General features: G+C 40.2%; 1 protein-coding gene across 1 annotated transcript; it reads left to right on the top strand.

The window, feature by feature from the left end:
- Positions 1-20,575: 20,575 nt before the first annotated feature.
- Positions 20,576-60,298, top strand: LOC139695240 (hemocyte protein-glutamine gamma-glutamyltransferase-like). The gene is made up of 15 exons (XM_071593927.1): positions 20,576-20,649; positions 27,251-27,294; positions 27,421-27,615; positions 27,970-28,106; positions 39,977-40,112; positions 42,027-42,253; positions 44,449-44,623; positions 46,570-46,827; positions 48,384-48,552; positions 49,841-49,938; positions 51,993-52,159; positions 55,855-55,978; positions 57,938-58,098; positions 58,952-59,088; positions 59,830-60,298. The coding sequence occupies exons 2-15, from the start codon at positions 27,279-27,281 to the stop codon at positions 59,981-59,983; spliced, it is 2,154 nt and encodes a 717-aa protein (XP_071450028.1). The 5' UTR covers positions 20,576-20,649; positions 27,251-27,278; the 3' UTR covers positions 59,984-60,298.
- The last annotated feature ends 11,791 nt before the right edge of the window (positions 60,299-72,089 follow it).

The raw sequence follows: 72,089 nt of genomic DNA, 5'->3' as shown, positions 1-72,089 counted from the left end.
ATTATTTATTAACCCGGCAAGCCGCCTCTAAGGTGTGTAGCAGGGGGAGAATACAGACCAGAATAATATTACCCGAACTTGACCCTACCACGGCCGGCCAATTTTATTCTGATCCCTTATCGCTCGTGGAAAAAATGAAATCTTAAATCATGGATGAAGGGAGGAAGGCAGTGCACAGGGATGAAGAGGGACTTGTAGAGTAGGATGTGGAGTTACGTTTTCTTAGGAGATATTTATTTGGTAGTTGTGTCCATCCAAAACCTACCTTAACCGGTAGATGACCTTAAAAAAAATATATATATATATATATATATATAAATATATATATATATATATATATATATATATATATATATATATATATATATATATATATATATATATATTTATATATTTATTTATTTATTTATATGCATATATATATATATATTTATATTTATATATATATAACACATGTTGATTTTTAGAATATAGAGACACATAGAAAGGACACTCACAAAATATTGTCTTGACGTTTCGATAGCTCGGCTGTCGTCTTTGTCGCCTATATTCTAAAAATCTACATCTGTGTTTTTATATATTTCTGCGTCGCTGAAGAGCGTTCCATTTTGAAGATATTCTTATACATAAATATATATATAAGCAAGATTCCATAAATATATACATATATTACATCATTTTTTTAAGGTAATCTACCCGTTAAGGTAGGTATTTGGATGGACACAACTACCAACAACTACCAAACAAAAATTTTATTTCTCCCAACAAAACACAAAATCCATCATCCCACTCCATATCAGGTCCCTCTTCATCTCTGAGTACTTTCTTCCTCCCTTCATCCCGTCCAACATCCCTATCCTGTTCCTTCCCTTTCCTCGTTTGCCTAACATTCTCCCCTCAATTACAGTCTTCAACACCCCACTGCCGGTCAATACCCCCTTCATCCACTTCTCCTGCCTCCAAAGGATTTCTCCCAACAAACCCCTCTCTTCGCCCACCATACCAAGTACTTGCTCATTTGTTTCCTTCTCTGCCTATTTTACCTTCTCCATTCTTCTCCACACCCACATTTCAAAAGCCATATTATATCATATATTATATATCGATTGTATAAATATATATTTATATATGTATATATAAACCATAAACACAGTAATCAACCAGAAGGCCGGTTTGGTAGGTGATGTACTTAAGTTCACCCAGTACTAAGCCCGAAGGCATGTGAAATTCACCCATCAGGGTAGAGGTCCATCCACACATCCAAACATGGAAACCCGGCATATGGTGAACAAATATTCATTAAGGAAATAGATATATGGAAAAGGGATATGAACACATATAAAAGACAAACACAGTAGAGGTGGGGAAGGCGGAATCGAGCATATCAAAAGCGCAAAAATATTTCTCTGACCGGGATTTCAATACTGGATCTCCCGACTTGCCGGGCCGATGCTCTAACCACTTGGGCTACCGAGGGAACGTAATTTACACTTTAATCTGCGAGGCTTTATGCAACCAAGCGTCCCGATTCTTGGCCACGAGATGGCATTAGGGAGCTGTATCACCCTCCACAGGAGAAATAGACGTCACACACAAGAGGAAAGGATAGTAGTAAAGCAATCATACTACGTCATAAAGGTAGGTACAGCGCATTTCTCGGCACGCATAACCAGAAGAAAGAGACGAGCCTCCTTCCTGACGCCATCTCGAAATAAATTTTACATCCTAATTAAATTGTACGTTCTTGAATAACAAGATTCTTTCTCTCGTGAGACCGTCGGAGAATAATTTTGAAGTTTGGACCTAAAAGTTTTGCTGATTTCAATAAATTTTAATGGAAAAGTGACTAAGCAAAAGTTATACAATCAATCACTCACAGTATTGCGTGGAAATATATATTTGTATACAACATGGATAAGATGAAGTTTCAGACATGGCACTTTAAGATGAAAGATTCATTTATTAACTTCTGAATTGTGATGACTTCTCATTCGATTACTGCAACGCATGTAGTCTCATCAAATTGCGATTAGATATGAAAGTGAGACGCTCTCTCTGTTTACTTTCAGCCACTTCCAATGGTGCGCGTGGGCCAACGTAGCACCTTGCGCCTCAACATGGAAAATCCCCTGAATGAAACGGTCACCGGCTGCAAGTTCATCTTCTTCGCACCAGGCGTCTCTGTTGACCGCGAGATGCCGTACAGGTGAAAAGCAAATCCTTCTTGAGATCCAAGGTGTACATACATGCAAGTTGTGATCCTGGCTCTATTAATATCCTTCCTCAAACCCATGGATGCACGCGCCAATGAACCAGGGCAGAGAGAGAGAGACCACTGATACAACTTCCAATTTGGTTTGCGCTCGCGAGCGTACATTTTGTTTCGATTGCTGTATGGAATAGGACATGCCAGAAATCTTGAAACAACTTTTTTTGCAAAATTTTGATATTCTTCAATTTCAACTAAATCTCAACGTACAAGACACCGTGGGGTGTGCGGCAGGGGGTGTTATGTCACCATCCATTAGAGTGGTTAGTGATTAGTGAATATGACATCCGGGGTGTTCGAAATGTCGGTCCTATTACCATCGTCTCGAGCTTTCAAAGGAAAAATCTACATAAACATGATACACTGCTAGCCATCGTCATGGTTTGTGGCAGGAGGTGATACGACCCTGCTCCATTAAAAATTAAGTTTTTAAACTTGATTTAATTGTAATAATGCAAAATAATTCAAACACCGTAGATCATAACTACTGCAGTGACATGTAATAAGTTACCTGAGAAAGATATTTTTCTCTTCGCATAAAAGAGGAGCTGTTGTAACAAGGATTTTTTGCTGAAGTTAGATGAAGTAACGACTACTCAATAAGCTACTTATTATGAAAAGCAAAAAATACTTTTTCTCCCTAGCGTGGTATCTCAGTTTTTCTAATCCCTTCTCATTCGTGGGATACACGGTATCTTAAATCTAAATGTTCTATATTATGCGTGTATCTCTTTAATTTTACGCATATGATCATTCCTAAAGAGACTTGCTTCCAATTTATACAAGGGATTTTATTTGTGATTCAGCCACCGCTCCGTAAATTCCTCCATTAATGTAGACACGCTAATCTGATAATCATATCAAAGTTTTATAAATCTATCTACTCTACGCTGCACACCATCTAATTCGGCAGTCGAGCAAAATTCACAAATTATTATTTAGAAGGATTGCATAAAAATTGTTGGGAAAAGTTTCAGGAAAAAAGATTTATTTCGGAAAATGCCACAATGCCTCAAATTTCTTCAAAGTGCATCCCTTGAGCGACAACACACTTTTGCCAGCGGCTTTTCCACGACCCAAAGGCCCACTGGTAAGTGGATTCCAGAGGGTCCTGAAGGGTACACGTTCAATCTTCTTAGACGGCACTTAGGGTCCCATAGTGATGCCCTTTATGGGAGGATTTCACTTTTGGGAATAGGAACTAGTCTACTGGTGCCACCTGGGAACTTTAAAGGAGTTGGGAAATCGTCGCAATGCCGTCCTAGAAGGTCTTCGCAAGCAGCACTCAACCCCGCTCTTGGTTGCCCGTTCAAAGACCTTCGGGGGGACGAGTTTAGCGCAGATGTTTCGCATCAATAAATTTTCAGTGATAATTGTGTTAACCCTCATCTCATCAATGCCAATACGATCTACGAGCATGCGAACACTTAACCAACGGTCAGAGGTTGGAACTTCGAGCAAACGTTACACGTTGTCGTCCGTTCTTGAAGTTAACGGCCGTCCAGCGCGGGGATCGTCCTCCATACTCTCTCGGCCATCTTTGAAGAGCTTGTGCCATTCAAAAATTGCAGTTTGTGACATACTTTCACTCTTGAACACATTGCGAATCATTCCCAACGTCTCCGTACCCGATTTCCTCAGTCGTAGAAAACATTTGATGGCGTACCGCTATTCAATCGTTAGGTACGTTTTTCGCTAGCACCAAGCCACTCGACGGGCTCCATTAAAAACGCTATCTATCCTGAACGAAAGTCCGCAGACGATTGGCGCTCGGCTCGTGTTGAAGCTCAAACCGCCGAATCAAACTTGAATGATTTCTAATTTCATAAACTTTTAAAAGTGTCTTAAACTTCGCGTCTCTAAATCAAGACCTTCCAATAACAACACGACGCTTTCTGTACGTTCAAAGCGATATCCACGAAAGGGCCACCTTTCCTTTGTATGCTGTTCTTTTCCGTAATTGAATCCTCCTACAAATGGTCCTAGACACTAGATACGCATTCAACGTCACCTCTAACCCATCCTAAATAACATCCTTCCTAAGAATCTTGCCTGAATATCTCCCCACAGTTCTTTTAATGAACCCTGGTATCATTTCTTCAAATTCGGTAGATGTTCCCTAATTAGCTTTCCACACTTCAGAACAAATGAATGAGTTGCTCCCAGGTATTTTCCCTCATTCGCTCTTCCTTTATGTCTACCGTCCCAAGTTAAATGCTGCAAGAGCGTGGGAATTTTCCACTTTTACTTTTCTTGCTTCCTTCAATAAAATTGATGAAAGTGCCTCACACCAGGAAGGAAGTGACTTTATTTTTTCCGGAAGGAAACCGGTATTCCAGTTCTCATCGTTTCGTTCTCGAGTAAACTTCAGCGAATAAATTCGTTTCGGTGTAAGCTGAGCAATAGAATAACGTTACATTCTGTTCAACCCCGGTTCATAAACCGGAACGGAATGGTTAATTCCCGGTTTAAGCAGTCCACACTTTCATCCTGTGCCGTCAATGTGCATTGCTCCCTCCTAAAATGAATCCCAATGATTCTAATCGCTTCACTTCCTGTTGACCTGGTCAGAACTGTGATTTTATTCTATTTTAACTGTCCTCAATATTTTCCCTTTATTTTCCGATGCTTTAACAATTCTTTCTCGTTTCCCTGTTTTTTTGACCGTGAACTATCGGTCACTACCGTATTTGGTTTCAGATCAACAGATGACATCCAGTATTTTGCGTCCGATTTGCCAGCAAGTAATCCAATACTCTTGTCTTCTCTTATTTCAGGAATATCAACCCTCGTGAAAGAATACGCCTAGATGTCAACTTTCGGCCTGACAAAGAAGGCGTCCACACCCTGACCGCCACGTTCATGTGCAAGGAAACCATGAACTTTGTGGGAAGAGTCACCATCCAGGTTTGAGACGTGGATGGCGCCATTTGTGCAAGCACGCATTTGGCATGACGGGGTCATAAACTCGCATTTTCCATCACACTCAGCCAGTGTTCGTTTTGTAATGAGGTCATAAACCATCAATAGCAAGCAACTAAAATTATTGCGGAAAATTTTAACTTTGACGGCTGCCAAACTGCGAGTGCTAGATATATGTGTATTTGTGCCTTGTATGAATAAACACTCATAATTCAAAAAGAAAATGACGTCTTTCCTTCCAATATTCCAAATAAATCGATAATTTCATGTATCTACTGAAGATTTAACAGACGAATCAGACTTAAATCTCTCGGGAGGAAACCATTGCATGGTGCATGTCCATGTGGTAGTGAAATTTCCCCTTCTTACTTTTCAAATTCTAGCTTGCGCGTCAATGGATAAATTTTTACTGTATTTTAAGGTGAATTAATTTGTTATCTCATAGTAACCCATCATTCAATAAGTCTCGGAACTTATAAAACGGGGTATTATTTTGTGATGCGCAAGGTATAATTTACATCGGCTACGTTGAAAAAGGAAATATCTATCCATTGCTACTATTACATTGAGTTATTGGTGCTTTTGAAGGACGAAATCGCAAAAAACGACCGCACATGAAGAAGAAAAATATCACCTTTCATCGAGACAATGCACTGTGCCATGCACCGTGCACCGTGTCCGTGAGGACGCAAATCCGCCGCCACCGAGGCCGGCAATATTCTGCCAACAGTACCCGGCTTTCCCAGGCGGTCATCCGTCCAAGTACTGACCGAGCCAGACACCGCTTAACTTCGGTGATCGGACGGGAACCGGTGCACTCGGTAATTGGGAGAAAGCGAATTCTTATGTAAACACACCAATTGGAGGCTTAATCTCCGATTCAAATGTGAATAGTAACAACATGAGTTAAGATGATAAAACAATTTAATAGCACGAGCAAACCTGACTATCCCCTGTGTCGTGGGCTACACTATTTAGTGGAAAACCACAAGAAATAAAGCGTCGTCGGCGTGAAAACCTCTTCTTGCTAAATGCAGTTCAATGAAATTGCAGTTCTGAAATTTTTGAGGTCGGAAACTTTTCAGACCACCCTCGTACATTTTTTAATGAATAACTAATCATATTGATAGAATTGAGCTCTTACGGCTAGTGGTATTGAATATATGAAAAACTCCAACAGCCGTAAACAGTTTACCTTTCAAATCAAAGTGCAAATGAGATTAGTTGGCTAACCTACCTCCACCCCCCCACGTTTCACACTATGTATTCTTCGGATGCCCTTACTCGTTCTCACTTTAACTAGCGTTGTCGTGAAGATTCACCTTCAGTGCGCTGAAGAGGGCCAATTTGTGGCATAAATACGCGTATTATTATTCACCTTTCTCATCCCTTCCCTTTTTTACCCTTTACCCCATCCTCTTGACTTGTGGCGTTAGCCAACTAACCTCATTTGTACTTTGTTTTGAAAGGTAAACTGTTTACGGCTATTGGAGTTTTTCATTCATTCAATAACTAATCAGACTGGAAAAAATGAATGAAATTTTTGAGGGTAATTGTTCATCTGAAAACTTCAAAATGAAGACGGTAATGGGCTGTTTCCATGGTCAGTTAGAAGATGAAAATTTTAGGAAAGGACTGTGGCATAGGAATGTCGTCATTATTAAAAGGAGCTCAATAACGAAATGAGTTACTTTGAGAAGTTTTTGAGCCCTCTAAAAAAATATTTAAAATGCTTAAAAAGGAGATTATTTGAACTTCTTGGGGCATTATTCAGAAACATGTTTCGTAAGTTAATATGTTTCATATTAACTATACTTTTGTTCCTGTTCTCAGTCCAGGGGAGGCCTATTCCTTTCTCTGTGCCATCATTTGGTTTCCCATGAAGTTCCAAATAGTAGGGACTCGCACCGCCGCGGATTCAATATAAGGTTGCCCAAACGCTTCCCCCAACGATTTGACCTGTAGCCCTTCGGTCAATAGCAAACACTAATTCCACTCCTCTGGAACACCACCGTTAAAGGACGCTAGTAAATATGTAATATTAATCACTGTTACAGTTCCCATTAGTTTTTCCTCAACCTAATATTGGCTCCTTTAAGTTCTTATATAGTACTGTAGACCCAATCAGGGGAAATCATTCCCTCTCCGTGATTAACTCGATTTATCCCCTCTCAATACGGAAACTTGTGATTTATGAGTTAAAAATTCCGCGTTTGCCGAGCTTCAATTTTACTTATAAACAAGAAAATGTTATTCTACCAATTAGTTTGGTCACAATCATATCTTGCGTCACGTGATTAAGAACATGTTTCAGTAAACCTTGTAATTCAAAGAACTGCGGGAGATGGCGCGACAGTAACTTTCAACGGAGTCATCCGCTATATGTGCATTGAAATGTAACAATTTCAAAAAGAAAAACAAATATCTCGGTCAAGGCGTATCAATTTTTTTTTAAATATAATTATTGCATTTAAATTTTAAAGGCCCGATCTTTCAAAATCCAGCTACGATACATCTCTAACAAGAATACTCTGGCGTATTATACGTAAAGCACTGAGCGTTCTCGAACGCACTGTAACAATGAGACCCTAAATACGACTATGCCGACCTGCATGGCCTGTTTTTATTATGTTTCATTAATTCCAATCGTTTAGTAATGTGAACGCTTAGCTTACTGAGGAAGTTTACCAATAGGGCCGATTCAATAAGCCAATAGGAAAGCTCGTTGGTGAACCTTAACGTGCTGACCGTTATTATTCCGTATTCACAACAATGAACGATCAATTTCAAACGGTCCCTTTTGCCCTCAACTAACGATTGTGATTTTGATTTATTTTTTAAATTGATCATTAGGGTTAAACTTCAGTTTACCGAGCAGTCGTACGATATATGCCAGGGTATCGTCTAACAATACGTACTTTCAGAATTGAGGCTTGTTCCAGGTTAGTACCAAATACGTGGATGGCGACCTCATTTCTGCGGCATGCAAACGAATTACTCGCGGCAGGCGTACTCACCGCAACAATTCTCTCACGCTTGGACGAGAGAGCGAAGTGACCCAAATGCAACTGGCCAATTACTCGACATTTTCAGAGCTTCCTCAATATTCAACCTCGGAGTGAGGAAGCGCGCCACCTTCCCGAAACCGCATGGAATCCTGGGTTATTTTCGGACACTTCCTAAGTGCTTATCGCGCCCAACCCGCGGTCAGCAACGCTATCAAGCCACGGCGTCATTAGACGCCAAAGGGGAATGAATTCTGTCCCCAAAAAGCACGGGCCTCAAAGCGCTCCAATTACCCACTGCGACCGTGCGAAATCCCGCGGGAAAGAGTGCCGAACAATTTACAGAATGTTCGGAAATAATTTTGAAAACCTCAGCTCCGTTTGATGACGAGGTTTAACGAAGGCATTTCAAAGGGAATTCAATAGTATTATCATTTTTCCATCCCATCATTACTAACTGCATTTACGTGTCTTACCAACTTCATGATTCTTCCATCAAGAATTCAATGTTTACGGGAGGAATCTTTTTTGGAAGGTAGGTTTTTGTTCGCTAGCGCCGTCCTGCTTCTCTGTTTATTTTATTATTTACATCCGTTAGACTTTCCTTCAAATAAAAAAAAAACATTAACATAGTAATCAACCCTTAGGTCGGTTTGGTAGGTGTCGGTAGAGTTCTATCCCCAGTACTAAGCCCGACGGCGTGTGAAATTCACGCATCAGGGTAGTGGGGCCAGGTCCTTTCCCTGTGCCGGCTATGGTTTCCCAGGAAGATCTGGTACCCGAAAAATCACATAGCTTGGGTGGAGCTGCAGGTGCCCGGAGAGGTTTGTCCGGGAATCGAACCCGGGCCCTCCGGTCACTAGTCCGACGCTCAACCGATAGACTACCATGATCCATTTTGCTCGTAAGTGTGTGTGTATATATATATATATATATATATATATATATATATATATATATATATATATATATATATATATATATATATATATATAAACACAGATGTAGATTTTTAGAATATAGAGACACAAAGAAAGGACACTCACCATTTGTTATTTGACGTTTCGACAGCACGGCTGTCGTCTTCAGAAGACGACAGCCGTGCCGTCGAAACGTCAAATAACAAATTGTGAGTGTCCTTTCTTTGTGTCTCTATATTCTAAAAATCTACATCTGTGTTTTTATATATTTGTGCGTCGCCGAAGAGCGTTCCATTTCGAAGATTTATATGTACATATATATATATATATATATATATATATATATATATATATATATATATATATATATATATATATATATATATATATATATATATATATACATATACACATATACATACATCTACATGTCATTTATAATAAGTTAGGGGCAAATTTAACTTGGCCGACGACGCTCAGTACACAGGTACGATTAGGTTCGCTTAGTACAGGATCCCTGAGCCCTAGTTCCACGACATCACGTTCAAAGGGGAGAGGGAAGCTATCGGCTATCTTCCCTTATAGATTCTCCCACTCTTTTATTTTTTTTATTTCAAAGGTAATATTGACTAAACCAGAGTGATCAGTGGGCAACATAACTCATCGATGCCCGGGACAAATTCAAAGTGAAAACAATTTGATGAGAAACTCTTTCGCATTGATTTTTCGAGAAATGAACCTCCATCAAGGCGCTCAGTGTGAGTGCCCTATTCTACGTATCCGCTGTAATTACACCCTAAGAGACGCTCTGCGCCGAAAATACCGCAAACACCAAGGGACAAATGCATGACATTCCCGGAAGGGAAAGGTCCGCAACCTGTTGCACGTGATCCCAACATTACCCTTGCCATTATTGCTTCCCAAGTACTTCTCGTAAGCGTTCTGAGCGTCCAGTACTCCCTCTGCTGAAGAATACTGATGATAATGACGGCCATGACGCCGGGGCGCTATCGCAATGAGAGGAAATGAAAATTTGTTGTTCACCCGTCGGACAACTGACATCCATCTCGCGACATCAACATCCATTCTGGTGCATTTGGTTTCTCGATTTTATTAAAATATCTTCCGACTCTGTGCGCATTGCATTTCCCTCTCTTCACTTCCTCTTGGAATCATTTTCATCCATGCTTGAATTTAATCACACATTACAAAGTTCCGCTTGAATAAAACGCTTCTGTAGATATTTGTACGCTGGGGGGAAAAGGTCAAACAAGGAATTTTAAAATCTCGACGGCAGTTTTAATTCTAATTACAACTGCGTTAATGATCGAGTAAAATTCTTTTGATTTGCACGCAAGCATTGATAAAAAATTCTTGCCCGGAGTTAAAGGCTAAGACAAATCGAGTGAATTTTAGTTTCTCAATTATTCTGTAAAACTAAAAAAAAAAGTGTGAAATGAAAAAAATAATTACATCTACATAATACCCCACAAGCTGCCACAAGGACGTTGGGCGGGGGGTGTTAAGTCACCACCCGTAAAAAGGAACAAAACCACATGCCAAATCAACACATACATCCAAACACATACCCATAGTGGGGTTCACACCAGCCCCAATTCGGCTGGTATGTCTTCGGGATTTTCTCGGAAGTACAGCCTGTGGACTCATTCGCCAAATTAAAATAAGGTAATTATACAGTCATAAAGCTATGAATCAATTTATATTATCCATGAGGAGTTTCAAAACTGTTTGGTTCATAAACTTTTAATTATAATTATATAACTTACTTCGCTGATATCAGGTGGGGTTTTAGACGCCGGAAAATTCATCTGTCATTAGTGAATCAACTGTTAATCGATAGTTGACTTCATTTAGTTTGAAGAAGAAATTTTTTTCGACTTCTTCTCGAACATTTTCGTTCTTACGAAGACTAAGTGCGAGGAGGCTTGTTAATACTGACTTCTCCTCGATGGTTGCTCGAACTCAATGAACCAGCTGGAGACAAATTTCGCTCACACCACAGTGCTGCACAGTGCTTTGGTGATTATTTTGAGCGATCACTTCGACCAGACCAAATGATGGACCATTATACGGGTGAGATATGCATGCGTCAGATGGTAGGTTGTAGTATATTGTTTCCAATGCAGCGATGACAATTAACACTTAAGGCACGAAATCAACTTCTCGAAGACTGAAAGGGAGAGTACAGGGTTCGTCCGGAAAATAAGTGTACTGAGCTCAGGAAAAAAAATGTATTACACTTTTACATATCTTAAGCTAATATTCCTCGAAATAGGACCCTTGTGAGTCGATACACTTGTTCCAGCGGCGTTCCCATTCCTGGAACGCTCCCGCGAAGGCATCATCGGGAACCTCTCGAAGACTCGTCGTCGACCTCTTCTCTGCCCTCCACGAACATCTTGTGCCACCGAAAGATCATGTTTCTGGACATGGCTGACTCCCCGTAAGCCTGGTTAATCTTACCGACAGTTTCGGTAGACGATTTCCCAAGCTTTACCGCAAATTTGATGGAATATCGCTGCTCCAAAAACTTCGGTATCGCGTTCCGTGACGTGGGTCGAGCGTGGAGGTTCGCGTTAACAGAGCTCCTCACTACACCACAGCTCAGAGCCGACTGCCTTTTTCAGCGTCGCTTGCCAACATACCCCCCTCCAATTGCAGCCCGTCAGAGCGGTGCTGGGCGCGCCTGGAGCGGCGGGAAAAAATCAGTAGTCAGTACACTTATTTTCCGGACGAACCCTGTATACTACGATATGTGAAGTATACTACGATGGCAGTAGACTACGAAAAAAATATAATAATAAGGAATGACGAGTGAGAGTACACTGCCCTGTCCAATAAATACGCTGAGGCCATAAAAGCTTTATTTTGCAAAATTTAGTATTCATCGATTTTATCCCCTTCGAAGTACTCTCCATTCGTGGGCTATGCACTGATTCCATCTTCTTTTCCACTGTTTAAAGCACCCTCGGGCGGTTAGGCTTTTTAGTTTTCTCGTCGTGCCTTGCTTTATTGTGTCCACATATTCCCAGTGATGTCCCCTCATCACATATTTGCATTTTGGGAATAGGAAAAAGTCGCAGGGGGCGAGAGCTATAAGAATAAGGAGGATGATCAAGGATTTAAATTGTATTTTTCGCTAGAAACTGGCGAACAATCAATGCTGGATGAGCAGATGCATTGTCATGGTGAATTATCCATCCATCATGTTCGGTTAAAATAGTGTTCGCTATTGATTTTCCGAAATTTAGTCCATCGGCCTTGCATCATCCGCAGCGTCTTGTCGACTATATTGGAAATGCTTAATCCACTTGAAAACGGATGTTTTATTCGGAGTATTATCACCGAAAACAGCTGACAACGTTTCAGTAATTTATCGATAACTTTTACCGCACTTCACTAAAAAATTTCATTTTCAATTTCAAATTCCAATAAAATAAAATGCCTCGAAAGCAAACTTTTGCATTACTTCGTCACTTTTTATATTCATCCTCTGTATGTAGATTGATACAATAGTTGGAAACTCCCCCGTCAAATGCGATATTAATGATCCCTTATGTTGGGAATTAATGTTTGTGATAGAATATTTGCATATTGTTCTTAGCGCTAGAGTCACTAATTTTCTTACTCGATTTGATATCGGAGGCGACTTCCGTTGGGGGGTGTACGCGATGAGAATAACAAGGGCGCTTGTACTACTCGATATTAATCAAATGTTCTGTCTGATTTTATTAATGAGAAGCAGCACATTCAATAGTCAAATCACAGGAAAGCAATCTGATCCCCAAAAGGGGTTGAACGTGAAATACGGCTCAAATCTTGGTGGTTGCCAATCAGATACCCAAGAAAATTAAACATTTTTAGCACCATAATGAAGACTCTAGCAAGGATGCAATGTTTTTTGCGTATTTTTTTATCCATGAATTTACAATGCTTGTATAAAAAGTATCGGGAAATGTTTCAGGAAAATAGATTTATTTCGGATATTGCTACAATGCCTCGAAATTCCTCAAAGTATATCCTTTAAGCGTCGAAACAGTTTTGCCAGATGCTTTTTCACGACTCGAATTCTCCCTCAGTAGGCGGATTCCAGAAGGTCCTAAAGGGTACGTGTGCAAGCTTCTTTGACGGCACTTGTAGGGTCCCATGGTGGTGTCCTTTGAGGGAGGAAAGATTTCACTTTTGGGGATAGGAAATAGCCAGCTGGTGCCAATTCGGGACTGTAAGGGGTTTGGGGAATCGTCGCGATACCGTTTCAGAAAATCATCGCAAGCAGAAGACACTCGAATCTGCTCTTGGTCGTCCGTCCAAATACCTTCAGGAGGGCGAGCTTAGCGTAGGCATTTCTCATCGCCAAATTTTCAGTGATAATGAATGGTGTGTGCACTGTCATCTAATCAAATGCCAATACGATCTTCGATCATGCGCACACTTCACTAACGCACAGTGGTCGATGTCTCCTGAAAGTTGGCCATACAGTATTATATAATAATTTCACGATTTTCTGAACCGCCCTCAGACGCATGCGCAGGTTTAAGGCCGTTATATTCATCCAGTATATCTTGAGAAGCGGGAGTATGCAGACGTATTCTAGTGCTACAGGTATTTCAACGCCTGAATAATGGACGCTACCATTACCACGATGTTTCCAGGTGTCCGCACGCATTGAGATCGACCAGCTGGTTTTCTGGAAAGTGCAGATCCTATCACCCGTACACTTGTAATACATTTCCTAATGGTTTTAACATCAGGAACCATGCATTGACGGGTCAAACCAAATCGCCTATGAAAAGCCCTCGGCGTCCCCACCACACTATCATTGTTTTTATAGAACGTTTCTACGACAGTCTTGATGCTCACCACTTGATGAGACCACTGCATGGTAGCTACTAAAAATGGCGTTGTTTCCCCAGCTAACGCCACTACTACTACTGCGCTAATTTACCTGCGCGCTCTTCAGTGGTTTTTTTAAACTGGGGAGTCCATTCTGTCTCACCCCGTACAATCATCCCTAGCGTAGGATATGAAAACACCAAGCGTAACTGAACCAGCGCTAACGACCAATGCTAAACGCAAGTACAAACGAAAGGGGTAAAAGGTAGGATTGAAATATTAATTTTTGACAATTGATCCCTACCCACACAGGCTGCCTAATCAACACAAAGTTAATGATACTTACCTTTCACAAAGTCTTGGTCACACATTACATGCATTAAAGTACAGCGTACATCGACTGAAAAATATGGACGAATGTATTATTTAACTTGTGAGTTTGTACCTAGAAGTAGTAGTTTTGAGGGGAGGCGACCGACAGCAGAGGTCATTTGCGCCATTAACGATGGACAGGCAAGGAGGAAGGGTGGAGAGAAACCCGGCGTCGGCATTAGCCTACTTTTAACGAAAGGCGCCAAACGTCCCAATCGACGGACGGCGTACTCACTCAAAGTGTCCTCCACAAAGCACCTCGAGTAGGCATCGAGATACCTCTGAAATATATTCAATACCGCCGAGATTCGAACCCGGGCCTTTTGGGTGGGAAGCAAGTACGATAGCCACCGCACATTCTAGATGAAGCCACTCCTCACTTGGCGGAATATACTGGTGAGATTGATACGACAAATAAACCTTAAAATCTAGCTAATTAATCACTCCCAACTCCACTGGGAAAGGAAAACGTTCGAGCATTAATCTACAAAAAAAATTTAATTGAACGTTCTAGCAGTCTTTGAGCCATTATTAACGTGCATTAAAAGCAAAGACTAATGTTTTATAGTTTTAAAAAATTGCACATAATTTAAAAGAGCGTAGGGGAGTCATGCTTGAAGCTCTAGCATTAATTGATAGAGCAGAGCGTATGCTTGAATATTTATCTTTCTCACACACCACTATCATATTTAATGCCTCTTTAAAAATAAATTTGGGTCCTCTATACCCCTCACTTGGACAGTTAGTCTAGAAAGTATAAGGAATGAGATATACTAGGAAATCGATAAGGAGTGACGAAATGACCACATCATAAAGACAACTCCTGTGTTTTCACGACCTAAATTAATTCAACGACCTCGCCGGCAGTGCGACGTACTCTGGCTATTCTCTGCATGGCATTTCAATGGAGAATGGTAACTTGTTAAAAATATGTCTAGTCTTTGAGGAAGCAAGCCCGTGGGTTAACCCCGAATCAGTGCGGTAATTGTTGCACCAATAATGCTCCTTCTAGCCTTAATTGCAGAGATAGCATGCTGATGACGTCCAACCACACGTATCATAAAGAAATTTCCGCGTAAATGATGCCATAATTCAACTATATTCATGTAAAGTGCAATTTCAACGGAGTGCTGCATATGATTATTCAACCTACTGCGGCCAGTACGATATGATATTGTGATAACCCCTCAATAAAAGCTATCACTCATCCCTGACATTAAGAGACCGCAGTCAACTTATATGGCTCTTAAAAAAATAATGACTCTCTCTCCCAAGTCGAATAACAAGAAAGAGATGCTCATTATTATCAACCTTAATTCACGACCTGGATTACCTCCACCTCATGCGAAACGCTAGCAGCAAGGGTATCGCCATACTTTCTGCTGTATTAGGCCCGCGGACATAAAATACGATCCCAATTTTTAACCGAGATTTTAAAAGATCTTTGATGCCTAACAATAAAGTTATTGCACCACTGAAACTTATTGCCGTCCAACATTAACTTAAAAACGCGAATGGATAAAAATAACTTATGATTTACTCAAAAATCAAAGGCATGACCGCGGATAGAAATAATATGTCGCAGTTATGAGACGACAGCAATCAATTTACTACACCCTCGTTTGTAATATATATATATATATATATATATATATATATATATAACATAAATACATATATATACCAATATTTACATATATATATATATATATATATATATATATTACCCCTCCCCGGACTACAACCTTGACGTGGTGGAAGGGCTTGTGCGTTCCGATGACCCCTAGAGCTGTGCTGGCGGGAGTAATAATTATTGCTCCTGGTAGGGTCACCCATGCCAGATAGGTCGAAGGTTAGGAGCCAGACGAAAGGTAGTCCACGCAGCGTCTGTTCCTCAGTGAGGCGGCTGTAATGGCGTCTGACCCCAGTGGGGCAGCCAGTAAGTGATGGTGTCACGTTAAAAACACTATTGAGGAAGGCAACGGGAAACCACCTCAATTATCATTCCCTAGAAAAATATGATGGACAATAGAGATATTTTGAGTCCTGGCAACCACGGGGCTCGGCCCAATCGGCCGTGTGTCGTGCCCGGCAGCGGGGGAGGCAAGGCTTCCGCGGTCGTCATCCCACGAAACCCTTGCAAGGGAAAACCAGCAGCAGCAGGACAGAAGACGCAGGAGAAGAAGACGAAATTAGTTAGAATAGGAACGTGGAATGTTAGGACAATGATGAGGACAGGAAAATTGGAGAATGTTAAGCGAGAGATGGAAAGGGGAAATATAGATATTTTAGGTCTATGCGAGGTGAGATGGAAAGATAGCGGGGATTACTGGAGTGATAAGTATAGAATAATATACAGCGGCGGGGACGAGAGCCAACGAGGGGTTGCCATTGTATTAAATGAAGAGGTAGGAAGAAGCGTAGTCAACATAGAGCAGGTAACGGATAGAATACTACTAGTGGAGATAAAAGCAGAACCGACGAACTTAGTTATTATTCAGGTATACATGCCACCGAGCAACCATAAGGAAGAAGAGGTCGATAGGATATACGATCAGTTAGAGGACATGATCGCGTGTGTTCCTGCAGGGAAACATTTGATAGTGATGGGGGATTGGAATGCGACGGTAGGCGAAGGAAGAGATGGTGATGAGGTGGGGGACTACGGTTTAGGCACGAGGAATGACCGCGGGGAGAAAGCAGTTGAGTTCTGCAGAAGACAGGGGTTAGTCATCACCAACACTTGGTTTAGACACCACAAAAGACGCAGGTATACATGGAAAATGCCAGGTGACTCAGGAAGATATCAGCTAGATTATATCCTGGTTAGACACAGGTTTAGGAATAGTGTGATAAATTCCCACAGCTTCCCGGGAGCGGATGAGGACTCAGACCACAATTTAGTTGTTATGAAATGTAGCGTACGTTTCAAAAAGATAAGGCAGGGGCGGCGAGTTAGAAAATGGAATGTAGAAGCGTTAAATGGGTTGAAAAGGAAGGAATACAAACAGGCGGTAGAGAAAATCATGGAGGATGGTAAAGGGCTTAGTACTATCGAAGAAAAATGGGAAATGATCAAGAAGGGGTTGTCTACAGCCGCAAAAGACATTATTGGAACCGTTAACGCTAAAAGGACTAGGAAACCATGGATCACGGATGAGATGATTACAAAGATGGATGAGCGGCGAAACTGGAAGAATATAAATACAGAATTAGGCAAACGGAAGTACAAAGAATTGAACAATAAATTGAGGCGGGCAACGAATAAAGCAAAAGAAGCATGGTGGAAGACGCAGTGCGAGGATATGGAAAGTCTGCAGAGGAAGGGTGAAATCGGTGCGCTGTACAGCAAAGTTAAATCGTTATCGGGAAGTAAGAAAGGAAGAGCTATGCTAACAGTTTTAAGGCGGGTAAGGTAATAGTTGACGCAGGAAAGATCCAAGAGAGATGGAAGGAGTATATAGAAGAACTGTATGGTAAAGAACTCAGACCAACAAAGTTAGACATTGAAAAAGAAAATGACGTAGAGGAGGACAGCTTAGGTCCAGGCATACTAGACCATGAGATAGAAAGGACACTAAGGGAGATGAAACTAAATAAGGCCGTGGGGGTAGATAACATTCCCGTGGAACTTTTAAAATGCTTAGGAAAATGTGGGAGGAAGAGGCTATATGGGCTGATCCGTAGTATTTATGAGGAGGGAATCTGGCCGGAAGACTTTGTGAGATCAGTTTTAGTTCCTATTCCGAAAAAGGTAAAGGCCACGTCATGTGAGGACTATAGGACAATTAGTTTGATATCCCACGCAGCTAAAGTTGTTCTCAGGATCATAAACAAAAGGATAGAGAATAGGGCCAATGATTACTTAGGGGATGATCAGTTTGGGTTTAGGGAGGGGAGAGGTACCCGTGGTGCCATTGCAGTAATGAGATTATTAATCGAGAGGAATATAGAACACAACCAGGAGGTATTTGCCTGTTTCGTAGATTTCGAAAAAGCGTTTTATAGGGTGAATTGGGAAAAACTAATGAGTATTCTTCAGAAAATAGGAATAGATTGGAGGGAAAGGAGGCTAATCCGCAACCTGTACATGTCTCAGACTGCTCAGGTGCGGGTGAGAAACGGGGAGTCAGGATGGGCAGTGTTAGGAAGGGGTGTGAGGCAGGGTTGCCCATTATCACCGTTGCTGTTCAACCTGTATGCAGAGGAAATGATTAAAGAGGCATGGGAAGAACTCGCGGTAGGAATGAAAGTGGGTGGGGAATTCGTAAAATCAGTTAGGTTTGCTGATGACCAAGCTTTAGTATGTAAGTCAGCCAAGGGGCTGCAAGCATTGCTGAGTGAATTGGAAATTCAGTGCGACAGGTATGAGATGAGAATCAATATTAATAAAACAAAGGTTATGCGATTTTCTAGAAAGAAAAAGGCCAAGCTTAACATTAAAATAGGAGGGCAAAAACTAGAGCAGGTAGAACAGTTTACGTATCTAGGTAGTGTTTTGGACCAACACGGTCAAAGTAGTAGGGACGTAAGGAGGAGAATTGCGCTAGGCAAAGAGGCTTTCACAAGGAGGAGGGAGTCGATGACAGGGACTTTGAGTGAGGATGTTAAGAAAAGACTCGTAAAACTTTGATATGGAGCGTAGCTATGTACGGTGCGGAAACGTGGTCATTGAAGCAGGAGGATAGACGTAGACTGGAGGCTTTTGAAATGTGGGTGTGGAGAAGAATGGAGAAGGTGAAATGGACAGAGAAGAAAACAAATGAGGAAGTACTTGGTATGGTGGGAGAAGAGAGGGGTTTGTTGGGAGAAATCCTGTGGAGGCAGGAAAAGTGGATGAAGGGGGTATTGACCGGCAGTGGGATGTTGAAGACTGTGATAGAGGGTAGAATGTTGGGCAAAAGAGGAAAGGGAAGGAACAGGATAGGGATGGACGGGATGAAGGGAGGAAGAAAGTACTCAGAGATGAAGAGGGACCTGATATAGAGTAGGATGATGGATTTTGTGTTTTGTTAGGAGTAATAAAATATTTGTTTGGTAGTTGTGTCCATCCAAAAACCTACCTTAACCGGTAGATTACCTTAAAAAAAAATATATATATATTACCCTCCGGTCCCGGGTTCGATTCCCGGGCAAGGCACTGCGCCCACCGCTCTACCCACTGGATTACCGCGACCCACATATATATCGATTATACGGAAACACTCACACGAGCAGCACAATAATGGGACGGCACAATAGAACAGAAATAGAATAGCAACATTTAAAAGGACACTCACACGGTAAATTGCTCGAGCTTTCGGCCTTCTCAGGGGCCTGCTTCAAGTGAGACAAGTCTTACTTGAAGAAGGCCTCGGAGAAGGCCGAAAGCTTGAACAATTTACCGTGTGAGTGTCCTTTTAAATGTAGCTATTCTATTTGTGTTCTTTTTTGCCGTCCCATTATGTATATATTATATATATATACATATATATATATATATATATATATATATATATATATATATATATATATATGCATATATATACATACACACACACACATATATATATATATATATATATATATATATATATATATATATATATATATATATGTATAATTGTATAATTTTCCCTGGACTTTATCTCTCGTAAATTCTTTTTTGCCTATTTTTCTCCAAAATACTTGCGGCATATTCCAAATTAGGTCTAACTAGAGAAAAACAACACCTCTCTCTTACTTTCTCATTGTATTTCCCCATCACCCGTTTAATGGAGCCGAGTTTCTTTAAAGCGGATCCGCATATTGTCCTGATATGTGCTCCCCATGAAAGGTGTGGTGCTAGAACTACCCCCCTAGAGTTGAACTTTATCAGCCGCCCACACAGATATTGAGCATGTAGTATTCAGAGTGATGTACGACCGTATTCTTTCGAGGTTTATTAATCGTCCATTAAAAACTGATCATTGGCACCTAATAAGAAGCCAGTGGCTTGGTGACCCATTATCCACGCCCGTGCTCCGTTTCCCTAGTCCCCTCCCGGGGGCAACTAATAAGGCCTCTGTAATGAGGCGGAGGGGGTCTGTTTGGGCATCCGGTTCGCTCTCTTTTCACCAGTGCTGGGTGTCCGCGCGGAGGGTGCAAAGGGGTGGGGGGAGTTAGGGGGCGATTGGGGGAAGGGGGAGGATTTCCTGGACCCAACCCCGGCTACAAAAAGGCCGCACCCGCGACCGCCGGTGAATCAGTCGCCACTACACGCTCTTCCGCCGCGGTAGGCGCCCTACAGTGTTTCCCCGAGCCGCGCGACGCAAGAGAAAGAAGAAAGGTAGGTGCACTTTTACTCTCACTTTCCTCTCCACTAAGAAATTTTCGCGGTACTAAAATATTAATTACTCCAGGCACGGGTTCTTGACCGTCCATTTGTCGTGAAGCATAATAATTTAGGCGTTCGGCCATGGGCCGGAAGAACCCGGATTCAAATTCGGTTTCTACACTGTTTTATTCCAGGTACTATATCTTGCTATCTTGAATGTTTTTTTGTATCAAGATGGTCCAAGCGGTGGAGGCATAAGAATAAGAATTGCTTTAGTCAAGGAGGAGGGATGTTGAGTAAGGATGTTGCAAAAAGTTAGCGAAAACTTTGATTTGGATCGTAGTTTTTTTTAGATTTAGATATATTTTAGTAATCTATACGCCACCGCTAGATTTTGTGGCACGGGATGAATACACACCAGACTAATTTTGACTCGAATTTGACCCTACTGCGGTCGGACAGCGTTATTCTGTTCCCTTATCGTAGGTGGGAAAAATGGCATCTTAACTCTATCTGTTCTACCCTTAATCTCTCTAGCTTTACTGGTATGATCTCTCCTACCGTAAAGCGTTGGGGGTAATGAAACGTTTTCAACTTCATTGATAAAGAGACCTCCTTCCTATTTATGCAAGAAATTGAGTGATTCCCAGTCTAGCTGCTCTAGGATTTTGGATACGCTACTAATTTTATCATAACAACGTTTTACAAATCTACGCTACACGCCATCCAATAAGGCCATCAATCATACTTCGTGAGGATCCCATATACTAGTAGCATATTCTAAATGAGGCCTAGTCAGTAAAAGGCTTTTTCATCATATTTACAAGGTACTCTTCTAATAAATCCTTACTTTTTGTTAGCTTGTCCACATATTCCCCGTATGTGAGGCGTGGAATATTTTTGCTTCCAAGAACTTAGTTGTTGAATAAAGATGATAGGTATCGATTGAAGAATTTTAAAATGTGGATGTGGAGAAGGATGGGAACTGGTTGGAAAGAAAAGGAACTAGGAAGTACAATGCATGGTGGGGGATGAAAGAGGGTTTCTGGGTGGAATTCAAAGGAGGTAGGAGTGGTGGATGCACAGCTTTTTAATGGCGGATAGAATGTTGAAGATTATGATAGCAGGGAGAAGGCTGGGCAGACGATGAAGGGAGGAAGCCAAGAGTTATGTTCGCCGGAATGAAGGGAGGTTGAAAGCAGTCGGGATTGAGGAAGCCGTTAAATTTGAATACTTCGAGTATTATCGCCCCTGAATGGTGCCATTTAGTTCGCCCTCCGTGAGTCGATCGGCTCACTACTCGAATCTTCAAGACATAACTTCACCAACAAAGTGGCAGTGGTAACCCCCTCTATATTGTAGTGATCAATCATCTTAGTTGACTCATATAGCCTCACATAATGCGCGTCCCCCTATGTCCTTTTGGGCTCCGCCCAATTCCATCCCATATCCTAGATGGATTTCCTAACTATGCTAAGTGCGCGGGCCAAATTTCCATAGCAAACAACGAACAGAGCTATAGATAAAGTTTATTGAAGTTTTCACAATGCTATAGCTGAATTTATGTCAATAGTATAGCCGAATTTGAGATTTATAGCGCTATGTTTTTTTTTAAATTAATGAATTGCGAGCGCCGATGGGCAATATATGCGAGGAAAAAAATTGAAATATCATTAAACTCACTGCACTTTCCCTAACTCTTGAGTTTATCTAACTACTGTCCATTCATTTTCTAAGGAAATAAATCCACATCTTGTCGAGGCGCAGTTTCGTGAAATGTCTCAACGAAAATCGAGAAGCGCAACTTACTTTCAATTCAGAAAATTTTATTTCAACTTCTTGCTCGAGCGTTCCATCACATCCGTTCTTAGACGCGATTATGTAAAATGCAGCAGGAAGTTCACTGGAAGTTTCCTTGGGTTCAAGTTTGAAGTTTCCAAGTTAAATAGAACTTGTTAGTAGATTCATCGGACTGTTTTCAAAACTTTTCTTACCCTCTTCGTCGACTCTCGCGACCTTTCGCCCGTGAGCGCCGCGGTTTATTCATCATGAACCCCCCTACCCCCATCCCCCAAGACGAATCAAGGAGGAAGCCAGCGAGAGAACGAAGGCACGCATCCTTCGCCCTCCTTGGAGACAATGCCCGCTGCCGAAGAGCGATCATTTCGATCACGAGACAAGAATTTCCGTTGGCAACTGCTGTATTCATTCGGGCCGCTATTCACTCCACGCCTAAAAGTGACACCGCGATCGGATCGCGGACACAGAATCCAAAATTTTCAGCGTTAATTAAACGGAATCGGTTCAAAGAAATCCATATAAAATCTCCCTCCATTGGGGAACATATGTAAGGAAAATATGCGGATCTGCTTCAAAGAAACTTCATTAAACGAGTGGTTGGGAAATTTAATGGAAATGGAAAAGTAATGAGATAGTTAAAGAAAGGTGTTATTTTGCTCTAATTAGACCTCATTTGGAAAATGCCGCAAGTAATTGGGATCCTTGGGAGAAAATTTGGCAAAAAGAATTAGATTAAGAATTATTAAGAAGTCCAGAGAAAATCCGCCAGATCCGTTAAAACTTGTCATAATAAGAACACGAGTGTGACGGGTCTCTTAGGGGATTTAGGCTAGGAGTCACTTGAGATGCGAAGAGAACAAGCGAGACTTAGACTTTTAGGAAGGTTAAGGACAAACGAGTTTATCGATAACACTACAGGAATTATAATGGCCACAAAGATAAAATAGAGGAGATATATTCCAATACCGAAAGATACAAATATTCCCAAACAATCAGGAATCATAATAGTAAGAAACCAAAGTCACTTTATAAATATTAAAAACATTTAATTTACAAGTTGGAACAAAATTAAACATTGCAAAGATGTTAAGTATATTTGTAGGTGCATGTGTATGTTAGTTGGTAGTTTGTGTGTTTGCAAGTGTGTGGGGCGTAAGGATTTTTGTATGAATGTGTACCATGTTTTGCTTGTGGATTGTATAAATCTGTGGCTTTTGCATGCGGTTTGTTTTTCTTAATTACGGGAGATGTCCAAACACCCCCGCCACACGCCCTTCCTGGTTGCCTGCGGGTTTTTCAGTAGATGTAGATTTATAAAAGTAGTTTGAGCGTTATTCAATTACGACTCTGAATCGGAAAGGGTTCTTTGCTCACTTGATAGCCTCTATGTGCTAGTGTAACAGTGAAAACGAGTGCGACCAATTACGTACATGCATGTGTAATTAAACTGCAACAACTGTTATCTCAACATTTGATTTAGAATGAGGTTTGTTTTAATTTCTTTAGCACCCGTGATTACATGGAGACGTGAATACCTATAATTTAATAAATCATGTTATTTGATCAGGATGATAAATAATGAAAGAGTTTAAATTTCAATGAAAATACGATAATTAGCTCCCTTCCATTAATGTCTTTAGCATCACGTTTATTTTCAATATTCCCGCTAAGTCCTTGTTCGGATCTCCAATGGCGCCTTCCTCTCTTTTCTCGCGAAATTTAAAATTTGCTATCCTTACTCTCTATACAACACATTTTCTCCATTCCTCTTCACATCCATGAATCAAAATTTGTATTTATATACCCCCATTATCTTTCCTCAAAGACCAATACATCTTAAAGTGTCTCTTATTTATTTCCTTCTTCACATTGGTCTGTATCCTTGTAAGATCTTCTTTCTTCTCTGTAGCTCTGGCTGTGTCGTCCACAAATCGCAGCATCCTTTTTAATTCTCTGTATACTCGAAAGACACTTCTTACCTTGTCCTTGGCTTCGTTAACAGCCTTTTCAATGTACACATTAAATATCAAGGGAATTAATGAATGACGCTACCTTAATTATTTCTATATTTTAGCTCTATTAGCGCTATTAATCTCCTGTCATCGCAGTTCATTCCCATTTCTTTAAGCATCATACTTCGGTCCAGGTTGTTTCACTATAACTTTGAAAATGGTAACCGAAATCTTAGCAAAACAGCCGATTAGGACATTCATTAATCAATGGTACAGTATTATCAACATCGGAAAGTTCTTATTCCTTGATAAGTATACTTCGTGGAAATGACATTTAGTAGATAGCCTGGTAACCGCACGCTGACATCCTCACTAACGACTTGAGAAATATAGTATAGCAGTGTCCCGGGGATAACAGCTTCTTCCGCAACGGCGACGACCGCAGAGTTTTGCAACTCTAATCTCTATGTTATGAGACTCAATTCAAAATAATATAATTAATATAAAATTAATTATAATAAAAATACGAATGATTGCCCTAGGGCAATTGCCACTATATTCTCATCAACAATGAAATCGATCATTTAGGTGACGATTGAAATATTAATGCTACGACGAAAATTGATTACAGCAGTGAACTTTAAAAAAAAAATGTTCGTCTCGTTTGCACATTTTGATGGACACCGAATATACAATCAAATTAATAAGACACTATTTACAAATGTGTAAAACCGCTTCACCTTCAAACTTCAAACAACGTAGAAATATACAAAACTGTTCCTCATTACTTTGATAACGGATTATTATGCCCTTATTTTTTTCTGAAAAATAACAAGAATCACTTCGATCATTTATCCGAGGACTGGTTGAATTCTCTGCAGCTTCGCCAGACATTTCTTTAAAATAACGTTTTCGTAGCTGGGGAAAGAACAAGTATTCAGAAATTCACTTGAGACCCTGTGCCAACGCCAAAATAGTCTACATCGATGAAGCTTAGCAAAGATAGATAATTATGATCGTTCATCTAGTAACAAAACGATATGAATACACTTAACAGGGTCAGGCTTCACTTTTTGGACGTTTTGTATATCCATCAAATGAAAGAGAGGACGTACTTTTCCACAGAATTTATTTGGTGTGGTGGAATGAGTTTCACCGTGGTACGGTATCGTCATCAGTTACTTACCTGATCGCAGTGAAACTCATTGTACCAAACCAAATAAATTCTGTGGAAAAGTACGTTCTTGTTTCATTTGATGGAAAGCGATAAGAATCCATTTGAATTTAAAATATTTCTCGAATCAAATAAACGAAGGTCTATGAGCGCAAATTTTATAATTAGATGCTTATGCGCCCTCATCAAAGAGGAGCTGCATTATACTATAGGCTACGATTTCTTCTTCACTTTCATGTAAAATGACGTTTTCACTCTCATTAAAACATCCCATATTCCGCAAATATATCAGGTTTTCACTTGTATTTCATAGGCAAGCCCCAATAAGGTTAGAATGGGAACATTTCAACGGTATGATTCTTACGACTCCAAGAATTGCATTGAAATACACGTTAGTTATGATAAAACTTGAGTTACTCGCACATCCAACTCCTTTATAATCACTTATCCCACACATTATTTCTAAATTTCCCTAGAAACCCTTGCATTGGGTCATTGATAACATTCATTCTGGTCACATTAACATCGCCGTCCTAAAAATTATCTTTATTCGTTGCTGTAAACCTAGCGAGATTCCATTCCTTAAAGACTAAACTGAAGTAGTATTAATTCTAATTCAAGAACTATTCGAATTTAGAATGTACATTGAAAAATAAATCCATCCCATTATTTTTCTCATAAATTGTGAAGTACTGATTTAGTATCTCTATGTTTAACTGTTTTTCTACTATCTAATAAATCGTGGCAACAATTTTACATGAATTACAAATGTTTTATGCGGAAAATTATGCGATGGGAGACGAACATTCATATCAAAATGTCCATTTCAAAATTAGCTTGCGGCGTTCACTTCCACTCAAACCAAAGTTTGCCCGCGGTCTTTAAGTTCTTCGGCCCTCTTGGATATTACTTCGCCCACATAAAAAAACACAAAAACGCAATTACAAATTTAATTTTATTGGAATTACGACAGTGAGAATGAAAAACCTGAAAGAGTAAAAATAAAACGGCGCGGGCATTGCTAGTCGGCCCTAGTGCCTTCTACATATATGAATGAATCGAATGAGCATTTCTGCGGCGAGTAGAGCCATAAAGGAAGCACCGAAATAGCAAGCTCCCCGAGAGTGAGCGCCAACCATAAAAGACTCTTTTGTCCCCCCGCTAACAACTCTGAACGTTTATGGAAATGAACCCAACAGTGATGAGGCGAAGCCAAAAAGGAGTACAGATAACCGCAATAGGATTCCCAACGGACATGAGATTGAGCAATATTGATCACCAGTTCACCATGTGACCACAACAGAAAACTTTAAAATACATCCAACATAATATCCGGGTCCGATCATTACCTTCATGCGGCTAAAAAAAGTATTTTTCCAATAAGTTTCCTCATTAAATGCGATCGATGTATTACTAAACATATGCAGAGTAGGTACGTAGTCGTTTTCTGCCCAGACTGTGTGGGATCCAAGGGTCACATTAGCCAGTGCTTACGCGTGCACTAGTACCAGGGTCCATCAATAGCCTACTATAATCCAGTACACTGCTGCTGATAAAATTCAGTAAGAATATTGACACTAAGTTAATATAAAGCATTATTTAGGATTCTTACAAAATAATCCAGATTGCATTCCAAAAGATTTTTTCTATTATTGCCATTCTAAAAATCACACCTTATATATTTCAGGTTCAAGAGGAGTCAACGAAATAACAGAATGGCATCTGGATCAGGTAAATGCAGTTTTACGTTTCATACCTATCTATGTATGCACATGCATCCGTGCATATTCATGCACGACGTAAGATGGCGATATTATTGCTATTTACTGACTACTGACTATTTTTACGCGCCCGCAGCCCTCTTGGTGGAATGGGTCCACTACAACCCGTGGGAAAACGCGGAAGCCCACCACACGGACCGCTTCGAGTTGGTTCACTTGGAGCCCCCGAAGGCCATTCTAAGGCGGGGCCAGGCCTTCGCCTTCAAGGTGCGATTCGTCGGACGGAAATACGACCCGGAGAAAGACGCCATTCGCCTCGTCTTCAACTTTGGTAACCTCACTACGTTAAACTTTCGGCTGAATTTCCTTTTAAAAAACATTTTATCATAAATATTTGTCAAAATCTCAAAAAAAAACGTTATATTTATGTATCGCCTTGATTCATAACTAGAGGATGATTTAATTTAATGCTAAATAAATAAAAAATTTAATACTATTGATTCTCGCGTAGCATTGGCACTTCTAAGTATTTTTAACATTTATTTCGATCACTATTGAAGTAAATATTTCAACCCCCTACAAATAGCCCTGCAACTCAAATACGATCACGTACCGCCACGTGTATGTACGCATAGTAATGTTCAGGGCCCCCGTTGTTGATCAATGTCTTCTCGCCGCTTTCCAGGGACGAACCCACACACTGTGAAGGGCACCCAGGGTGTGGCTGACGTCGACCCGACCCTTGAGAGCTTCCTCGATCCAAAGCCTGAAAAGTGGGAGGCCAGGCTCAAGGAAGATGAGGGGGACGCCGTCACCCTGGAGGCAAGTCCCTAAAACCTCTGCCAGCGGCGAATAATTGCAAAATAATAATATTTAGTGATTCCGTGATTTTCAGGTCATACTTTTTCAATTTTAGATATTTTTCCATGCCATGATAATCACAAGGTTGAGTTATTTAATAAAATTTCATTCAGGCCGATATCAACGAATTAGTGTAGTTTTTCCAGTATCATTAAATGAAGAACCCAATGTATTTTTCCACTGTTATCCCATGTGTCCCGAACATTCCAATTGGAACGAAAGAATTGGGAAATTTAGCTGCGGACTGTGAAGTTGCCTTAGGGATAAAAAGACATTGGCTTAAAATGACGATCATGGCGCGGAAGTTTAAATCCATTGCCAATTTTGAATTCCCAAAAAGTAGGGTCTATTCTAATGAGCCAACATTGATCATCTTTGTCATGAAGAACAGTGGAAAATGCATTGTGTTCTTCATTTAATGAAAATGAACTTCCACAAAGTTGAGCCAGAAACCATCGAATTCTTCCAATATATTTTAAGCAGTAGAGAAAAAAAGCATGCATACATATTCTAATAGTTTTGAAATACCAGTATGGAAATACGTATATTTTATGGGACCTATTGCCACCACAACTTAAAGAACTGTGGTTGTTTTATAAGAGAAATTGAGAACAGGTTTTCCTTTTGGAAATGTGAAAACGGCTGAGTTAAATATTTCAAGAATTTCTTGCAGTCTTCCGGAAAGTTTCTCTCTAGAAGTTCAAGTTCAAGAAGGGGTTTATTTGCCAAGCTCAAATGAAAATACTCGGTGATATTAATTAATATACAGAATGAAAGAACGCCTAGCAAGCCCGTATATAGGGTGTTCTCTAGGAGAAAAGCTCTTTTATCTATGAAATACTCTACCAACTTTCCGTCCGAATAAGCAAACGAGACTCCTATTTCATCAAAATTATTTTTTTTTCCTTCTTGTTCATATGCATTTCAATGGTTATCCGAATGTGGGACATTTGTAAGGAATGACTGTCATTGTCCCCTTCATTAACCAACGCATATGCACAGTTTTCAACACTTGGGAATTGATTTTAAAATAGCAACTGGTAAATTTAACTGCATCACATTTAAGTAAGATTATGCTCACAAACAAGTATCTATTTGAAAAAGCATACTCACTTTTCCTATAAAACCCAATAAAAAGTGCATAGTTGCATTATGAATCATAGGTTTAGATATGTAGTTCCAGGAACTTTAATCACTTCCAAGTACGTTATTCGGATATGGTCTGGGTAATGTGGAAATTCGTCGGTACCCAGTGCTTTCATAGTCACCCTAGCATACTCCTCGGCTGCCTCCGGCGCTTATAAAAGAAGTACTCTTTCCACAACACAATTCCCTCGTAATTCCACATTGTTTGAGGCAGACACGCATATATGAATATTTCAAATAAATAAGTATATAGGTAATGTGTCTTGTACTTTAGCTACTACAGACAACATGAGTCAGATGTCGACGTAATTTTTTTATTTTAAATATCACACGTTTTGGTGTCAGCAACAACCACGGTGCCTTACAAATTGGCTCGGAAACACATCGAGGCGCCACAATCGCTCCCTTTCATTTTACAAGTTATGTATTAAAAAGCATCGTTAACAATTATTTCCTGACGTGTGAGTGCATTGCTGAATTCAGACTGTCGGTTGAGTGTGCATCTGATCGCAGATCGTATTGGCATTAATAAGATGACACTGCACACCATTACCACTGAAAATTCGGCGAAAGATCTGCGCTAAACTCGCCCTCCCGCAGGTCTTTAGACGGACGACCAAGAGCAGATTCGAGTGTCTTCTGCTTGCGATGACTTTCTGCAACGACATCGCGACGATTCCCCAAACCCCTTATTGGCACCAGCTGACTATTTTCTATTCTCGAAAGTGAAATTATCCCTCCCTCAAAGGACGCCACCATGGGACCCTATAAGTGCCGTTAAAGAAGCTTTTACGCGTACCCTTAAGGACCTTTCGGAATCCGCCTACGGAGGGAGCCTTCGAGTCGTGGAAAAACCGCTGGCAAAAGTGTGTCGACACTCAAAGGAATTTAATTTGAACAATTTTGAGTCATCGTGGCAATATCTGATATGAATCTAATTTTTCGTAAACTTTTCCCGACACATTTTATACAAGCCGCGTACATCCCACTGCTTCGATTCGAAGAACGGCATTATTTATCCAGATTTTGGCTCCGGGCGTCGTCATATCAGACCTTCAATCAGAGGTGGTCACCGGTGCCATGGCTTAGAGGAGGAGTCAGTGCGAGGAGAGAAAGTACGAAGAGAAGTGGGGATAACAATACGAGGGAGAGCACGACGCCATATTGGAGGGGCACTGCAGAGTTTGGCCTCCGCAAAGGCAAAGGGAAGATAGCTAGAGGGGTGCACCAAGCGGGGGCCCACCACTGACCAAACAAACAATAATTATACATTGCGTTTTCAAGATCTGTATTACCAGATGAAACATAAAATTTCGTCATGTGTATGCCTGGTAACTGATAAAAAATATTCGGAAGAAGTGTTAAAAAAATTTAATCCATAATGAAACAAAATCTCAATGCATAGATTCTCAAGTTAAACATTAATAGTAATTGCAAATGGAAATTTGCGCGGATTCGATACTATTTTGGCCCGGAATGAGCAGAGTAGGAATGAATATGGAGACGTATTGCATTGCATAATTTGCGAGGAGGTTGAAAATGATGACCGTGACAAAATGAATACACGTCAATAGTTAGGGGAGTTCGGACTGGTGCGGTGGCTAACATACTGCCTTCCCACGACAAATACTTTCTTGTGGTATCCCGATACCTACTTGGAGAGCACTTTGAGTGAGTACGAAGTCCGTCGGATTGGAAGTTAAACTGCGGACCCTTTGTCGCCTATCTACAAGAGTAGGCTAATGCCTAACCTGGGTTTCTCTCCACCCTTCATCCTTTCCCATCCATTCCTAATGGTGGCAATGACCTTAGCTGTCGGTCGCTTCCCATAAAAACTTCTACTACTCAAAAATGCCTCCCATAAAACTACTACTACCGTTAGTTAGATTAATACTCTCTGAGGAATGAGGATGTGCTCATACTCAGTTCACCTGAAGTCGAATGCAAAGGAATGGATTTGACGTGACTAAAACATGCTTTTACTTCCGATGGGAGAGTAACTGAGAAAAACTTGGATATCTTTGCCGAACCCTCTCAAGAGTCAAGACGCCTTAAGGGCGTGTGAAAACAGGGTTAGAGAAATGCTCAGGAAATTTTAATGGGACGAACATTCTAGCATTAGGTAACTCTCAATTAGGAGCGAAAAGAACTTGAACGGAGACTGAGTCTTTGGAGGCACGGAGGGAACGGGGGGACAAAATATCATGGATAGAGGAGAAAGAAACGGTAGAAGTATTAGAAATCGAGCGGAAAGTAAATCAAATTTTGGAGGATTTCAAAGAAGGTGGCAGAAAAGGATAATGGAGCACATATACTAAGAGAAATGGTCTTTGATCTTTGGCAGTGGCATTTTTTGGTTGAATTGGCCGACTGGCATTGGGATAGGTTGGCGGAAGGATTCTGGTGACAAGGGGAGAAGGTTAGCGTAAGAAGAAGAGGAGGAGCATGAATCTGTGCAGAGATAATGAGGAGTTTAAGAAGGAATGTTGAAATTAAATGTTGTAGATATTGTGAGAACGTTCTTTAGAAATACACAACGATGCTAGCCTTTAAAAGAAGCTTTCAAAGCCTATTCCTCAACGGTGGCTCACCTATAATCAGTTTTTAGTTATAATTTCTAGGATTCTGCGAGGGTATTCGTGAGAGGTTTGTTGTAGGTATAGTTTGTTCATCTTGCACAAATTAACTCGCTCATAAATCCACACCATATTAATCACTAAACTCCCGAAATCCAAAGGGGGAATTAAAAATATTGGAAACATTCTTCCGTGGGTAATCCTCCTTCCTTCCTCGCACTTCAACCCTCCTGGACGACAGGTATCCACGCGGAGCTTCATTCCACACAACTGACCCTCCCTCGCAGCCCTCCGCCCCGGCCTCTTCAACCGCCCCCTCCCCCCGCGGTCCCTTGGACCCCAGGCCCTCCCCCGCCAAATTCGGAGTCCCACTCTCCGGCCTTCGCTGGCTTCTCGACACCTTGGTACGAGCCCAACGCCCTCGCGCCGGTCAAACTCGGGCGGAAAATCGCGGTGAGGGGCTCGCGGGACGCCAAAGGTTCAATTTCGGAAGACCTCCGCGCGAAAATTGGAGTGATTCGACTGATTGCGAGTTTTATTTCCAGGGAGAAAGTGGCTTTCTCCCTCCTGGACTCTTCTATCATCTTGCATTCCTACGATTCTCTGTGGTCGCCAACACGGTTGGATTCACAATCCACATGGTTCACGAAATATGCGCCACTCATACTTTCATTTTAAGTAATTTCAAGAAAGTAATGAATGTTATGTACAAAGTGCTGCGGACGAAAGCTGACGGTAAAGCTATTTTCGGACCACGGTCGTCTTTTGTTGACTGAAACTTTCTGAAAGGTGCCACGTAATTTTATTTCCCCTCTCCTCTCACTTCGGATTGAAGAAATAAAAAAGATAAATAGAATGCTGCACATTTTTGCTGGGTGATTTCTTTTGAGTATTGCGATATTATTTCTAACAATAAACGAGGGCGATTCGAAAAGTAAGGTCTCCTATTTTTTTTCATGAAAAATCAAACTTATTCCCAACTTTGCGTGCATCGTCGGAAAGGCTGAGCATTTAGCTGTTATTCTACATAGTCGCCTTGACGATCAATTATGAATTAATATCGGAGAATCAGTCGTTAGTTGGCTTCGTGACGCGGCGGGAGAAAGGTACGACGCCGGTATTAAAACACTGCTTACAAGGATTCAAAAAGTGATTAATCGTCAAGGCGACTATGTAGAGAAATAGCTAAATGCTCAGCCTTTTCCTTTAGATGTACACAAAGTTGAGAAGAAATTTGATTTTTCAAGAAAAAAAATAGGAGACCTTACTTTTCAAATCGCCATCGTAGTTTTTCAAATACAGACTAATCAAAGCCGCCATCAGATTTATTTTGCATTCTCTGCCATAGAGAATGAGCATTTGGTGCTGCGAAGTGAAAGGGAATAACGTATAGTGCGGCCATTACGGGTTACATTTTATCCGGGCTTCGGTCACTTGTCCTTGGGGTCCCTTCACTTCATTCTCCACAATTCACGGCCCTTCCCTTACAAGGAAGCACTCCTTTGCTTCCGAATGTCCTTGTCTCTCGATTTCCGTCATTGAGCTTGACAGACAGCCATTCCATCCACCCCTATCCTTCAACACGTTTCTGTAACCCCATTCGTCTTGTGTTATCTTTCCGTATTACCCAACAGGCAAATGACAAGAGTTTTTGTTTTTTCTTAATTTTATTTATTGGTATGCTTTCATCTTATTGATAAGTGCCCGGAAAATGAGTTTTGTTTGGCAAAGGGTGCTGAGTATGATATAACGATCCAAAGACTAATATTTTTATGCTATTGTTATGGTGTAATAATAATATAATCTACCGGTTAAGGTATGTTCTTGGATGGACACAACTACCAAATGAATATTTTGTGACTTCTAACAAAACACTAAATCCAGCAACCTACTCTACATCAGGTCCCTCTTCATCCCTGAGTACTTCCCTTCATCCCGTCCAACATCCCTATCCTATTCCTGCCCTTTCCTTGTTTGCCTAACATTCTCCCCTCTATTACAGTCTTCGACATCCCACTACCGATCAATACTCCCTTCATCCATTTTTTCTGACTCCATAGGATTTCCCCCGACAATCCCCTCTCCTCCCCAATACCATACCTAGGACTTCCTCATTTGTTTTCCTTTCGGTCCATTTCACCTTCTCCATCCACTTATTTCAAAAGCCTCCAGTCTACGTCTATCCTCCGGTTTCAATGGCCATGTTTCCGCGCCGTACATAACTACGCTCCATATCAAAGTTTTAACGAGTCCTTTCTTAATATCCTTACTAAATGTTCCTGTCATCAACTCCCTCCTCCTTGTGAAAGCCTCTTTTCCTAGCGCAATTCTTCTCCATACGTCCCTACTACTTTGATCGTATTGGTCCAAAACACTACCGAGATACGTAAACTGTTGGCTGTCATAAATGTTAATATAGCAAGTACGAGAAAAATTTAAAATCAACCGCGAAATAACTATGACTAATTTTTTCCGTTTCCATGAGGGTAAGAGCAATGGAACAAAATTTTTAAACTCCAATTTTATTTGAATACTATATATTTTAAATTTCCGAATGTATCAAGAAGTAGAAGTCACTTCTCTTTAATTTCTGTCATTACCAACCTTTGCTATGATGCTCAACGTAGTGCACCGACAATAGTATTTCTCTACTTATTCAGATAAAGTAAATAGAAACGATCCTATTGGTGGATCCTAACACATCCCTTCACTAAATTTTTCAGAAATCGAAACCTTGGTAAATCACTATCTGGCTCCCGACAACGGTTAATTCACCTCCTTTCATTTAAATCCTTAGGCCCGTTTTGAAGATTATATTCCAGAAGTGCCTCCCTTAATAATATTTCAATGATAACTCCAAAGGCTGTTTTTAGATTTCAATCACTACCATTAGTAACTGGTGAGTTATGTTAAAATTTAGCAGTGTTATGCTCTCTTCAGATATTATGATGAGAGTTGAATTAGTATATTTCCTTACTCATACCATACCAACCATGGCATCATTACAGTAATTTGTCGTAAAATAATACCAAAAAAAGTGTCGATTTGGGTAAAAATTAACAAATTGAGTAATGTCAGGCGCGATGTGGTGGAATTAGAATATAATAAAGAAAAGAATGGTAAAATGCATATAATATATAAAATAAAATAAATAAGCAAACGATGCAATTTCGTGAGAAAAACCTAAGGAGTTCAGACATGAAGTCACTAGTGAAATAAGAAGTTGAAGTCCGAAACGGTGCAAATAAATAGGAATTGAGATGATCTATGAATGCATAGAAGTAGATTTGTAGAGAAGTATTCGTCATGGTGAATCATTTACGTGTATCTGTTTTTGAATGAAGTGAGTGGCAGGCTATTTTCGATTGCCGGCCCCGGTGGCGGTGGGGTAACGTCCTCGTCTGCCATTCCAAGGGTCGCGGGTTCGATTCCCGCCTGGGTGAGTTTTCCTCCACCTAGGGCATGGGTGTTTGTAAATGTGACCATTGTTATCACTGAAGAATTCTGCATGTCCGGGTTTTCACCGCGTTGTTGTTTGAAGCCGACAACAGTTTCGCCGAAGTTTCATCCGGCGTCTTCAGGTCGAAGATGAGGGACTCAGATTTTGGCCGTCCTTATATAGGTGGTCCCGTCCAAGTGCTGCTCTCTGATTGGTCCTTTTTCGGAGGACTCTCTTCCACGCGTTGTGGAGATGGTAGCCTTCATCTCTATTGAAATTCGCCGGGTTTTTGGCTATCTCAATAGCTTCTCTGATTAGGCGTGGGTAATATCTACTTTCTTTACTTATGATTGTAGCGTCATGGAATAGAATATCATGGCCGGGTTCACTCCATTTATGCTCGGAGATGGCCGAGAGGTGAAACTGTTTGTTCGTAGTAGCCCGGAGGTGTTCTTTCATCCGAACTTTCATAGCTCGGCATGTTTCCCCGATGTAGGCTTTCCCACATGAACACGGTACTTGATAGACCCCTTCGTATAGGTCTTTCGAGATTTTGTCCTTCGGTCCGGGGAGCGCGTCCGCTATTTTCTTGGTGCAGTTGAATCTTGTCACCACGTCGTGCTTTTTAAGGATTCTGGCTATCTTCTCGGATGTTCCGGATACGAAGGGGATAGTCGCGTATGCCTTTGGGTCCGGTTCCGTCTGCTTGATTGACTTGTCAGAATCTCGTCTTCGCCTTTCTTCCCTGGCGGTCCTTTTTAGGACCATATCGTTCCGATAGCCGTTTTGTTTTAGTGCTCTCAGGAGATGTTTCTTTTCAGTCAGCAAAGAATCGGCGTCAGAGATTTCATACGCTCTGTGAACTAGTGTGTCCACCAAAGATGTCTTTTGGAGCGGATGGTGGTGAGAGGTTGCGTTTAGATAACGGTCGGTGTGCGTCTTCTTTCTGTAAACAGCATGTCCCAGCTTCCCACAACTCTTCTTTTTGACTAAGACGTCCAGGAAAGGTAGTTGGTTGTCCTTTTCTACTTCCATCGTAAATTTGATGGAATGATGTTGTGAGTTGAGAAATTGAAGAAATTTCTGAAGTTCTGTTGCGCCGTGCTGCCAGATGACGAAAGTATCATCCACATATCTTAACCACATCCTAGGTTTTTTCTCGTACTGATTAAGGATCTTTTCTTCAAAATGCTCCATGAACAGGTTAGCCACTACCGGAGACAGCGGCGAACCCATGGCTGCACCCTCTGTCTGCTCGTAGAATTCTTCGTTCCACAAAAAATAAGCATTCGTAAAGGGAATGCAACTGTGGTAATCAACAAAGAGGACTACCGGAGCAAAATTACGGAACTTCTCCAAGACGGGACGTATAAGAAACTCAAGACCGACCCGACAGCAAAAATAGAGCGAAACACCAGAGCTCTAATAAAGAAATCCCTCATTCCGATGGAAGAACAACGTGGACTATTTTCTTCGGCTCCCAAACCACCCAGATTATACGGACTGCCGAAAATACATAAGGAGGGGATACCACTCCGACCTATAGTCAGCCAGATCGATGCTCCAACATACGGACTGGCGAAATACCTGGCCCAATCTCTACAGTTCTACGTCGGAAAAACATCGTCATTCGTGAAAAACTCCGGGCATTTCATCGACATCCTGAAAAAGATCACAATGGACAGCAACGAATTATTGGTGAGCTTCGATGTTGTTTCACTGTTCACTAACATCCCGATTAAGGAATCGGTGGAGATCATCAGAGGCCTAACCACCAACGGCATTCCGGAAGACTTCCCCACACTGGTGGAGCATTGCCTCACGAATGCTTATTTTTTGTGGAACGAAGAATTCTACGAGCAGACAGAGGGTGCAGCCATGGGTTCGCCGCTGTCTCCGGTAGTGGCTAACCTGTTCATGGAGCATTTTGAAGAAAAGATCCTTAATCAGTACGAGAAAAAACCTAGGATGTGGTTAAGATATGTGGATGATACTTTCGTCATCTGGCAGCACGGCGCAACAGAACTTCAGAAATTTCTTCAATTTCTCAACTCACAACATCATTCCATCAAATTTACGATGGAAGTAGAAAAGGACAACCAACTACCTTTCCTGGACGTCTTAGTCAAAAAGAAGAGTTGTGGGAAGCTGGGACATGCTGTTTACAGAAAGAAGACGCACACCGACCGTTATCTAAACGCAACCTCTCACCACCATCCGCTCCAAAAGACATCTTTGGTGGACACACTAGTTCACAGAGCGTATGAAATCTCTGACGCCGATTCTTTGCTGACTGAAAAGAAACATCTCCTGAGAGCACTAAAACAAAACGGCTATCGGAACGATATGGTCCTAAAAAGGACCGCCAGGGAAGAAAGGCGAAGACGAGATTCTGACAAGTCAATCAAGCAGACGGAACCGGACCCAAAGGCATACGCGACTATCCCCTTCGTATCCGGAACATCCGAGAAGATAGCCAGAATCCTTAAAAAGCACGACGTGGTGACAAGATTCAACTGCACCAAGAAAATAGCGGACGCGCTCCCCGGACCGAAGGACAAAATCTCGAAAGACCTATACGAAGGGGTCTATCAAGTACCGTGTTCATGTGGGAAAGCCTACATCGGGGAAACATGCCGAGCTATGAAAGTTCGGATGAAAGAACACCTCCGGGCTACTACGAACAAACAGTTTCACCTCTCGGCCATCTCCGAGCATAAATGGAGTGAACCCGGCCATGATATTCTATTCCATGACGCTACAATCATAAGTAAAGAAAGTAGATATTACCCACGCCTAATCAGAGAAGCTATTGAGATAGCCAAAAACCCGGCGAATTTCAATAGAGATGAAGGCTACCATCTCCACAACGCGTGGAAGAGAGTCCTCCGAAAAAGGACCAATCAGAGAGCAGCACTTGGACGGGACCACCTATATAAGGACGGCCAAAATCTGAGTCCCTCATCTTCGACCTGAAGACGCCGGATGAAACTTCGGCGAAACTGTTGTCGGCTTCAAACAACAACGCGGTGAAAACCCGGACATGCAGAATTCTTCAAGCCACCGCCGCGAAAATCTACGCAGCCATTGTTATCACTGTTAATAGTTCGATGTAAAGGCCAAAATGTGCTGTTTTCAGACTAATGCTGAATAAATAAATAAATGTCCTCGAGTAAATTAGAAGAATAGAGTCTACAGACTGTTGCATGAAAACATTTGCCGTAAGTTACCTCGTCTTGTCGAGGTATTTAATAATATTATTTCCCCTGATGTTGGCACTGTACATTTGTACTGTTAATAAGGCTAAGTAGGAAAGGATAAATGTGTCCTATTTCTTGTCTCGTAACATGCTTTCTTCACTTGATATGTAGCCTTGTACAGGCATTTCAATGTGTTTTATCTCGTGATTTCAAATACATGTACTCAGACCTGCTAACGCAGTGATATCAGTAGGCACCTGAAAATAGTGACACATCCTGTTTTTAATTCAAGGATTTTTTCAGCGTTTAAAAGTTCAATCAGAAAAACAGGTAATTATTGCGTTGATCCCGACTAAATTGCCTCCAAATGCTCACAATAGCAGTATAAAACAGCTCTTCGGTAAAAGGCCAGCGAAGGAAGCGACAAGAGAACACCATGGGTGCTCCTATTACAGCGGGGAAGAAAGGGATGAGTTATGTCCATGAAGGCATAGCTCGCTGTTAGTGTGCATTGTAATAAACGTTTTGCTGACCATAAACATCCAGGATACGTCACAAATATATCAGCAATAAAAACACTAACGTGTAGATGAATAAAATTTTTTTAAATAATAAAACTGCTCCTTACATCGTTTATCATAACCTCAAAGAAAACTTGGACGATGTGACTTCAATATAAGTAGCTAAGTACATGATTATTAACATTCTTAAGGACATCACATAAAGGTTGAATTAAATCTTTTGTCATTGTTGTAACTCAAAGCAAAGATATATGTTTGCAGGAAATCAGCAAATATTAATAATGGATCAAAATTTTATATCAAAGATTTTCCCGCCTCAAAATATTTAAATAGTATTTTTGATAAAGGAAAATTAGAGCATTTGTCCTCACCAATGTTCTTAAAGCATTAATTGCATTTTTCACTAAATTAATAATGGCCTTTGTTGCACATAGGTATATGTGATATATGTAGATTCAGCCTCACATCGTGCCACACAAAATTTCCTTTTCTCTTCCTCATTGACTTAAGATTCTCTTTTCTGCCCTCATCTTTAATAAACCTATGCAGCTATCACTCAGGTCGCTTTCCACTTTTTGTTCTACCTTTCTCTTGTTGTGCTTATTTCTATCCAATTACAATCATCCTTAAGGCTGCAGGCACTGTACTATTGTAATTACGCCCTTAAAACTGTTTCCTTGACCCAACATTCGAAAGACTAACTCATTCGATGAATTACTATGTGCATTACGACGCAATTGGCCTCACGCATAACAGAAAAGTTTACGGAAAAGCACGCGAGGACACAATGATATATAAAAACTTCCGCGTTTAGTAAACCCTTCTCTGAATTTCCTACAAAATCAAACCAATCAAAGGTTTGGCATCGTAAGGAGCACTTAATTCGCTTCGAAGGTTAAATATCTTCGGCTATCACTCAGCTGTCTCACCACTTCCTACCCTTCGGCAGATCCGGAGCCCGTGCGACGCTCCCGTGGGACTTTGGAGTTTCCAGGTCGAGACCAAGATCAAAGGCAGTTACGGAAGGACGAGGTTGTTCAAGCACCCGGAAAAGTTCTACCTGCTGTTCAACCCATGGATGCAAGGTAATCAATACATCAAATTATATACGTAACACACCGTTGCAAAAAGTGGAAGGTTAAATAAGATACATAGATAAATAACCGTCTTTATTCGGGCGAAATTGAGACCATAAGGCCCCTTCTTCCATTTATCTCTTTGTTAAGTAGGTAACAATAATTATAATAAGAGGAAATATAAAGCAGTGTAAAAAATAAACGAAAGGTGAAGTGTATAAAAATGTGTATATATATATATATATATATATATATATATATATATATATATATATATATATATATATATACCACGATTGTACGGAAAAACTCACACGAGCGGCACAATAATGGGCTGACACAATATAACACAAATAGAATAGCAACATTTAAAAGGACACTCACACGGTAAATTGTTCGAGCTTCCGGCCCTCTCAGGGGCCTTCTTCAAGTGAGATTGTGTTATATTGTGTCAGCCCATTATATATATATATATATTTATTTACATATTATTATTAGGTAATCTACCGGTTAAGGTAGGTATTTGGATGGGCACAACTACCAAATAAATATTTTGTGACTTCTAACAAAACACAATCCAGCAACCTTCTCTACATCAAGTCCCACTTCATCTCTCAGTAGTTCCTTCCTCCCTTCAACCCATCCAACATCTCTATGCTGTTCCTGCCCTTTCCTCGTTTGCCTAACATTCTCCCCTCTATTACAGTCTTCAACATCCCACTGCCGGTCAACACCCCCTTCATCCACTTTTCCTGCCTCCATAGGATTTCTCCCAACAAACCCCTCTCTTCGCCCACCATACCAAGTACTTCCTCGTTTGTTTTCTTCTCTGTCCATTTCACCTTCTCCATTCTTCTCCACGCCCACCTTTCAAAAGCCTCCAATCTACGTCTATCCTCCTACTTCAATGACCACGTTTCCGCACCGTACATAGCTACGCTCCATATCAAAGTTTTACGAGTCTTTTCTTAACATCCTCACTCAAAGTCCCTGTCATCGACTCCCTCCTCCTTGTGAAAGCCTCTTTGCCTAGTGCAATTCTTCTCCTTACGTCCCTACTACTTTGATCGTGTTGGTCCAAAACACTTCCGAGATACGTAAACTGTTCTACCTTCTCTAGTTTTTGCCCTCCTATTTTAATTTGTAGCTTCGCCTTTTTCTTTCTAGAAAATCGCATAACCTTTGTTTTATTAATATTGATTCTCATCTCATACCTGTCGCACTGAATTTCCAATTCACTCAGCAATGCTTGTAACCCCTTGGCTGACTGACAAACTAAAGCTTGGTCATCAGCAAACCTACCTGATTTTACGAATTCCCCGCCCACTTTCATTCCCACCTCCAGTTCTTCCCATGTCTCTTCAATCATTTCCTCTGCATACAGGTTGAACAGCAACGGTGATATTGGGCAACCTTGCCTTACACTATGGGCACTATACAAACGACCTATACAAGTACACTAAAGGAATTATAATGGCCCCACACTACTTAGGTAGATCAGACCACCAAGATAAAATAACGGAGAAAGATACATATAAATACTTATTCTTTCCCCGAACAATCAGAAATGATAATATTAAGAAACCAAAGTCATTTTAGAAACATTAAATTAACAAGTTGGAACAAAATTAAATATTGCAAAGACATCAGGTACATTTGTAGGTGCATGTGTATGTTAGTTGGTAGTTCGTGTGTTTGCATGTGTGTTGTGGGGAGTAAGGTTTTTTACATGAATGTATACCATGCTTTATTTGTGGCTTTTGCATGCGGTTTTTTTCCTTCTTAATTACGGGTGGTGCCCTAATACTCCTCGCCACACGCCCTTTCGGGGTAATAAATAGGTGCAGAAGTAGAAAAGCTCTTCCCTTTCTTTCTTAAATTGCTGCCAATCAAAGCCCCACCTTGCCCTCTTGTCAAACGCAGGCGACCTGGTGTACATGTGTGAGGAGCGGCTCCTTCACGAGTACGTCCTCAATGACATCGGCAAGATCTGGGTGGGCCCGTACGGGTCGTCCCGCGGGAGGCAGTGGGTCTTCGGCCAGTTCGACGACTGCGTCCTGCCCGCTTGCATGCTGATGCTGGAGAGGACCAACGTCTCGCCGGCCAACAGGGGGAACCCCATCAAGCTGGTCCGCGCCATCTCCAAAATTGTACGTGCAGTTCATCTATCACCTCTCTGTATGGGACGAAATATTTTACGGTTTAAAATGGACTTCTTTAAATAGCAAAGAGGTTCTCAGAACATATTCTGTAGTATACGTATAGTACAAGTATAATACCGACATCAAGAGTATCATGATTTTCCGATTACATTAAGAACATAATACGAATCCCAAAATACAACGGTCGGAGGGATCACAAATATAATATTAGAGAGATAGACGGCAAGACTGACAGGTTTCAATGGTATTTTTTTCCAAGAACAATAAGAGATCAGAATGCCTGTAGTCGAAATCCCCCAGGAATCAGTTAGACACAATAAGTATTGGCCTACAAGGTAGGGACGACTGCGCGTGGTTATATATATATATATATATATATATATATATATATAAATATATATATATATATATATATATATATATATATATATAAATATATATATATATATATATATATATATATATATATATATATATATAAATATATATATATATACAGTATATATATATATATTTTTTTTTTGTAGGTTCCCCCCATCTTTCCCCACTCATTTGAAAAACCCTAACCCCCTCACCCTTTCTTCCTGGTGCTGCACCCCCTGCCACACCTTTTTGGTGGCCGGCAGGGTATTGATGTAGATGTAATGTATACTTCTTTAAAAGTAACCTATAATAATGTGTACAGCGCGCACTTTAACGAATAAACATCATCATTAGTTAAACTGGTGAATAGGGTCTAGACCAACTTTGCATAAATACTGTTATCTGAAATTCCTGCCATTTTCATTACTGAAATCTTTTAGTGAAGAGTTCATACCATTCTCATATCTAATAAAAAGAATACGAAATACTTAGTAATGCCTCATTAAAGTGTTCATTGCACGATCCAGGTTTCAGTAGTGTGCAAAATCTTAAGGTAAAGTTACATTAATTATCCACAGGTATGTATACTCAGAATCGGGGGTGTTGCGATGCGAGGGGGGGAGTTGGGAAGGTGGTCGGTTGGCGCGGGGGAGGTGGGGTGGGCACTGGGGGGAGTGCGGCGAGGGAATGAATGATAACGGAGCGGGAAAGGGTGCATTTGCAGCAAGGCTCGGTGACGTCGCCCATTTACAAGAGAAGGGCTTGTCAACGATCAGTTACTTCGCCTCAAGTATTTAGAGTTCTTTTAATTATGATGCACTTCCACGGAATTACGCCGGAAACCACTTCCATTCTCTTTTCGTTTAAAATATCCCTTTTTCATTTAAACCAAGATATTCGAGTAGTTAAATATATTTCATAGGAACCAAAATAATTTATTGTATTATAATGTATTGTATTATAATGTCTTGTATTATTTAAGTATTTATTGCATGGATTAATCCTCAATCCTAAGTAAATTAATGAGCCAAACAATAGCTTATGGCAAGTTACTGATCAAATAATGATAATATACTCTCAGGTAATGAATTTGTTTATGTATACAGCTTCATCATCAGGCGAATATGATGTAGTAGGTTGAAACCTGGTTGAAAACTAAATGCATAGACTAGTAGAAACTGCAAGTATTTGGTCATTAACATGTTTCAATTGAACCAAATCATATCAAACTACGCCATTCATCAGCAATGAAAATGTGAGCGCTCGGCTCCATTTTATGGTGCCCTTGGTTCAAATCTGGGTGATTCCTCAGGACACCCACAAGAAAAACACTCAGATTACTTTTTGAGCACCAGAAAGGTATTGCCAACCTCAGGGGACGGCGAGAAAGCAAATACACCCTTCCCCTGAATAAGTTTACTAAAGTCACCATAGGGCTCACCAAAAGGTTGCTATCCTGGCTCTCTGGGGTAATTACGTGTAGATTTTGATATCTTAAAACATTTTCTTTCATTGAATATAAAGTTGATAAAATTGAAATTACTAATGTTTCTTCCAAAATATTAACGTAATATATTATCTCTTCACCGTGATGTAAATGGTATTTCTTCAATTTCGTTTATAAATTAATATTTCCGGCGAAATGATTTATTGACATCCAAATTTTGATTTGAATTGTCTCTCCATAGAACACTGACCTGTTTTGATACTCGTCCGTGGATTCCACCAATCGATCGGTGCCTCGAGTTCATCGACAGACCAGTCAATCCCGCCCCCCGTACGCCCGACTCCCGTGCCTCACGTCTTGCACTCATTCGCAGGTGAATTCCAACGATGACCTGGGGGTGTTGATGGGACGTTGGGATGGCGAATACGGCGACGGAACCGCTCCCTCCGCTTGGACCGGGTCAGTGCCCATCCTCGAGCAGTACCTACGCACCAAGAAGGAAGTCTTATACGGACAGTGTTGGGTGTTCTCCGGGGTCGTCACGACAGGTGAGGAATATCAATTGAAAATTCTTGAATTGAGTAAATCGCTTTAATGATTTGAATTATTTTATCTTAAAACCTCGATATGTATCATCACATATGAAGGACTGTACGTATATAATTACGCAAACTATTTTATCGGTAAATTAATACTGAAAATTATGTCCAAATCTTTTGAAAAGAAATAAATATTGTAGTCTATTAACTGGCCAACAAGTGACGTACTTTTGGATCATAATCCATAAGTTATTCAGACTGGATTCCATGGGTCAGGCTTTATTATACGAGGATATTTTTAAAAGTTCTCGGAATGGAATAGAAATTAACGACTTACCAAAGTGAGGCATTTTTATTTTTCAATGTAGTCCCCCTGTACAATAATGCACTTGGTCCAGCGATGTTTCAGTGTCTTGATCCCACCTCGAAAATTAGATTCCTTCAGGCCTGCAAATTGCACATCTACTTCGGCTGTTAGTTCTTTGTTTGTTGAAAATCCCCGTTCACCGAGGAAAATTTTGAGCTTGGGGAAGAGATGGAAATCCGATGGAGTCAAATCAGGCGAACAAGGTGGGTGTGACAGCAACTCTTATCCTAGTTCACGTATTTTGCCATGGCAACGACACTTGTGCGTGGGTGTGCATTTTTTTTATGAAAGATGGCTTTCTTCCTTGCCAAACCTGGCCTTTTTTCGTGTATCTTTTTCATTAATTGGTCCAGGAGGGTGTATAGTATTTTCCAGTGGCAAGATAATATATCAGCAGAATCCCTTTCGCATCCCAGAAAACTGAAGCCATCACCTTTCCGGCCGACCGTATTACCTTCTCTTAGGTGGTGGCGAATCAACATTTTTCCACTGCTTTGACTGATATTTCTCTGATGTAGAGTAGTGGACCCAAGTTCCATCTGTAGTCAAAAACCGGCGCAGAAAAAATCTTGTTGGTTGCTCTTAAAATGAGTCAAACATCGTTCGGAAATTTCCATTCTGATGTGTTTGTGATTCTGCGTCAGGAGTCGCGGCACTCATCTAGTAGATAATTTTCCTACATCCAATTCCACTGTTAAAATGTAATAAGCTCATTCAGATGACATCCCTACAGCTTCAGCGATTTCTCGCAATTTCAGTCAGCAATCCTCCATCACCATTTTGTGTTTTTGCAATGATTTTTGGGATAGAGGCGCATTTTGGCCGACCACTCCGCGGGTCATCATCTAAGCTGTCCCGACCAAACTTACACTCATTTGCTCACTTGGCAACAGTTAAATATGAAGGAGCCGGATCTCCTAGAGTGTTTTGAATGTTGTCATGAATTTCCTTTGCTTTCATTTCTTTCTTTACGAAGTATTTAATCACTGCTCGAATCTCAATTTTTCCATCTTCACAAATCACTACACGAGAACAACAACAGAGAGGCGTCCGCACCGCAAATCTCTTCCAAGGGCACTGACGCCTTACGCGTTTACTCATAAAGGATTAGGAAACTCGTTTCACTGCCGCTGACATTTGGTGGTGATTCCAAGAACCTTCCAAACTATCCTCGTATGAAGATCCATTCCTTGCGGAATTATTTCGATGCTTTTCGAGAGATTTTTTCTAAAACTTCGGTTTTACTTCTGCTAAAAATACATCCAAAGCATGCTAGAAGATTCACCACTGTTTCGAACCGAAGAGTATTTCCACATTAAGCCTCTTTCTTCTCGGAATAATCTCTATGGTCCTAATGATGTCATTGCTTTTGTGCGCGATGTACGTCCAAATTGTGTTAGACGTATTAATCCAATTAAATCTCGATTGTCTATCGATTAATCTCTGGTCCAATGCCTCGAATCGATCCACCGCAAGTCTAATTCGGGAGTAGCAGGCATTCGGGGGTGACTGAATCCAAGTGAGGCGTATTCAAGTCCTCGTCCCCGTCAGGGTCACAAGGGTAACGTTGCCACGCTTTGCTTCCCAGTGTGTCGGGCCCTGGGGATTCCATCCAGGGTGGTGTCCAACCTCGTGTCGGCCCACGACGCCAACGCCTCGCTCACCGTGGACAAGTACTACAACGCGGCCATGGAGGAGATCGAGGATGACCCCAATAATCCGATGGGCGAGGATTCTATCTGGAACTACCACGTGTGGAACGATGTGTGGATGGCCCGACCGGACTTGCCCAAGGGATACGGAGGCTGGCAGGCCATCGACGCCACGCCGCAGGAGACGAGCGACGGTAGGTCACACCCACTGGCAGAAACGCCCATTTGTTTATTTATTCCAATGTTTTCCTGCCAAAATGTTTTATAATTTGCCACAGTTTTTATTTTGTAAGGCTGTGTGGAAGGTCACGTCATTACAGTGGCAGATGATTTAAGAGACTCATCGTTCAAAAGCAAAACTTCAGGAGTTGTAAGAACAACTTTTGAACGCATGTCTTTCATCTTCCCATTCAGTAAGCCATAGCCCCATATTTCAACCGCTCCCCCATCTCACCCATCAAACCCTCCTCCATCTTAGGGCCTCCAACTGTGCAATATAAAGCATTCCCAAATAACTTAATGTGCTCTAAATAATTATGGCGCTTTGCATTAAGGCGAATCGTACACAATAAAAAAATTGGCTGATTGTAAAATCTATGTCTGACTGAAAATGTCATTCTTTATATAAAACTCAACAAATTTCCATAATAAACATTTTCCTTTTATCAATTATTCTAAATATTTCTTTGACATTTTTTAGACTTTTTTGTACCATATGTCCGAGGTAAATGAAACGGAAATTAGTATCAATAAAAAAGGTGTTAGTATCATACCTTACTCTTTGCCATATATGTATGCGTGTGGACGAAAATATCATCTTGTCATCGTAGAACGTTTTTGTAGAGACTCATGAATTATTTTCATGATTTGCTCGGAAATGTAATACGTAAGTTAATGGTTATTTGGAACATGGTCTCTCTCCACGGCATGGGATGTACCCAGGAACTCTCCCATATTAATCCTTAGTTCCTATAAAGAGTTGCAAAATGTTGTACTCCGACGAGAGGAAATCTGTGTTCACACGCACTTGTGCCTGATGATAAGAAAATTGCTAGAATTATAATATTGCTTTCATATCCGATGGAAAGATAACACATGCTTTTATTTGGTCATAAAAAGAATTTTCATCTTGAAGTCAAAATCGAATACCAATGACAAATTCCAAAAAACTGCGGGAGATGCCCCGACAGTAACTTTCGATGGAGTAATCCGCTACTATGCATTACAACGCAATCATTTCAGGGTGTAAAAATAATTCGCCTTGACCTTGTTCCTTTAAAGCCCCGAAATTTTAACCTCGCTAAACGTAAAACCTCGCTTGCTTAACCGGCTTAAGTACTCGGACGGGCATCAATAGATCCTGTCAAGGGAAATGATTTTTACGCTCTGGCATTGTGGCCAATGACAAATTTTAATAAACGTATTTGCAACTTTCGCTTTGCCTGAATCGCAATAAAGACAAAAAACCTTTGTGCATCGTCAATAACTTTTTCACCAGGACCACTTTCAAAGTCATGACGCGTGCGACTTCTTCCTCTTGCATCATTACATTTTGTTTCATATCATATGGTGGAATACTGATTTCCGACGACGTTAAATTAAAATGCATTGAAACCTCACCAGGGATTGAAATGTATGCTTAGGAATGAGCGATCGTAGGATGACAAAGATGTGATTGAATTAATTTTTTGCAGCTATTAAGATTTTCCCAGCACCTTCAACCGTGCTCGCTCTGATTTCGATTTTTCAGGGTTTTATCAGTGCGGCCCCGCGTCCCTCGAGGCAGTTAAAGCTGGCGCGGTGAGCTACAACTACGACGTGCCATTTGTCCTCGCCGAGGTCAACGCCGACTTGATTCGCTGGAAAGAAAACCCTGCCACCGAACTCGGCTACGAGAAGATTGAATGCCACAAATATCAGTAAGCTACAGAGTATTCATTATTCTTCGGATTTCTAACGAAAAAAAGAAACATGGAAATAAAGACATCAGCTCACACTTCTTGAAAACAGTTTGGCTCATTTTCTTCAATGATTTTACTAACTGCAGCTTATATTGCTTCAGCAATACTCTTTATAAGTTTTAATCGTATTCCAACCAATAATTACGAGACTGCATGAGAGATAATTCCTATATAACTCATCAAAATTAAATACAGTACTCCTCCAAGGCTTTCTATACAACTTTTAAGTTTTAATAATAACTTTTAAGTTTTTACATTCTAAAATTGTCGCATTTAATAATACTTTACCATTGCGCATTATGAACATATTAATCATAACAAAACATATATAATGTTGATTACCAAGCCCTAGGTTTTTCATCTAAACATGCAAGAAATGAAAGTTGCATTGTGTATCTCACGTCAGTTTCATTTTAAATCTCCACGAAAATGAGCAAAGTAGGTAGAATAAGTTTTTGATTAAATGTGGGATCCAGGGGAAATGACATACTGTGCATACCCTCTCATCTTTGCTTGTTATTTTATAAATCTATACGACTATACAACCACGTAAGGAAGTGAATGCTACATAAGAGGAAGCTAAGTGGTAGTAGTAATGCTACATACCTGTAGAGTTACTATCCGAAGTACGCCTGCCTCCTTCAGTTCCCATGCCCTTTGAACCAAAAATGTTCACATATTATTTGTCTCAGTCTATCATAGTCTGAAATTCATTACCAAATTAACTACGCGAGATATGTTTGTGCAATTTTTTAAGATAAATCTTGGTTAGTGCCAAGAGTATATCTCATTCCTAGTCTTCCCCTAATTTTGAATTTAAAAATAATGATATTTATGGTATATTTTCTTTTAATCCATGTTCCTATATTTATAACGCCAATGAGTTATTACTATGATTTTATAAGAAATAATCGCTAATATATATGTATATATACACGCACACACATTTATATATATATACATATATATATATATATATATATATATATATATATATATATATATATATATATATATATATATACATATATATATATATATATATATATATATATATATATGTATGTATATATATATGTATATATATATTTATATATATGTATATATATATATATATATATATATATATATATATATATATATATATATATATATTACTAAATTGGTGGCATATTACCGTGAACTCAATGACTATGCAATTCTAAGTATTTCTGACGTCGATGACTGACACTGCCCTCAACTTCAGCATTGGCCGTGTAGTGCTCACCAAGGCGCCTTGGATATTCGACCCCAATGGCGAAATGGACAAAGAAGATGTGACAGATCAATACAAAGCTAAGGAAGGTAAGACGCTTAAAAATAGAATTAAATCGGGTTTCACTCATAATAATAAAGCAAAGTTCTTCGTGCTTAACAAATGGGTTTCCACTAAGTATCGGCCTCATCCATCTCTCAAAATCACTCATAGTAATAACTAAAATAATGATTTCGTAAATTAAGATATGTTAAAAATCTGATATTGATTATTTCATTGTTGCCTAAACGGAAAGAAACCTCCCCTTTTCCTCCGGGTTCAGAAATTCTTCAGAATTACCTAATGGTCAAATCCCCCTTTTTGGATTCTACTTACCTTTATATGGTAAACATTGTTTGCATAAAAATTATCGAGAAATGTTTCTGGAAAATAGATTTATTTCGCTAGATATTGCTACAATTCCTCAAAATTCTTTAAAGTGCATCTCTTGAACGTCAACACACTTAACCAGCGACTTTTCGACGACTCGAAGGCTCCCTGATAGGCGGATTCCGGAAGGCCCTTAAGGGTACACTTGGGAGCATCTTTGACGGCACTTACAGGCTCCCATGGTGATGTCCTTTGAGGGAGGGAAAATTTCACTTTTGAGAATAGGAAATACTAGTCTGCTGGAATACTAGTAGTCTGCTGATGCCAAGTTGGGGGGACTGTAAGGAGGTTGGGGAATCGTCGCGATACCTTTGCAAAATCTCTTATCTAAGCAGACATTCGGCTCTGCCCTTGGTTGTCCATCCAAAGACCTTCGGGATGATGAGTTTAGCGCAGATCTTTTGCATCGCTAAATTTTAAGCGATAACGATGTGTGTACTGACAAATTTTGTTTCCGATACTTTTTATACCAACTTTGTACTTGCAAGTAGAAAAGCACGAGTAGCAACGGGAAGCCCTGACTCAATTGGAGGTTTTCAATAGTACGTCTAGTCATCTCTCTCTTGTCTTCTCATTTACTCTCTGATGCTTGTAAGAAACTTTGAACATTCTTGTCTGCTCGGTTTAAAGCCCACTTATAATCCATTAGCAAACAAACTAAATATGACTAATTTTTTAAATTATTTGCTTGAATGCTATCATTACTACTACGCTCTACAAGTTCCTCTCCCCTTTTTAACTCTAGCGAAACAACAATTTTTTTCATGTATTCAATTTTTTTATATTGGTTCTGCGGTATTTCCTATATTGCGGTGAGCGTTCCAATGCTTTTTTTTCGCGGTTTGTGAAATTAAACCCGTGCTTCTGTTGCCTCTATATTCTGCACTTTTATTCTTTTTCGAGGTGAGAGGTCGAAAAGGGTAATAAAGTCGAGAGGGAAAACCAAAGCCACGAGAGATGTATCCATGTCCAAAATACTCTCTTTGCCAGTTTTCCCGAATCACAGAATAATTCCAGAAGATGTTGTCAATTCCAAATACTTTGCTCTCTGTCATATCTTAATTTTTTCTAGTTTTCTACGGGGTCATATTAAATTAAAACTGTCCTTGCACAAGTCTAATACTTTTACCGGAGATTTCTTTGGTTTTACCCTCTACCTGCACAGAACAAATTTCGGTTTGAGTAATGAAGTTATGGATATACGAGTCCTAAATAGTAAATAAATATGTAATAATAATAATAATGACTCGGTTTTATTCGAGTGAGATTGAGGCTGTGGCAATTTCTTCTTCCATCTAACTTATCATCAAATGCATTCAATGAAAATATAATTATATTTGAGTGCTGAATAATGTAAAAAAAGACTAAATAATGAAAATCAATTTACAATGAATATGCATCAGTACAAAGAGTCTAAAAAAATTTGCACAATTGCAGGAAAAACGTAAGGAATAAGGAGCTTGATGAAAAATTATTCTTGGTGAAAAAACCCACGTAACGAATTTTATCAGTCATACACATGAAGGGGAGGGTGAAAAACCTGCGAAAATCTGCAGATAGATAATGCTAATGTTTTAATTGACTAATTTTTAAAAAATTGATTAAAAATAAAGCAATGCATAAAAAATAAGAGAGGAAATAATTTCAGACAGTATGAACGAAATAATTTCGAGTCGAACATGCAAATTAAAGTTTTATTGATTGCGGGTTCCAGGCACGGAGGCGGAGAGGTTGTCCCTGATGAATGCCGTGCGGGGAACAGACAGAGCCAAACGGTTCTACGCCCTGCCCAGCACGGCTAAGGAAGACGTGACCTTCGACTTGGAGGAACTGGATCGGGTCCCACTGGGCGACGATTTCAGCGTGACGGTGGTCATTGAGGTGAGACGCTCACGGCGATTGAATTCCATAGATAAACATCTTCATTCGGGCGAAATTGTGACAATAAGGTTCCTTCTTCCATGTAACCTTTCGTCAAATACGTAACAAAAATAATAATAACAAAAGGATAAAAGATAAAAATGTAAAATAAAAGAATGGCAAAGTGCATATGCATAATAAAATAAATAAGCACAAGGTGTAATTATGTGGGAAAAACCTTAAAGGGAGTACAAACATGAAGACCCTAGGAAAAACCCACGCAGGGAAACAACAAAGGAGGGGCGTGTGAAAACCCTGAGAGAACCCTGCAAGATATAAATAATATAGATAATAAATAAAAATATAAAGTAAAACAATTAATTATATAACAGTACGCCGCATAGTAAAATACAATATGGTAATGCATATACAATACGATATAGAATGGAGCAAAGTACATTAAATACATGCGCATATAACGTACAGATATGCATAGTAAAGTAAAAGGAGATACCATGTTTTAAGGTAAGGTGAAGTTGAGGTGAGATATGGTGCAAATAAAGGGGAATTGAGGTTATATATGTATTCATAGGCGTAGATAAACAGAGAAGTGTTTTTGCCTTTTAGAATCATTTTAATGCATCTGTTTTTAATGAAGTGAGTTACTTGCAATTTTCAATGTCCTTAGGCAAAGTGTTCCAGAGTCTACAGGCTGTTACATGAAAAGATTTGCTGTAATTTACTCTGTCGTCTCGAGGAATTTAGTGAATAGTATTTTCCCTGGAGTTATCACAGTGCATACTATTAATTAGGACGTTTATCATATAAGTACTGAGGTAGATAATTATATTTGTAATGTGAGAGAAGTGAGAGTATATGCAGATTCCGCCTATCCTCAAGAGGAAGATAGGGACCGGCGATAGATGGGGACACATGCATATTGCCCAGCCTCCTTGGGGTTTAAACACTGAAAGCTACGGTTTACCAAAAAGACAAGCATGAAAACGGTTGGCTAGGGCCCTTCAAGCATATTACACTCCATTGCTCCGTCCATAAATGACATCAGGCTCCATGGAGGGCGTTGGCTCACCTCGGCACGTCGCTCACAATAACATTAAGCTCGTACATAAATCAAGTGCACTTTCCTGTCTTTTTACGTGGCACTGAAATTGAAGATACTATTTTGCAGTAGGCATACATACCAATTAGCTCGGTATTAATGGAAAGGACAATTTAAAGGAAAAGTAATAGCCCCTTTACAGCTCAAGAAAATATTATTTAATAAAGTCAGTCTCCAAGCTTTAGTTTGTCAGTCAGCCAAGGGGTTGCAAGCATTGCTGAGTGAATTGGAAATTCAGTGCGACAGGTATGGGATGAGAATCAATATTAATAAATCAAAGGTTATACGATTTTCTAGAAATAAAAAGGCTAAGTTAACATTAAAATAGGAGGGCAAAAACTAGAGCAGGTAGAACAGTTTACGTATCTCGGTAGTGTTTTGGACCAACACGGTCAAAGTAGTAGGGACGTAAGGAGAAGAATTGCACTAGGCAAAGAGGCTTTCACAAGGAGGAGGGAGTCGATGACAGGGACTTTGAGTGAGGATGTTAAGAAAAGACTCGTAAAACTTTGATATGGAGCGTAGCTATGTACGGTGCGGAAACGTGGTCATTGAAGTAGGAGGATAGACGTAGATTGGAGGCTTTTGAAAGGTGGGCGTGGAGAAGAATGGAGAAGGTGAAATGGACAGAGAAGAAAACAAACGAGGAAGTACTTGGTATGGTGGGCGAAGAGAGGGGTTTGTTGGGAGAAATCCTATGGAGGCAGGAAAAGTGGATGAAGGGGGTGCTGACCGGCAGTGGGATGTGAAGACTGTGATAGAGGGTAGAATGTTGGGCAAAAGAGGAAAGGGAAGGAACAGGATAGGGATGTTGGACGGGATGAAGGGAGGAAGAAAGTACTCAGAGATGAAGAGGGACCTGATATAGAGTAGGATGATGGATTTTGTGGTTTGTTAGGAGTAATAAAATATTTGTTTGGTAGTTGTGTCCATCCAAAAACCTACCTTAACCGGTAGATTACCTTAAAAAATACCCTTTGCCAATTTGTTGTTGTACGCCTGGGGTTGATTCTTCCCATAATAATATCCTATCATCACGACTTGGCAAGGATTTTCTATAAAATTACAATCTGGGAGTCTATCGGAGCTATCTGGCGCCATTTGACTAAGGGTGACCGTTATACTCTTTAGAAGGAGTGACAGTCCCCGCCAGAATATGGATTAAAACGGCCGAAAACAACAAAGCGCCATTTGCGCACGTCGCCTTTGAAAACGTTTACATTATATGAGGTGTGGCTTTAAAAGAACGAAACTGAGGCTCTACGACTTTTTATTTTAAATGCATACACATATAATTATTATCACCCTCAATATACGTATCAGGTATCTTCTATCGTCCTACGTCGCTCCACGCGAATGTCCATTGCTCATAACAGTGCTGGAAGTTTTCTTCTGTGAGCTCTTTCATGACGCGTGCCGCTTTTTCTTTCTCAGCTTCAACAGTTGTGAAATATTGTTTCTTTTAATGCAGATTTGAAGTTGGGGGACAGATTAAAGTCACGTGGTGCCAGGTCACGAGAATAAGGTGATGGTCCAACACCTGGATATTATACTTGGCAAAAAAACCTCTTGACAGGTAATGCAGTGTGAGGCAGTGCATTGTCCTGATGAAGAACCCATGCCTTTTTTCCACAATTCGGGTATTTTTTCTTATTTTTTCACGGACTTGAGCAAGAACCACCACGTAGTAATGATAATTAATAGCTTGGCCTTCGGTGAAGGTAAAAAATACCATGAATATCTAAAAAAACAATCATCATTGGTTTAAACAAAATTTGATATGCTCATTTTTAGCCTTTTTAGCTTTCGGTGGTGTTGGGCTCTTTTAATGCATGGATTAACGTTTTTTATGGGTATAAACGAAAATGTTTTCACTATTTCTAAGAAGTTCGGGTCACTGCTAAATGGCATTAAAAATGTCGGCAGAAATATTTTTACGGGCTTCTTTTTGCTCGATTGTGAGAATTTTTGGCACCATTTCCGCCAATATTTTCGAATGTTAAAATTCTTATGTAAAATTTGCCTCGTGCTTTCTTGTCATTTCTTTTAGTTTCAGCAATCGCAGGAATACTTAACCGAAGGTCAGATCGGATCAGATTACCGACTAATTCAACACATTTTCCCACTTGTGACGTGGAGCGGTAACCCGGGCTTCAACGTCTTCTCAGCCACCTTGGGAACGCTTAAACCACTCAAAAACCCACGCACGTGATATACATTCACTGCCATATACCTTACATTTAATAAAGGATAAATTTCCATAGCGGTTTTTCCAAATTTTATAAGAAATTTCGAGCCAAATCTTTGCTCAGTTAAGAAATTTCATTATTTTGGCAAACAGACATCTATTACAAACGAATCCCACAGCCAGACTAATATGTCCACAGATACGCGGGGGGATATAATCGAAAGATAAGGCTTTACGCTACATAGATTTTAGTCAAACGACTTTGGCGCATGCGAAGTTCTTTTGTGGTAGGTTCAGTCTCGTCTTCATTTTATAGCCACCTCTCGTATACCTGTTTCGGCCTACCCACAGGAATGTTTAACACCCAGACAGCTTTTCTTCGAAGGTTCACTGCGTCTTCTTTTCCAGAACAAAGCCGATGAACCCCGGAATGTGCAGGCACTGCTGTCGGCGGGCAGCGTGTTCTACACGGGAGTGAAGGCGCACTGCGTGAAGAAGGCATCCGGGAAGTTCGTAATAAAACCGAATTCAAGTGAGTGTTGGTCCGAGGCGCCCAATCGAGAATTGCTTATCAATTTCACGATCTTCTCCTCAATACTAATATAGTACTTGGAGAAATGATTTTTTTCAGGCTTGATAAACATGACATGAAAAACTTTTGTATTTACCCGAAATTTAACAGCGTTCATATGTTTCAAGGTTGTAATCTCATCAACATTGGTTTGTCGTTTTTCGACTCGGATACGAGTCCTGTTACAGTAGGAGATATGAGTTTACGATAACTATCACGAAGATAATATTTTCAAAGAGAACCGCGAGGCAATTTGTCAAATTGTAATGGGGGCGTTGTTTGGCGAATGGTTTATGCCAATGCGGAGGAGGACACTGGAAATACGTGGTCTGTGTAATAAATGTGCGAACTGGTGCAACCTGGCGTCCATGACGTGGACTCTAGCCCCGCCAGTTGCCTGAGACCCAATGAGCCGTCTATGCTTGGCGGATCGTCGAGCTGTGCGTACGGTGCCAGTTATTTTTGTTTCCGTTGTCCATTTATTTTTGCTATATGTCGAGAATGTAAATTGACTAAAAAACGGAGCAACAAATCAACATCAAGTTTTTTGGTGAAGTGCGGTAAAAAATATCAAGAAATTACTGAAATGTTGACAGCTGTTTACAGTGATAATGCTCTGAAGAAAACGTCCGTTTTCAAGTGGATTAAACATTTCAAAGATGGCCGAAAAGACGCCGCGGATGATGCAAGGCCGGGACGACCTTCAACCACCTGTGTTTGTTGACGACAACATTGATCGTGTGCGGTTCCTTGTACTTACCGATAGTCGAAAAACTGACCGAGTGATAGCTGATGAACCGAATACAGGAAAATCAACAGTGCACACTTTTTTAACCGAACGTGATGGATGGATCCTTCTCCATGACAATACACCTGCACATTCAGCATTGATTGTTCGCCAGTTTCTGGCAAAAATTTCAATCACCATCCTAGATCAACCTCTTTATTCGCCAGATATTTTTTTCTATTTCCAAAATGCAAAAATGTGATGAGGGGACATCACTGGGAAGATGTGGACAAAATAAAGCAACAAACGACGAGAAAATTAAAAAGCCTAAATGCCGGGGACTTCCAAGGTTGCTTTGAACAGTGGAAAAGAAGATGAAATAAGTGCATAGCCCACGAATGGAGAGTACTTTGGACAGGGGACAAAATCGTTTTAGATTAAATTTTGGAAAATAATGGTTTTATAGCCTCAGATCGTGTATTTATTGGACAGACCACACATTAGGTCACATTTCAAGTGCTAAATGTTTGCGAGGCAAGCACGAATAAAATATAATTCCACCAACACCCATGATACAATTCTGTACTCTAGCTCATGTTGTTAGTTAATCTAGCTAGTTAGCTCATAGCTGTTGTTAATCAGCTTTATAACTAATAGCACTGACTGAAATTAAAAACTTACTCATTAGCGGTCTTCGTATTTTTCACGCTAATGTTAGTCGTAAAATGTTATGTTAAAGTCAGGTATGCGAAAAATACATGGGTTCAGAAAAGAAAAGAAGATGTAGAAAAATACGACGTGACTCCTAAGGTTTTATTTATGTTTCTATTTGTAAGAATTTTCAGAGAAACTGGGACTGGGGACCTTGTAAACAAAATTTCCGTACAATTTTCAATTTATCTGCACGAGTACAAAAGTGAAACTGTTCGAACCATTTTAACCACGTCTTGTAATAATTATGCCTCTTCATCTTTACGAAAAATTTAGGGATTTCAAATAATTTTTGGTGATAAAAAATTTTTATTGCATCCTCATATTGTTCACCAGGGTTGGATTTTTCCCCTCTCCATCGCTTTCGAATCTCTGGTACTTTTCAATTGGAATAATCCTAGAAAAACCGTTCGGCCAATGCGTCAAACTCTACTTCAAGTGTAGAGGTATGCGAATAACACTAATTTCTATTTATTTTGCAGAGGAAGTTTTGCGCTTGAAGGTTACGCCAGATGAATACCTGGAGAAATTGGTAGAGTATTGTATCATGAAGATATACGCCATTGCGACCGTCGAAGAAACTAGACAGACCTGGGCTGAGGAAGATGATTTCCAAGTCTTGAAGCCGATAATTGATATCAAGGTAATTTTAAACAATTGGATATTTTTTCACAAAAAGATTGATTTAGTTTTGAATTAATTCCTACTCAACTAGATCATACCCTGAAATCCTCCACCTAAGGAGGAATATGTAAAACAACTCAACCTTAAATACAATAAATTGAGGGAGTCATGATTATTTAAAAATACAAGAAAAATGCAGATACCAGCAAGATCTATGGATTACAAATATTGCACGGGGCACAAAAATGTATCCAACCAATCAGCCTAGCAGTCTGTATTTCTTAATTTACCTGGGTGGTCTTATCTGCCGATACAGAGAGGTATCTTAGTAATTCCTTCAGTTTAGAGATAAAATCGAATTTCCTGCGCATTTATAAGGCTCTTAAAACGTGCTTAGTTTGCAAATAACCGCAGAATATGTCGCGACAATAAACTCTAATGGAATCATCCGCTAATTTGCATTAAAATGCAACAATCTCAAAGTGAAAAAATTATTCGCCTTGACCGGGATTCGAACCCGGATCCCTTGATATCCGGTCGAGTGTTTCATCAAATTTAGCAACCGAGGTGTCCTATTACTTGTACACTTGTGACATAGTATGTACGGTATTTCGTCATAACATCTTGTCCTTGGAGAGCTCCTAATATTTCGGAGTCTAAAGGACACCTCGGTAGCTTAACACGATGAAGGAATCGTCCATAAATCGAGAGATCTTGATTTTTCCTTCGCTTTGGAACAAAAATAAGCAGGAACTTTTCCTAGATCTATGATATACTAATATATTTTTCATCTAAGGAAGGAGGGCGATTAGTATGTGCTTCGGAAGTTTCACTTCTGCCCACAGCACAAATTCCATTGCATAATGTTCTAGGCTCCCAGCGAAGGCATAGTAAAGAAGCCGATGACCATGACATTCAGCTTCAAAAATCCATTGAAGAAAAAGCTGACCAACTCAAAGTTCAACTTCGACGGCCCAGGATTAACAAAGACAAGATCCATTGAACACAGGTAAGAATATAATTGTTATGCCAAACTACAAAATACCAATTTGAAATTAAACATTGGGTCGAGAGTTCTCTTCAATCTTATCAGAGGTTAAATAGATGTTGAACTAATTTCTTCGCGTTATTTAGGTTTAAGGGGTGATATATCACTATTCTAATCGATGTCAGTTGTTAAATGATGTAAATGTTAAACGAATTCATTTCAAATATGAAAACGGCATCTGCGATTTGGGATGGGTGTGATGGGATGATATGCAGCAATGGTGGAGCGATTTCTTGCAATCTCAAAGCAGTCAGTTCTTCGTAATTTGGACAAAACATAGCGATGTCTACATTTTTCAATGAGTTCTCATATTACTGTACTTTAGTAGTAGTTATAAATGTAAAGAATCCAGTTACATAATTCAAACTAACGAATTCATTCGTAAGTTAAAAATAAGGGAAATATTGGGATTTTTTAAAGGCTAAGGAGCGATTGCGTCAATTCTCTTGCCCGAGTTTCTACTGGAGGGTAAAATTGTCCCCATTGCACAGGTTAACAATATAACTAAACCAGGAGTGTCCAAAAAGATGTTAGCTATCTCAAAGAGCATTTGACGAAAGGTGGAGTTCCCTATATGGATGAGATACAATTTTTCACGAGTAACACCTTGTCGTGAGGTATGAAGTACTACCCGAATTGAACTAAAGGAAATAAAAATATAAATGTTATGCATGACCAATGATATCTTAAATTCCTTTCCAGGGATATTGGACCTTTAGAGACCGTGGAGTTGGAGCAGACTTTCGTTCCTTCGAAATCTGGTTCTCTCAAGCTGGTGTGCACTTTCGCCAGCAAACAGTTGATAGACGTGGTCGGAGCGGCGACCCTCGAGTGCTTGGACGAGGATGACGTGTGAAGGGAATGAAAAAGAGCTGAAATGCCGACGAGAGACTTACTGTGCCAAAGAGGGAGGAGTTATTCTCATTTCACTATGCTACTGTGCTGCGCAAACATAATTATATATGTATTTACTAATATGAAATTTTTGCACAGTTCTGTATCCCTTTGCAAACAGTTTTGCGAGCGTATCCTATGCATGCTCCTTTTATTTTTTAAAGAGAAATATAACATTAAAATAGTTAATTGTAGCCCAATCATAAAATAGGCTTCTTTACTTCGAACGCACTCTGTTTAATTTTTCACATCTATTGTTCAACCATACAATGTAACCTTTATAAATCATGACAGAGACAATATACAATTTTACAAAGATAAATTTTGCCATTTTAACGAAAAACTTCAATCCCTCCTATCTTTATAAGAAAAACGTCGGAAGTAGAAGGATCAACCACAGGTAAGTACACAAGAACGCGTAGACGGCAATCACCACCAGTATTTGTCTCCGGCGGAGAGTTCGGAAGAGTACCGAACATCTGCGAGACGCAACCAAAGGGCGAAACTTCTCCTTCAATTCCTCGGTCATACGACAATCCGTATGGGCGCCATCGGCCAACTCGCTGCCGTTATTCCACACGATCAACACGGACGACTTCTTTGCAGAGCATCCGACGTCCCTGCCCGTGGATCCATCCCCCGCGATACCGAGGGCTCTCCGGGGGCTACAGTCGCGACGACCTGCCCCGTCCGGCACGGCGACGTGGAAGCCGGAGATGGATGTGCCGACGTCCACCTTGAAGGTCAACTCACAAGGCCAGTTCCGAACGTCCACGCTGGAGTCCCTCAGCCAGTCCTTGATGGTTCGCAGGGAGGGAGTGCCCCTGAGGGCAGAGCTAACAGACAAATTTTCTTCCCCGTGGTTCTTCTCGAGCGACGTGGGGAGCGGCAAATTAAACCTCTCCCTTTGCAGCATGTTTGTCAGAGTTGTTTGCCCAAAATGTCGAAGCAGCGGTTTTCCCTTGTTCAAAGGTTTAAGGATGAACGAATTTGCGCCACTGCGAAGGTATGTGGTGTCCAAGTCTGTCTCGCAGCAGCCATCGGAGGTGGAATCTGACACGAGCATGGGCATGGAGGACACAGTCCGAGTACCTGTCTGAGACGAGCTGGTGAGGGGACCGCAGGTGTCGCAGTCACAGGTAGTGGTCGCGACCATGCGTGGCGCCCCAACTTCTCCAAGGGGTTCCTTGCACTCGACCATTCTGCAATGGGGCTTCTCGGATCGGCACAAGGGATCTCTGCGGCCCACCAGCGGCCCCAAATCTCCGTCTCTCATCTGTGACACTATCTCGATTTGGTCAGGGCAAAGAGCTTCCCCATGGTCTCTGGCCGATTCTGCTCCTTTACCAGCTCTGTTGGCCGCATGACATCGCGGCCCAGTGAATTCAGCATCCTCTGCCTTAGACCCTCTGGTGTTACTTTCCTTTTGGGGTTTATCGTGACTTGGGCCCATATTTTCCCGTTGAACGGTCTTGGAAACGACCTTCTCCGCACGAGGGCTAGAAGAACAATCCTGTTCCTCCCGCTGAGCCGTCTTAACGCAAACTGCACTGGTCAACTCCGGGACCGGTTTATCCGTGGTCACTTGGTACACGTTGAAAATTATCTGGTTATTCCCCTCCTTAGAGCACTTAGCGAATTCTCCACCGATATTTTGCTTTGTGGAGTCTGCGGTTTCGTTCTTCAACGTCAGTGATACGTTTACTAAGTGCTTCGCTGTTTCGTTTTGACTCTTGTCCTCGCCTCCTCCTAGCTTATTTCTCGCGGGGAATTCGGAGTTCGGGGTGCATCTAGGGGAGGGATCCAGGATGTGGGGCTGTGGAAAGCAGTACGTGGCTAGTCTCCAGCGTCGGGTGCACACCATCCCCGCCCGCCTACTGCCGACCGTCCGGCCCCGAATCCGCTTCGTGGGCGACACGCCTTCCGCCACGTTCTCCGGAAGGCTCTTCTTCTTCCTGGTCACTTGGTTATCCGCCGGGTTGTCTACCGGCCTCGAGCCCTCCGACGCCGTCTGCCTGGCCGATGGGCTCCCCTCTCGGGGCCCGGCCCGCCCCATGGGCTCGTCCTCGTTGATCGACCCCAGGGGAGAGAGAGCGCCTCTACCGGTCCTAGCTTGCATCCCGATCAAGCTCCCTTTCTCATCGGTAACACCCTGGAAAACCCCGGCAGGGTAAGGACTCCTGGCAGACGAGCAAAGTTGACGTTTAGAAGTATCGGATACCGAAGGCGGTTGGGTTGCATCTATCTCTTCGGGATTTTTCTTTCCAATCGCTTTTGTCGAAGATTCTTTAGGGAAAGAGCCAGTAGCCACCTCTGGTATAATCTGTTCACCTCCGGCCTTAGTAGGAGAAGTTTGAGGTCGCAGCCGAGGTTTTGCGAAAGGGCCATCGATGGCTATATTCCGCTTGAGGGCAGTATCGGCGCTTTTGTTTCTTGGAGCAGGGCCAGTTTTCTTGTGGGGTGCGCTGCGGAGCGGGTGAACTGGTGGTTTTGAATCGGCGGGGCATGATGGTTGCCTGCAACAGCCAACATTTTAATTTCATTTTTTTAGGACGATACTTTTTTAACTCTCTATTGCTATGCACATTAAATTCAATAGTTTTTGCGAGGTGTATTTTTCCTTTTTTAGCGAAGTTAAAAGCTTTCAGCAAAACGAAGTATTTACTTTAATTATCAGCAAATGTGAAAGGATATACCACATACAGTGGAAACCCAATGAACGAGCACCTCAAATGGCAAGTGTTTCGAGTAATAAGCAAAATAATTTTTTAATTAATCGCTTGACAAGGGACATTTTGTGTAACTATTTCATGCCTGCTGTTTTAGTTTGTGTTCAGCACTCGTTCCACTATCATCTTAGTGTCACTTGTGATCATATATTTTCCTGAAATGTGTTAAGATGTTTTATATGTTTTTTTGGAGAAAGTTTGAATATCCTGACAAAAAGGTCCCCAAAGAAAAAGCTGCAGGAAGGTAGCCATAAGAGAATAAAAATATCTGTAGAAATGAAACCATTGAAATGTGAGAAGGAGGCATGAATGAGCATGGCTGCTCTAACATGCACATACAATCGGTCGACATCAATAAATTGTGCTACCCTTGAGAACAAGGATAAAGTTAAGGATGCTTAAAAGTGAATGACAAAATCCAAGCAACATATTCTCAAAAATGTTGAAAAGTTGCTTCTCTCTATGGACAAATGAAAAGGAATTGTAAGGTGATGTGCCATTAACAAGAACATTATTTGCGATAAGGTGAAAGAGATTTTCACCGACTTCATTAAGAAGATGCCAGGGTCATCAACTAAAAAATTTTGAATATTGAGAGAGTGAATTATCATATTTCTTAGATAATACTGGAAATAGCTAAGTTATCAAAGTTAACATAAGCATAGCAGGAGAGAATTAAAATATAACTTGATCAGATCCAAATATTGACAGCATTAAAAGCATTGATAAGTTAATAGCAATACACTGTAATTGTTAAGGTAGTTTACGAGATCGTTCAATAAAGTTCTAAGGAACTTAGAGGCACTATTAATCAGCGTAGATGGGATAGGTGCTAAGCACGGCACTACGGGAAGATTAAACAATTGGAGGAAACAAATAAATACAAATCCTGTAAACTCTATTGAAAAGGAACGCACTATTAGTGAGATATGGGAAAAGCACTGACACTAAATCACTTTTCACTAAATTACTTTCAAACACGGCACTAAGAGATGACTATATAAATGGGGAAAAGAACAGAAGACACTATTTAAAAGGGAGGCGCTATTAATGATAACTATGGGGAACGCATTGGGCACTGACGCTAAATCACTTTTCACTAAATGACTTCACAACGTAGATCAGGAACAGGTGAGCTGCATCCAGGAGCAACAGGAGCGCAGGATGTTGAAGGTTAGAGATGCAGGGGTATGATAGGGTAGGATGTCACGAACACAGGATCAAAGAAGGCAGATCAATTGTTAGATAGTGGGTGACAGGAAGGTAGAGGCGCAAAGCATGGAAGGCAGGAATTTTGAGCAGCAAGAGGCACAAATAAGCAAAAGTGCAGCACAGTACGGTATTATGACGGAGTGATGTCTTTGTATAAGTAAAGAAAGCACTGGCAGGTACCAAATCACTTTATTAAATCATTTAATGTCATCTGCAAGCAGTTGGTCAAAAATACTTGTGGTAGGCAAGGAAGGAATTTCACCCACTGGGTTAGCGGTGTCCGCTCCTTGATGAAATATTGTGAGAGCTATAATGAATACTCGCCTACTGCATGTCTCCTTCATTTGAGACAAAAATCCTACAGTCATTAGGTTTTAAGACAATTATCTCCCTATCTTGGGTCCATGCATTCTTTGGCCCGGCGATCTTTGGTGGCAAGTGGTAGATGCTTCCTGGTGGCAGTGAGGGACTCCATTATGAGAAATTTGCACGATTCTAGGTTTATTTTTGCCCTTAAAACTTGATCTCTGTATTGATATGAAATAAACTTGACTGTGATGGGTCGAGGATGTTTGTTTGATTCCTTAAATTGACCTATTCTGTGATCTTGGTCAAGGAACATGGGGTTCACGTTTACCTTTGATTTAGTAAGGAAGAAATGGGCGACTACACCCAAGCAGTTTTTTACTTTTTTCTTCTTTCATCCCATGAAGAAGAAAACAATTTCTTCTTGAGTACTGTTCAAGATCATCAAGGCAGTAGTCGAACTCTGAGAGGCAATTTTCAATATCCTTCAACCTTTCAGAAAGGTGCCTTAGGTCTCCGTTGATTGCATTTTGGAATTTGATGAATCTTTCTTCAAGCAATGTAATTTTCAACTTCTTTTCTTCAGAGCCGTCCTTCTTTGCAGTTCCAAGCTCTTCTTGGAAACTCCCCATGGTTTTATTTATTGTTTCCAACATTGACTTTAACTTGGCATGGTCATAGGAATGATCATCCTTTTGTCCAATATGGTTAACGTTGGGAGGCATTGCAGCAGCAAGTATTGTCTGGGAGTGAAAGTGGGACGGAGCGACCATTAAGCACGTCAAACCTTCACAAGCATTCAAGAAAGACTGAGAGAATTAAGAAAGGTAATCTGTATTATTATGAATGAGATTCCAGAAAACTAGCTTGTCCTGCCTTACAAATACTTGTCTTGATTCATCATTTCTCCTGAACATGCAAAGAAAGAATTGAGATAAAGAAAATAAGCATTAATCTAACTTACAAGGGCTGTCCACAAAGTAACCTCCATTATGCTATAAAAAATGCACTGGAATAGACACAAAACAGTTATTATTTTCATCTCAAAACTACATATCTCTAATATTTTTAGATATATTCACCAAAAAGAAGAAAACATTCCCCGTATCTCTGAACTATTTTTCAAATTCCTTCAGCATAAAATTCTGCCACCTGAGACATCAGCCAGCCTATGATGATGGAATCTTGAAGTTCCTCGTTGAAACAAGCACAGACCATGTGCAGTAGTCTAACTTATCAGTCGTGTTTCCATGCAACAGAGTCGTAGAAATCTGTGGAAAACTTTCCAAGGATTCCCATATCGTAAAACGTGGGTTGACACACTTTGTCATTAATTTTCAGGTGCAGTTCATTGTTCACCAAAGAGGGGACGCCACTTCTGTCATCATCATCATCATGGACATTTGTCCGTTCAGTCTCAAACAAACGACAACACTGATATGCTCAACTCTTGCCACTCATCACATTTGGTCCATAGAGAGCACAAATTTCCCTACGATGAATGTCAGCAACTTATAACTTTTTTTAATCAGTAAAAACCTTATCACTGAACGGACTTCAGATTGGGCAGGAATTTCAATTTTACTGTTCATCTTGACTGGCTGCTGTAAACCAATGACAAGCGGCGTGACCTTCCAACCACTGCATTTCGAGGCGTACTGACCTACTGTGTGTGTCAACACAGCAACCATTCGGCTCCCTCCACGTATCCTCATGCTACCCAAAAACGGAGGTGACTTTTTAGACAGCCCTCGTATAATTGAGTTAAATCCAGCCATTTGTTTTGCCATCAAAAAAGGTGATTGATATAGAATGGTATTTAAAGGGTATTTAATCATAGAAAGGGTACTTTTTAATACATGTAAGAGCACACATTATGCCAAATGATTTTCAGCCTCCCACAAGATTGAACAGAAAAACTATGTTGAATGCTTAAATTGATATGATAAAATATGCTTAACCGAAACTACCAGTGATGGCTCTGCGAAGAGAAAGGTAAACAGCTTGTTGTATTTTTCCGATAAAAAAGTAATTTGGCTGCCTCTCAATGCTTATACTTCCATTTGGTGAAATGGTAGATGAAATATAAATTGCCATTCAGTCAACTCTCTCTGTGATCTATTCGTGAGCTTTTGGTATTCTATAGAAGATATCAAGCACAGAACAGAGTCCAGCTAAAGAAAATCCAATACTGTGGTATTTGTGGAGTCTGGTTTTTATTATCCTAGTATTATTCTATTGAGACAGAAAACTAAATTGTTCAATACCAGGACCTAAGGAAACTACTGCACAAGGTTACTCTAGCTTCCTCAGAATTTGTAGAGCATAAATTAGTAGCTGTCCACCGAAATCATATTTCTATTGAAAAATCAATCAAAATGATCAACATCTCCTATTCATTAAGGATTCATGTAATCCTTTTAATCAAAATTACAATTTGGCTGTCATGGATTTACTATGCAAATTGTAATGCATATCAATCTTAAGAACATGGAGACTGTATTTCCAATAAAATAGAATGAATTCTATCCCTGCAAATAGCTAAACCTGAATGAGCTAGAATAACAGATGTACCAACATTAAAGACAGATACCCCAACATGCATCAGAATTAGCAATGAAACTACTGAGAAAGATCACCATTCCAGTATTTAAAATTTTCTGCTCATATTCTTTCAAAACGCAAACATTAAGTTAATGAGAAGGAAACTTTCCTTTGAAAAGTTATATTTTTTTTTACTTGAAAGTAAAAAAAAATTGATGAGTGTACTTGTAAATATGTTGGTAAGCATTCATTTATCTACCTTTCAGCAAGCTCAGAGAATGCATTGATAATTAAATTTTCATATATTCAATTCAATTATTAAATGAAAGCTCACCAAAGGTTTTTACCTTTGCCAAAGTTAAATTAAATTACAATCCAAATATATTTTATAGGCATTTTTAATTTTACATTAACACACTTTTGTCAATACACAACACTCTACTGGGACCGGATCGGTGCCATGGCTAACATACTGGCTTCCCACCTAGAGGGCCTGGGTTCGAATCCTAGAGACAGGAGACATTTTTCAATGGTATCCCAATCCTTACTTAAGGTGCTTTATGGAGAGCACTTGGAGTGAGTTCGCCATCTGTCAGATGGGATTTTAACTGCACACTCCTTGGCACCTTTCGTTAAGAGTAGTAGGCTAATGCTGACGCCGGGTTTCTCTCCACCCTTCCTCCTTTCCCATCCACCCCTAATGGCAAAAATGACCTTAGCTGTCAGTCGCCTCCCCCTAAATTAATTACTACTACAACAATCTGCATTCCTAAATCAATTTCCTAAGACCCAATTGAATAATTACGCCATTCCCTTTTAGAGCATACATATTGAGTAAATAAGGCTCATTTTTAATTATCTCTTGAGCATTAATTCTCTCCCACAATTTTCCATCAGTGTTCTATATTTTTACACTTCTTTCGTCTCTGTCAAATTCATTTATTGTTGAATACTTGATCTTCTCTTCCTGAGCCTTAAATATCCCTTGCATTGAGTTTCTCTTTGACTACATTTCTGAATATGTTTTGCACCTACCCCTTCCTCTATAACCATCCATTCTTCCCTTATTTATCTACAAATTGGATAATCCATTTGTATTCAGTGACTTTTACAGCAAGTACTCCAAAGTGCCAATTTTTTTTTCACGATTTTTTCACAATTATTCTCATACATATTTTCATACCTGAGTCACTATTTCAAACCACAATGTGGGGAGTCATATTTTATTAATTTTACAAACTGCCATTTAATTTAACTGGCAAATTCTATGCCTTTTGAGCTCTCTGTCTGTCCCACCAACTTTCCCGAGCATTGTCAGCATACACCATACTGTCTACTTTTCATTTATCCCACTATTCACCTCACCAAGCAATCATTGCCATTCAAAATTACATGTTGCCTTATGTGGCTTACTTGAAAAAAAATAATATTTACCCAAGGCCAAAAAAAATGGCGGTGAATTAAGCATGCTCATCCACATATTAATTGCACGGGAATGATACAAGGGTATGGTAAGAAAAGCATATTTTTACCATATGCAATACGTATGGAATACTGGAGGAATATTTGTGCTAGGAATAGAAGAGCTATGGTAAGAAATTAATGTTCCTTGAATGAATGTGAATTGGATACTTAATTAAGGAACATTTGCATGAAAGATGTGTGCTCTGCTCATTTGGAAATGTTGAGAGAATAGATAAGAGTGTAGTAATTAGCAAATATTATGTAGATTTTTTAATGAGCTGAGAAGGCGGGGTAAATTGAAAGCATACAAGCATGTATCTTGAAAGTGCTGTGGACCAAATTGGTCAAAGTGGTATGGACACTAGAAGAATTGCATTAGATAAAGAAGTACGTATGCATTTGCATGGAGTAGGGAATTGATGAGAGGGATGGCAGGGGACAGTGGGGATGTTAAGTGAACTTCAGCACAGACTTCAATGTGGAGCATGGTTTTGTGTGGTGCAGAAACTTCATCACTGAATCAAGAGGATAGGTGTGCATTTGGGGCTTTTGAGATGTGGTTGTGGAGAAGGATGGGAAAGGTAAAATATGGACAGCAAGGAAAACAAAAATAGAAGCACAAGGCATGAGATGGGAGATGGTTGTGGGAAGAAATCCAAAGGAGGTAAGAGAAGTGGATGGAGAGTGTTTTGGTTAGTAGTGGGATGTTGAAGACAGTGATGGAATTGAGAACATTAGGGAGAGTTAGCAATTAGAAAAAAATAGGCATTTTTCATGGAATGAAGGCAGGAAAAAAGTATTAAGAATTGAATAAGAGTATATCACAGTGCAGGATGTCAGATTGTGTCTTGCTAAGCAAGGCTTAAACATTTAGAAGTGTTCAGTCTGTGCTCATCAAATTGTAGACTATTATTCCAATGCCCCTCCCTTCAAGATTTTTTAAATCTAGTACCTACCTCTGACCTCAGTAAACAACCTAAAATAAGGTGTATCATTGTTGAACTCTGAACATACTACCTTGATCAAAAATTTCCCGGAATTTATTCAGAAAATTAAAAATACAAGTTTATTCATCTAAATCTATATTGTCCCCTTCAAAGTAATCCCCATCGACTGCAACACACTTATGCCAGCGCTTGATCCAATCCTCGAAACATTTTTTATATTCGGTTTTCGGTATGTCCATCAGTGCTTCCTGCGATTTTTCCATTACTTCCTCTCGGCTGCTAAAACGCGTTCCCCGTAATGGTTTTTTAACTCGATTGAACAGAAAGAAGTCACAGGGAGCCAAATCAGGTGAATTCGGTGGCTGTTGGATGGTATTTGTTGCATTTTTCGTCAAAAAATTACGAATAATGATAGCACTGTGCGACGGTGCGTTATCATGGTGCAAAATCCACGAGTTTTCTGCCCACATTTCTGGTCTCTTTCGGCGAATTGCTTCACGCAAACGTCTCATAACGCCCAAATAATACTCTTTGTTTACTGTCTGGCCTTCTGGCAAAAATTCATGATGCACTACACCGTTGTAATCCATGAAAACCGTCAGCATTGCCTTCTTTTTTGACTGAAAACGACGTGGTTTTTTTGGTCTCGGCTCATTTGGTGAACGCCATTCACTTGCCTGATGTCTGGATTGCGTGTCGTACTCATAAACCCACGTCTCGTCTCCAGTAATGATCCTTTTGATGAATGTGGGATCGGATTCAGCCTCGCAAATCATGTCTTTTGCGACGTCAACACGGTCTCTTTTTTGCATGAAATTGAGGTCTTTTGGCACCAACTTTGCTGCTACACGACGGAAACCCAAATCATTAACCACAATGTCTTGGGCGGATCCATAGGCAATGTTCAAGTCCTCCGCTATTTCTCTGATGGTTAATTTGCGGTTATTGACCAACATTTCTTTTACTTTATCAATTTTTTCACCGACTTTCGATGTCGATGGTCTGCCACTGCGTTCATCATCTTCGATTGACTCACGACCACTTCTGAACCGCTCGTGCCACTGGTAAACGACCGTTTTTTTTAGAGAATCGTTGCCGAAACACTTTTCCAACATTTCCAACGTCCGTGCGCCACTAAATCCGTTTTTTACGCAAAATTTAATACAAGTTCGTTGTTGCAAATTTAAATCCATTTCTGAAATTGTAAAAAATCGCCAACACACACAGAGATAGATGTACTCTTGGCTACGTAAATTTTGCAAATGTCAAGTTATGACACTAAGATTTAAAGGGAATATCAACAACAGATGTACCAATTTAACAAAAAAAAACAGAACTCAAATCGGAACGATGGGAGCGCCACACGGTGGTTATTCCGGGAACTTTTTGATCAAGGTAGTATGTAACACTGAGCCACATGGCATATGAATACCAAATGTCTTTTGAGACTAGAAGATTCCAATATTTATTCTGACCAAAAGAAGGGCATTTTTTTAGACTAAATACTTTTGATTAGATACCATCTTTTTATCATGCACAAGCCTTAAAGCTCAAATCAAAGGATAAGAAACTTTCGATTATTAGAATTAGAGATAAGTACCATAGAAGCCTACCTAAGACATGAGTGAAAACTACAAGAATCACTGTTAATTGATTCTAAAAAACAAAGCAATAAATTAATGTGAATGACTAATCATTTCAGAGGCACTTACACATCATAATCATCCAAGGAAAGAGGCAAAAATTGCTCAGAAAATCTCTGAGAAAAACAGTTCGCAAATAGAATGAACAAATAAATGAGGGGGCTGGCTATATGTTGGCCGAGGACACTAACTGAAGGAAACATGTAAGCATATCTACTGTGACCAGTAAACTTTGAAAAAGAATCCAACTTAGTTGAATGAAAAAATACATTCAAATCGCTTAGAAAACATTCATATATACAGAGCTTACAATCTAATACATAAACTCAACTTCATTACACTTATTTCAGGGTACGGCAAATAAAATATGGTTGACAAAGTGACAAAGGGAAGTATGCATCTAAATTAGAAAGGGGAACATAAAATGATACAACCTCACTCCAGTACTGACCATTTAATTCATATGTTTGAATGAACAGGAAAATAAGTATAAGGAATAAAATGAAATGAAATATGGGAAATGGGGAAGGAATTAACATAACATATTTCAGAGTAAACCTTGCAGTGAGAGGGCAATAAAGAAAAAAGATCAGCAGGAATCCTTGAATTCAATGAATAAAAGATATGGTCACTAGTAAAGCCAATGCATTAGGGAAAGAATTGAGACCTGAGGAACATCCATTTTTGAGTTGAAAGGTCAATAGATGAGAATATCAACGAAATAAAGAGCACAAATAAGAAACACTGCCTCAAGAACTATCGCTAAAGTATTATCATAGCATGTACAATCAATCTATCTCATGCATTAATAAAATTTTAAATGAATTACTCAACATACAGCTTCTCCTCAGGCTCGATCATTCGACTGAGTCGCTCTAGCCTAGGTTTATCCAGAAAATGTTTAAACTCTCTCTTGAGAGCTTTGATGTAGCTGAAAGGAAATCATGCAAACAATCATTACCTCTGAAGTATTTCAGCTGTAGTTATATTGATGAAATATGAAGAAGTTGTCAACATCTATTAATATTACATTACATTACATGATGCAGGCTTATAGACCTCTTTGAGGAGCCCCCCACAAAATGTGAACTCATTCCTGTGTCTCCAGTTTGAATTTAAATATTCCCAAAAATCGTATTTTTCCACCAAAATACATATATGTCCCTCCCCCTTACTTCTCTACCCCACCCTCCCTGTCTCCCCATCGCATGTTTTGTTTAACA

Source organism: Hetaerina americana, unplaced genomic scaffold (assembly GCF_022747635.1).
Source record: "Hetaerina americana unplaced genomic scaffold, ioHetAmer1.1.p SCAF_6, whole genome shotgun sequence".
In the NCBI taxonomy this organism is placed as follows: Eukaryota; Metazoa; Arthropoda; class Insecta; order Odonata; family Calopterygidae; genus Hetaerina; species Hetaerina americana.
The sequence above is the reverse complement of the archived record's forward strand: the minus strand, read 5'-3'. Positions and strand labels throughout refer to the sequence as shown.

Excerpts from the sequence above, each read along its gene's own strand:
- LOC139695240 (XM_071593927.1), top strand. Across the intron at positions 42,254-44,448 it reads TCCGCGCCATCTCCAAAATT|GTGAATTCCAACGATGACCT; the intron begins GTACGTGCAGTT and ends ACTCATTCGCAG. Across the intron at positions 44,624-46,569 it reads CTCCGGGGTCGTCACGACAG|TGTGTCGGGCCCTGGGGATT; the intron begins GTGAGGAATATC and ends TTTGCTTCCCAG.